The sequence below is a fragment of the Phodopus roborovskii genome, unplaced genomic scaffold (assembly GCF_943737965.1).
Source record: "Phodopus roborovskii unplaced genomic scaffold, PHOROB, whole genome shotgun sequence".
NCBI classification, from domain to species: domain Eukaryota; kingdom Metazoa; phylum Chordata; class Mammalia; order Rodentia; family Cricetidae; genus Phodopus; species Phodopus roborovskii.
The window spans coordinates 19,918,714-19,990,802 of record NW_026126541.1 but is presented as its reverse complement, the minus strand read 5'-3'; the positions used below and the strand labels follow the sequence as shown (position 1 = coordinate 19,990,802).

The following is a 72,089-nucleotide window of genomic DNA, read 5'->3' as shown; positions in this document are numbered from 1 at the left end:
GCATTGAATCTATAGATTGCTTTATGGCAAGATTGCCATTTTTACCATGTTTATCCTATCCAAGAGCATGGGAAATCTTTCCATGTTCTGGTATCTTCTTTAATTTCTTTCTTTAAAAATACAAAGTTCTTGCTATATAGGTCTTTCACTTGTTTGGTAAGCGTTACTCCAAGATACTTTATGTTGATTGTGGCTATTGCAAAGGGTCATGTTCCTCTGATTTCTTTCTCAAGCCCCTTTGTCATTTTTATATAATAAGGCTACTAATTTTTTTAGTTAATCTTGAATCCTGCTAGTTTGTTGTTGGTGTTTATAATCTGTAGGAGTTGCCTGGTACAGTTTTCTAGTAATTTATGTAAACTACCATATCATCTGCAAATAGTTAAAGCTTGACTTCTTCCTTTCCAATGTGTATCCCCTTGAATTCTTTTTGATGTCTAATTGCTCTGGCTATTACTTTAAGTACAATATTGAAGAGATGTGGAGAAAAGGGGCAGCCTTGTCTTATTCCTGAATTTAGAGGAATCACATTGAGTTTTTCTCCATTTAGTTTTATTTTGGTTGTTGGCTTGCTGTATATTGTTTTTGTTATGTTTAGATGTGTTCCTGTTATCCCTGATCTCTCCAAGACCTTCATCATGAAAGGGTGTTAGATTTTGTGAAAGACTTTTTCAGCATCTAGTGAGATGTTCATATCGCTTTCCTTTTTTAGTTTGTTTATATGATGGACTTTCATATGTTGAGTCATACCTGCATCACCAGTATGAAGTCTATTTGGTCATGGTGGATGATTTCTCTGATATGTTGTTGGATTAGATTTGCCAGTATTTTATTGAGTATTTTTTTCACCAATGTTCATGCATGATATTGCTCTGTATTCTCCTTTTTAGTTGTGTCTTCATGTGGCTTTGGTACCAAGGTAATTGTAGGCTCGTCAAAAGAGTTTGCCAATGAATGAACCTTGTGCTTGTACTTTATCGAACACTTTGAGGAATATTGGTCTTAGCTGTTCTTTGAAAACCTGGTGGAATTCTGCACTGAAACCATCTGGCTCTGGGCTTTGGTTGTTGTTGTTCTTGTTGGGAGACTTTTGATGATTTCTTCTGTTTCATTGGGGGGGAGGTTAATGGTCCATTTAAATTGCTTATTTGGTCTTATTTGGTCTTGAATTTATTTTGGTAGGGATATCTATCCAGAAAGTTGTCCACTTCTGTTAACTTTTTGAATTTTGGGGAGTACAAGTTTTCAAAGTGTGACTTGAGGAGTCTCTGGATTTCCTCTGTGTCTATTGTTATGTCACCTTTTAATTTCTGATTTTGTTGATTTGCATGTTCTCTCTCTGCCTTTTGGTTAGTTTGGATAAAGGTTTGTCTGTTTTGTTGATTTTCCCAAATAAAACCAACTCTTTGTTATATTGATTCTTTGTATTGTTTTCCTAGTTTCTATCTTATTGATTGCAGCCCTCAAATTGATTATTTCCTGTCATCTAGTCATCCAGAGTGAGTTTGCTACTTTTTGTTCTAGAGCTTTCAATTGTGCTGTTAATTTTCTAATGTGACTGCTCCAGTTTCCTCATATGGGCAGTTAGTGCTATGAACTTTGCTCTTATTACTGCTCTCAAAGTGTCCCATAAGTTTGAGTATGTTGTGTCTTCATTCTAGGAAGTTTTTCATTTCTTTCTTATTTCTTCCTTTACCCAAGAGTGGTGCAATTATGCATTGTTCAGTTTCCATGAGTTTGTAGGTTTTCTGCAATTTGTGTTGTTGTTGAATTCTAACTTTAAAGATACAGGGGGTTATTCAAATTTTTTGTAACTATTGAGAATTACTATATTGCTGAGTTGTGGTTGATTTTAGAAAAGGTTCTGTGTGACACTGAGGAGAAGGTATATTCTTTTGTGTTTGCATGGATTGTTCTATAAATGTCTGTTAAGCCTAATTGGGTCATAATTTATGTTAGTTCCTTTGCTTCTTTGATAAGCTTCTGTCTGGTAGACCTGTCTAGTGTTGAGAGTAGGGTGTTGAAATTTCCCACTATGAGTGTGTGAGGTTTTGTGTGAGATTTGACATTTAGTAATTATTGTTTTACAAATATGGGTGCCTTTGTATTTTGGGCATAGTTGTTCAGAATTGAGACAACATCTTGATTGATTTCTCCTGTGATGATTCAGAAATTACTTTCTTCATCTCTTTTGATTGATTTTAGTTTAAAGTCTAATTTGTTAGATATAAGTATTGCTACACCTGCTTGTTTCTTGGGTCCATTTGATTGGAAAGTCTTTTCACAACCCTTAACTCTGAAGTTACATCTGTCTTTGAAGTTGAGGTGTGTTTCTTGTATGCACCAGAAGGGTGAACTCTCCCTTCATATCCATTCTTTTAGACTGTGTCTTTTTATAGGGGAGTCAAGACCATTAATATTTAGAAACATTAATGACCATTGATTAATTCTTGCTTGTTTTGAACTTGCTATTGGTGGTAGTATTTTGTGTGGATTTCCCCATTTTTTCTTTTGGCTGTTGGTAAACTAGGATTATTTATAGCCTATGTTTTTGTGGGTGTAATTAATTACCTTGGATTGGAGTTTTCCTTCCATAACTTTTTATAGGGCTGGATTAGTTGATGTGTATTGTCTCAATCTGGTTTTGTCATGAAATATCTTGGTTCCTCCATCAATAGTGACTGAAAGCTTTGCTGGGTATACCAGTCTGGGCTGGCATCTGTGATCTCTTAGTGTTGGCAGAATATCTATCCAAAACTTTCTGATCTTCAAAGTTTTCATGGATAAGTGAGGGGTAAGTCTGGTATGTTTGCCTTTATATGTTACTTGGCCTTTTTCCATTGCTGTTCTTAGTATTTTTCTTTATCTGTATGTTTGATGTTTTGATTATTATGTGGCAAGGGGACTTTCTTTTGTGGTCCACTCTATTTGGTGTCCTGTAAGCTTCTTGTACTTTTATTGGCATATCTTTCTTTAGGTTGGGAAAGTTTTCTTCTATTATTTTGTTGAATATATTTTCTGCACCTTTGAGTTGGGTTTCTTCACCTTCTTCTATACCTATCATTCTTAGGTTTGTCTTTTTCACGGTTTTGGATATTTTGTGTCAGGGATTTGTTGGACTTAAGATTTTCTTTGGTTGACTAATCTATTTCTCCTAGTGTATCTTCAACACCCAAGATTCTCTCTTCCATCTCTTGTATTCAGTTGGTTATACTTCCATCTGTAGTTCCTGATTGTTTGCCTAACTTTTCTATTTTCAGCATTCCCTCACATTCCCTCAGATTGTGTTTTGTTTTGTTGGTTTTTTTTTGTTTGCTTGTTTGTTTGTTTGTCTCTATGTCTGCTTTCAAACATTGCACTGTTTAAATTGTTTCTTGTAATTTTTGGTTTGTCATTTCCTCCATTTATTGAATTTTCTTCTATTCTTTTAAGGGATTTTCTCATTACCTCTTTGAGGGTCTCTATCATCATCATAAAATTGATTTGGGGTCGTTCTCTTCTGCTTCATCTGTGTTGGGATGTTCAGGTCTTGCTGGTGTGGAGTCCCTAGACTCTGGTGGCATCATATTGCTCTTTCTGTTGTTGACTGTATTCTTATACTGGCATCTACCCATCTCTTCTTCCAGTACATACTGTACTGGTGAAGTCTCTCCCTCTTCTGGTGGACACAGGTTCTCTTCTGGTGAGTGCAAGCAGTTCCAATACTCCAATAGCTCTCTTGCTCTATTGGGTAGTGGTGCCACTCCACCCTTGGTTGGAGGCTGAACCAGTATGGTGGCAGACGCCAGATGAGCCAGCCCACTAGGCCGGGCTCTGCCATAGGCAGTCCTCAGTCCTTAGAACCCTCAGAGAAGGACACCAGAAGGCAGACCCGAAACAGGCCCACACTTGCCCCCTCCACTGGTTGGAGGTGGGACCATGATGCTGGTAGCCTCTGGGTTGGCCAGGCCACATGAGCAGGCTCCCCTGCATGCAGTCCTGAGTCCTCAGGATGCTCCCTTTAATGTTATTCTAAGACCTATAGATCAGCCCTCTGTCAGATGTGAGGTTGGTGAAGATGTTTTCCCACTCTTTAGGCTGTCACTTTGTCTTATTGACAGTGTTATTTGCCCTATAAAAAAAAAAAAACCTCTTTCAGTTTCAGGAGGTCCAATTTATTATCATTGCTCTTTGTGTCTGTACTATAGGTGCTATATTTAGAAAGTAGTCTCCTGTGCTGATTTATTCAAGGCTAGCTACCTCCCACTTTCTCTTCTATGAGGTTCAGTTTACCTGGATTTATGTTGAGGTTTTTGATCCACTTTGACTTGAGTTATTGTGCATGGTGATTGATATGGATCTATTTTCAATCTTATACATGATGACATCTAGTTATCCTAGCACCATTTGTTGAAGATGCTTTTCTTTTATCATGTTCTTTTTGCTTATTTGTCAAAAATCAGATGTTCATAGGTGTGTAGGATTTATGACTATGGCTGTACAATAGAGCTTGAAGTCAGGAAAGGTGATGCCTCTGGAAGTTCTTTTATTGTACAGGATTGTTTCGGTTATCCCTGATTATTTTTTCCTTATCAAGTTGAGTATTGTTTTCTGAGGCCTGTGAAGAATTGTGTTGGTATTTTGATAGAGATTGAATTAAATCTGTATATTGCTTTTGATAAGATTGTCATTTTTATTATGTTGATCCTACCTATCCAAGAGCAAAGAATAAATTTTAATTGGGTCCAATTTCAGATTAATTTGCCACAGTGGTATTGGAAATTGCTAACCATTGAATACTCGGCGAGGGTTAGCTGTATTGTCACTTTGTAATTTTAAAAAGTGCATGTCCCTATGCAATTTATTTGGCACTTTTCAAAAACCAATAAACAGTAAACATACAGGTTTAATTATGGGAATCAATTTTGCTCAATTCATCATTATTTTTGTCCTTGCTAGTGGTCTAAGGTCCCAAGTTCTTCATCAATAAAACATTGTAGTAATATTTAAAACTCAGGATTATGAGTCCCTCTATTTTGCTGTTTACTTTTTCCAGACTGCTTGACCATTCTGGATGGTCTAAATTCCAGTGTGAGTTTTAAGATATGCTTGTCAGTTCTTTCAAAGTGGCTAATAGTGATTTGTACAGAGATTGTATTTAATTCATCAATATTATAGGATATGTACCATTTTTAAACATAGAGAAAAGTTTGACATGTATTGTCTGCCACCAATTTTGTGTACACTGTGATGGTATTTATTGCATCCACAAATACTATAAACTACCAATGCTCTAGTTTCAAAATCCTCTAGCACTTTACAATACAAACCATAGCCACTAAACCATCACTCCCATTACTCCATTTCTATTAGTAACTGTCAGTGTCAGTGTGATTTTGTTTATATAAATGTTCCTTTGTGTCTCTGAGAGAGTAAGTTAACATCTAAATCTTCTCATGGTTTTTGAAGCTTTTCCATCTTCTTAAACTTATGAAATCTTGTATGTTCCTTTCAATTCAGTTCCTTTCTGTATTCTCTTTCTGTTAAAGCAAACTTCATTTCCAAGCATGAAAACCACATTGTACATATTCATCATTCATGTATCTCTGCAGTATTACTACATCTGACTCTTCTGAGCTATTTATCTATGAACATCTGTGCATATGTTGCTTTGTGGCATGTTTCACTTTCTGTATGCACAACCCAATACTGGGTTTACTGATTAAACTATAATTTTATTTTTACTTTTGTGAGAATAGCTTAAATTTTCAGCAGACATATAGTATTTCATTGCTACAAGATCCTTTATTTTGCATTCTTAAGTTTTTTTATTTCATGTGTAGGGCGGTTTTGCCCACATGGGAATCTGTGCACATCTGGACCTCAAAGCTCTTTGGGTCTTGATCTGTGTGTCAATATCCCATTGCTTTCATACTGTAATCTGCAGCAGGCTTTCACATTTGCGAGGTTCAAATATTTCTCTACAGTTTCACTTACATTTTAGGATTTGCTTTCTTATTTGAACATTAGTACAAATAGAAATGATTCATCAGAATACTTTGAGGAGTATAAATGTCATCTTACCACTATTGTGTCTTCCAAGTGTTTTTACATGAGGTGATTTTGACTACCTTACATTAGTCTCTGAAACGTCACATTGGCTTCCATTACTCTTGTACAGTCCAGACTCTATGTTATCGGCAATATAAAATTTTGAAATTTTGTAGATTTGTTGTAATTGCATGTGCTAGTAAAAATTATCACATAATTCTGTCACAACATTCTTAGGAAAATGGCAATCAGGAACCGAAATACACACTTGAAAATCTGGCAGTAATTATAAACGATCTGTTTGGTGCTGGGACAGAGACCACAAGCACAACTCTGAGATATGCTCTCCTGCTCCTGCTGAAGCACCCCCATGTCGCAGGTGAGGACACAGGGGAGGACCCACAGTGGTCCTTTAAGGCAATGGGAAGATTCTCCCAGTGTCCCATGTCTTGTTATTCAACGCCTAATTATTCATTTTCAACACCTCAGTATTATTTTAACTTGTAAGGAGGAGGATGACTGAGAGAAATGAAAAGAGCATATCTTTAGGAAAAACCATGATACCCAGTCCTTTGTCTAAGTTTCCATGAGGCACCACTGGCATATTTTGGCCTGTTGTTTCTTTTTCCTGTACTCATTGACATCTGGTTTTTCATGTAAGCACATTCTTGCAGTTGCCTTTCTTCTTTCTAATAAATCCATTTTGACAAAACTCGCTTTATTGAAGCACAAGAAGTAATTCTGTGGGAGTGGAGGTGGGGGGCAGCTGTGAGGAGCAGAGGGAGGGAAAACTCTAATCAGGATTTATTATGTGAATAAAATCTAATTCCAATGAAAGAAAAATTTAAAAAAGAAAATTTAACTATTTGTTTTATAAAGTGCCTTAAGGATTTTAAGTTAATATTCGAATTTGAAGGATTTAATTAGTTAGTTGTTGAAAAATATGTGACAACTAATTATCCTTGTAATATTTATCTATAGTTAGATTAATATCTAATAAATATGTTAATCTATAAAAAAGGAGCCCTGATATTTTACATGTTTTCCTGATAAGTTTTGACCTGGAAATCATTCTAAATTGTTTAGTTCATTTGAAATGTATCTTTATTGATGCAGTAGTTATATATAGAATTTTATATACTTTCATAAAAGTTCTGTTGAACAGTTTTTAAACATATCTAAATGATTTTATTTTACAAATAACATTATTTTAGAAATTTATTTTTAAATCTAACCAGTTGATCACTATATGAGAAACACATCTTATGTCCTACATCCAATGCACACTGAAATGAAAATAACAAAAAGAACATAATTATGAAAAAGAATCAGTGTATTTAAAGTAGGAAAATAGACAACAGTAATAGCTAAGAAACATTTATCAAATTCCAGAAACAAAACAGTAATAAGGACTGAGGCAAAAAAGGAGCCTAGAAAAGAATGGTATAACATATATGTCTATAGATTTGTTATGAGACAAGAAAACAAACTGTGTCCCTACATTCCACAAAAGGATCCCTGTTTTGATCTAAGGAATCTAAGCATGAACCAGATAGAAACCAGAGACTGGTATAGCTGTAGTTCCCATATGCTGCAGCTTACGGTTTCAAATAAAGAAAACACTGAATTATTCTCAAAATAAACTGAGTACAAGAAGCCACATTTAGTGGATGGCAGAGAAAGAATAATATAGGAGGATGAAAGAGGAGAATGGGCAGTGCTGAGTCCCCGGATAGTCTCAGGGTTTTTCTCCACTGTATTTCACGAATGTCAACTGGATCTACCTCCAGACAATGACAAAGTGCAAAGATCTCTGTATTTTACCATTTCCATAGACAATTCTTCCCAAATACCCATCAGAAAGAATTAAATAAAATCATCATTGCAAGGCAAAGAGTCATGAAATGCTAAACACCAGGTCTAATGGAAGGAAAAACTCTTCAGGGAGATACCTGATTCACACTGAGACAAGAGAAGTTTATAGTGCCCTAAATATCGGTCAAATGCAGGAATAGACCTCCACACATACCAAAAATTTTACTTTTGCTTTCTTCATGAAATTCTGAAAGGTATTTTCCATCCTATTGTCTAACACAACATCACAGGGAGTAATGGATGTTAGAAATCTACACACCCTATGATAGATGGTGAATTTCAGATTGGTTTCTGGGAGTCAGATTTAGAAAGCCTATGTGGTTTAAATAAGGATCAGGATAAACAAATAGGCTGAATAGGTATTTATTCAGGGAGGAAAAACTTACAACATAGACAGCTGAGCGCCAGCAGGTTCCACAGGTGCTCTCCTGTCTCCATCCTGCCAGCCTCAGACCTAGTTCCCCAGGTCACTTCCGCCACTGTCTCCACCCCCAATGGGCGTGGCCAGTGCCACAGATGCAGACAAAGTGAGTTATCTCACTACAAATGCCCTCAATTCTGTTTTTGCCCTATGGATGCTACAGGCATGAACAGCAAATGAGGGACAAAAGAGAAGTAATGTATGGTCTGATTCGCACACTAACTGAGCTTTTATTCCTGGAGTAGAAGCATCACATTAAAAACTACTTAAAATGTTAACTCACATAGGGTAAATTACAAGCTAAAAAGAAAAGGCATGCATCAGCCACAAAGGATGTCAACAATAAAAACTTCTCTAATTTTTGTAATACACTATATATATATGTAAATACAATTACTCAAACAATAAATATTTGCTTAACTAAGTATTATAACTCAAGATCAAGGGCAAATGGCAGGTCCATGTGTGTACAGTTGTTTGTGTGTGTACTTATTCATATAAGTGTATATTTCATTATCTATAGCTTTATAGCTATGCATTTATATACAGGATGTAGTTATAACATATTTTCATTTCTGATAACAAACTCAATAGATTTTGCATATACTTGAGTATATTAGGAGCAATTATATAAAGTATGAATATATTTCTTTTTTTCTTTCTTTTTTTCTTTTTTTTTTTATTTTATATAACCAAGTCCATTTAAATGAACACAAACATTTATAGACAATATTTGGGATGAATATGTTTCACAAGTAGTTGGCTGGTGTCAAACCTGACCACTGTTAGATAATGGAAACATAGCTGGATTATCATTTAAAATTACACACACATACACATTTAATAATTGTTTGTGATGTCTTTTATTAATAACAATTATACCTGGTTAATTGTACTATGTTTTGTTGGTTGAAATGTTTAATTAGTTTACATATCATTACGCCCATAAATAATTAGTGCATGATAATGAATCATAGTATTCATCCCATATGATAGATATAAAAATTTATGTAATAAAATTATGTTTATCTAAGTTTATTCCTGAGCAAGAAACATACATTTATAATTCTGCATAGATACATTCATGTTCTGTGTAGTATTACAATATTGTGACAAACATCACTTTTTCCTGAACCCATGTAAAAATGCCTGTTGTGGTGGTGTATGCCTGTAATCTTGGCTCTAGAGAGACGGAGACTATAGAGCTGAAGGTTGCACCAGGCAGAGGGACTCCCCTAAATGGTCAGCTGCAGATCAACCCTGATACCCTGTGAGGACCAAAGAGAATGACTCCTGAGATTTTCATCCTGCCTCCTCATGCAATGTACTCCTGTGCACATGTGTCTGCATGTTTGTTACATACACATGTGAACACACCCGTACATACTTTTACATACAAAATAACAGCTATATGAGAGTGGAATGAATGCATATCTTAGCATTCTATATACCTAAAACGTACCCACCAGAGGTTCTTTCAACATTTACACTCTTAATGCTGGACACCTTGGTTGTGCACTGTGCGGCCCTGACTTATTGTGACAAACATGGAATTTTTTTTCCTATTCCATCATTTCTTACTGTATATAACTAGCTAAAGTCCAGGAAGAGATTCATCATGTAATTGGCAAAGAGCGAAGCCCCTGCATGCAGGACAGGAGCCACATGCCCTACACGAATGCCATGATTCATGAGGTCCAGAGGTTTATTGATATTGTTCCTAACAACCTGCCCCATGCAGTGACCTGTGATGTTAAATTCAGGAACTACCTCATCCCCAAGGTAAGTGTATCTCGTCTCTGCTGCACCTCCCTCTGCTCTCTTGAAGCTCCCCGTTCACAGTGTGGCTCCAGTCTACGAGTCACACTGTGCCACTGCCGGCTCACGCTGTTTCTTGGTTTTAAGAGCCACTCTGCAGTAGGCAGGGACATAGGAATGAGGCTCCCACATTTACTCAGACTTCCAAATTTTGCTTTGACAAAGCTGAGGCATATGCACTTCCAAGTGTATTTTCCAATTTATTGTTAATAAACACTTTTGAAACTTTGGTTGAGAGAAAAATCTCCAAATAATCGGAGTTTATACCCTGAATTCTTTAACTCATCAAAAAGCTATATCATTTGTTAGTTTATGCTTTCTTCATTTTCCCCGTAAGTATTTCTTTTCAATGATGTGGCTTGTAAATATTTTCTTAGAAATGTACTAAATAATGAATATTATCTGATTATCATTTTTAAGAAACTACACTTACCATTGACCTGGTTTATATAAACAGTTCATTCAATCATGGTGATCTTCTTGTTCACAATCTTATGGATTCTACTAATTACAGGTAATGGTTTATCTGTAACTGTATGTGATGGGATTTCAAGATGTCTCCTGGTTAACATTTTTATCTATATTTTTATATTCCTGTCTTTTGTTTCAGTTTCTTATCATTGAACTGACTCACGAATTCCAGATAGTATTAAGCAGAATCATTTTTTTTTATTTTATGCTCACTAAAATTGAAAGTTTGCAAAAGAAGATCAGGGACTGGGAATGTGAGAGCATTCAGAGACTAGAAGAGTGCAGAAACCGAAATCAGTGAATCAGGGTATGGATTCATGAAAATTTCCAAGAGAACAGATGACTGAATTAAAAGGTCCAACTAATGTGCATACTCATTTTATTTCTTACTAGTGTAATTTCAATTATTCCCTGTCAAGTCTGATGTCTTTAGAAAATTTGAAAAATGTTTTAATTAGATTAAGATGTGCCAAAAGACCCTCGTGAGATGTGATTTGTCATTCTCATTGCTCAGGTCTATGAATAGTATAACAATGCTTAATTTAAGTCCTTATAACTAAATGGTAAATAGAATGAAGTATGAGACAGGAATGACATATGTCCCAGACTCCCTCACTGTGATTACAGTCTTGCTTGCGGAAAGAACCGCAACTACTTAAAGCTCATAATCCTGTATCTCGTGGTTGGTGGCTCATGATGTAACTGTTTACTTTGGATCTTGAGAACTAGAATAGTATTTCTTCCCTTGCGGGAACTTCCAGGCACAGAAATAATGATGACTCTGCGACTGATTTTACTCTCTTAGAAATCTTGCTAGACCTTCTTTCCCAGATGAGACCTCTGATTTCGGTACAGATAATTGGCTAAGATAAGAGTCAGATCTTTGCACTTGGCTTGGTGGACAAATACTTCACAGTTTCTAGTCCATGAAGATTGTGTCACCACTTCTGAACTCTGCCACTGTAGTAAGAAGCAGCCAAGAGTAGCCCCAAAGAGAGTCCATAATCAGCGGCGTAGCAGAAACCAGTCCTCAAGCACAATCAATGACTCATGGCAATGAACACTTGCAAAGAAAGATGAATGAAATGGACTAAAGAGGAAAATGTGTGACTCACTGGGCCACACTACAACTTCCACAACAAGATTCTTCTTCTTTTGTTTTGCTTTTTATTTTAAATTTGGTTTTGATTTGGGGGGATGTTGAAAGGGCAGAGGACATATGTAAGGGGACAGAGAGAAAAGGAAGATCAGACTGCATGATATGAAATCAACAAAAATCAATAACAATTTAGAAGGAGAGAAAATTGTGAATGATTTGGAGTCACTGTATTAATTAAAGAAATCATGGAATCACCAGCATAAACTATTTACACACATATCCAGAACCAATTTTTATTTAGCTGTTACAGGAAGAACATGACCATTATAACATACTTAATAGCTCTCCCCCTTTCTGTCCCATTTCATTAGTACCCACCACTCCACAAATAGTCTCCCTTTTGCTTTTGTTGTGTGTGTGTGTGCATGTGAGTGTATGTGTATATGTTTATAGACATAAATTCTATATCTGAGAGTAGGCCCCTTTTTACACAATACATAATATCTACATCTGTTGTGAATCACATGTAAATGAGAGAAAACCACCATATTAGAGTCTTTAGACCTTGTTTGTATACTTTCATGAGTCATTTCCTGTTTTACTGACATATAATACTGCACTTCATTTGCAATCATAGTCCATGTGACCTGTGAAAAACTTGTGATGAATTACAGCAGCAGGTGGTAAGACACGCATGTCCAAACCTGAGGAAAAGTAGAGCAGACTTGGAAGCATTAACACCAAACCTCCACGTTCTGACTTCAAATATCATTGAAAATGTGTTAGCTACATCACTGTGAATGGGTCTCAGACTACTCCCTGCTCCTTACATGCTGAAATGTTCCTGCTGTTCTTTCCACTTAACTGTCTATGGATTGGAAGGTGAAGTAGACTGTTTTCCTTATTTATTTAGGTTCATGATTTCCTTATATCATTCTCTGTTGTTATAGGGAACAACAGTTATAACATCACTGACATCAGTGCTGCATGACAGCAAGGAATTTCCCAACCCAGAGGTGTTTGACCCTGGCCACTTCCTAGATGAGAATGGAAACTTTAAGAAAAGTGACTACTTCATGCCATTTTCATTAGGTGAGAGACATTCATTTCCATGGATCCAATGACATGAGGATCTCTATGAACTTATACAATGACTCCCATGGATACAATTTCTTTTAATATCAGGGGTATAACTTCCTTGATGATGAGACTGCTGTATTAAGATCAAATTTTGAACTCTGAGGTGAAGGATTGTATGGAGATATCCCACTTAGAGCTTAGTGTTCCTCTCTCTCTCTCTCTCTATTGTCTAGTTATGGTTCTCTGTGTTTTTTTCTCTCTGCTGATATAGGAAGCTTCTATGATGATTGCTGAATAAGGCACTGATCTATGAGTATAGTAGAATATCATTAGGAATCATTTTTAAAGATGAGTAGTACTTGATTTAAAGTACTTGGGCTATCTTGTTCCTGGTTCTTGGTCACCCAAACAGTGTCAGATATATGTTTTATCTTGTAGAGTGGGTCTTAAGTCAAATCGGATATTGGTTAGTTACTCCTAAGATTTGTGTCATCATTACCCTGGCATATTTTTTCAGGGAGGACAGCATTGTAGATTAAAAGCTTTGTGGGTAAGCTGGTGTATACATTTCTCCCTTGCTAGCCTGTAGAGTATATTCTTGTACCAAAGACAATAGAACAGAGAGGTGAAGGTTATATATAGGTATCGACCTATCTGTGTTCAATGAGTTGTGTGGGTGTTGTCTTCATTGGTTGGGCCTTGGCATTAGTCTGTGGAGTGAAGCCTATTGTCTTGGCAACAGCCTGGGTTGTTTGGAGCTCTTCATCGGACTTCTTCAGCCAACAACTCAATTTGACGTAGCCCAGTCCTGGTACTGCGACCTTCATGTTATATGTTTTAGGAAGTTTCCACTGACTGGATTTGTATATTGCCCCACAAATGCTCCGTGATTCTAGCAATCTTTGTGATCCTTCCCCTTTCCCATCTGATCCTTCTGTTTGAGTCTCCCTGTTTCCAGTACACCCATAAAAATCTATTATATTTTCCCTCCCAGGAAGATCAATGGGCACCCCACTAGTATTTTTCTCTAGATCTAATCTCTCTTGGTGTATGTATTATACCTTGCCTTGGTTATCATTTACTTACTGGGTAATATATACTTAGAATGAATAGAGACCATATTTATCTTTCTGGGTCTGAGTTATCATACTCAGAATTATTTGTTCTAATTCCATCCATTCGCAAATTTCTTGATGTTGTTTTGTTATTAACATCTGAGTAACACCCCACTGTGTAATTGTAGCACATTTTTCCTTATAAATTCTCTTGTCAAGAGACATCTAGGGTTTTTTGTTTGTTTTTTTCAATTCTTGGCTATTGTGAATAGAGCAGCAAAAACATATTTGAGTAAGTATCTTTGTGGTAAGGTATAGGGCCTTTTGGGTGTATGTTCAGGAGTGGTGTCTTAGGATTACTAATGATGTGATGAAACATCATGTCCAAAAGGAAGTTGTAGATAAAGAGGTTTATTTGGCATAGTTCTGCATTATAGGCCCAGGAGGGGTATTAGGTATTGACTTTCTTTCTCAACATTGCTCAGCCTGCTTTAGTGCAGAAGCCAGAGCTTCCACCTCATAGGTAACACCAACCATACTGGTCTGGGCCCTCTGCTATCAACAACTAATTAAGAATGTCCCACAGACTTGCCTATAGCCAGATCTTATAGGAGCATTTTTTAAAACAAGATTCTCTCTTCTCATATGATTTTAGCAAATGTCAAGTTGACATAAAACTATTCATCACAAGTGGTATATGTAGCTGGATCTTGAAGGAGGTCAATTCTTGTCTTTCTGGGGAACTGCCACACTGGTTTCCATAGTATGTAATTGGCTTTTATTCTCTCTCTCTCTTAGGGGATCTGTCACCTAGCTGCCAGATTTATTCTTATGTAACAGGGATTCTGCTTGATCAAGCCATGTTAGTCTAAAAGGAACCCACAACTGTAACGAGTACTGTTTTTTCATCCCGCCGCCTGGTCTTGTCCTGCCGCCGCGCCAGCCCCAAATAACCCCAAATTGTGTTTGATACAATGCTGTTGGCCCTGTTACTTGTTTCTTATCGGCTAGCTCTGCCTTAATTATTAACCCATTTCTGTTGATCTATGTATTTCTCTTACCGGGGAGCCGGCGGAATACTGCTTTCTTCAGACTCTCCATCTTGGCTCCTCCTTACTACTTCCTCTTTCCTCCTTGTCTCCTAGTCCCTCCTATCCTCCTTTCCTATTGGCCAACAGTGCTTTATTATTAACCAGTATGAGAAACATATATACATAATGGCATCTCCCATCACACAACTTTTTATTATTTTCTGTGGAAACAAAAATAGAAATCCTGTTATCCAGTAACCTGTCCTTGAACTTGAATTTTGAAGTCAAAGCATTTTTAAAATATATAAACTAAATTAATCCAGCAGTACTTCTTTTAACAGTTGTTGTTATTTCCTCAGCAGTCAAACAATTTAAAGACAATACAGTATCCAAACTCTTTTTGTGCTTTCCATCTTTACATGGCTTTTTATTATTCTATTTTTTCAACTTTTTTTTCATTTTTTTTTTTTTTTGAGACAGGGTTTCTCTGTGTAACTTTTATCTGTCTTGGAATTAACTCTGTACACCAGGTTTACTTTGAAATCACAGAGATCTGCTTGCCTCCCGAGTGCTGGGATTAAAGGCATGTGCCACCACACTCAGCTCTTCTCTTTTTCTTTATTATTTTTTTAAACCATTTTATCCTGTTTCTTTTTCTCTCCTACATATATTTTAAAACACACTGTAAACATTTAGTAGGTTTTTTTTTTTTAAATCTGAATCTGTCTTTACTGTAAATCTTTATCTTTTTCTGGCCATAAGTCTTTTATCTGGTAAACAACAACATTGGACCAATGAAACCCATAGATGTATTAGCCACGGTCTATCCAAGATGGCATCGGGTACTTTTACCGCCAGAACTGAGAGCTGTGTTCACTGACTTGGTCTACGCTACCATCCAGCAGCATGCTGCCGGCTTGGAGATGTGGTCACGCCATTGCCAACTCTCGTACACACCAATTAATTGTTAGTAGCGTTTCTTAAAAGCCCTGTGGTTTTTTGCCCCTTATGCTGAGTCAGGAAACTTCCCTTAAAGGAGCCGCGCAAGTCTCTGCTTGTCTCAAGCAAAACAGAGTCCAACTGAAAAAATTGCTGCTACCAAGAAGCCTTGCTTGTCTCTGTTCTTTTGTTTCTAAACCCCTTTTATTTATTTATTTATTTATTTGTTTATTTATTTATTTTTATTTAATTTTATATAACAAAGTCCAATTAAATGAAAACAAACATTTATACACAATATTTGGGAATTTGGGCGTCGTTCTCTCCAAACTACTTCCTGCTGGTAAGGGGCGCTGTCTTGGGGGATTCGAAGAAGATTCAGATATCCTAGCTGTAGTCTGTAGGGCTGTTTTGTCCAGTTGTTTGGAATGTAGGATCAGCTTGTACTCTGTTTCAGGCGGTCTGGTGTGATCAAACCACATTAGTCTGGAAGGAATCCACATCTTTTCATTTTCTGTGGAAACAAAAATAGAAATACTTTTCCCCAGTAACTTGTCCTTCAACTTAAATTTTGGAGTCAAAGCGTTTCTAAACCCCTTTCTTAAGCTGTTGTTAAGTTTTATGTGGAGGCTCTTATTAGCCATGTTGCGATGCCATATTGTTAAGAGTATGTTTTTCTACCAGCCTGGTCCCACAGCCGCACCAGCTCCAAATAACACACAGAAATGCTGTATTAGATATAAAGCTATTAGCCAGTTACTAGTATTTCTTATTGGCTAGCTCTGTCTTAAATATTAACCCATTCTATCAATCTAAGAATTTCCACATGGTCTTATCTTACCAGAGAGAGAGCCCAGAGTTCTACCCTCTTGGTATTACATATTGAAACTCCTCTCTATTCCTTCCTATCTCCTCCTACTCTCCTAGTCCTGCCTATCTTGATTTCCTATTAGCCAACAGTGCTTTACTTATTAACCAATACAAGAAACATATTCACAGAATGACATCTCCCATCATCTCCTCTTTTCTGTCTAAATAAAAATAAGGGTTTTAACCTTAACATAGCAAAATATATAACAAAACAGTTATCAAATAAGAACCACAGTTAATATTTAGTTCATTAACATTTAGCAAAATTTATAGAAGATATTCCATTCTATCTTTGTGAGTCTAAAGTCCTATATGTAACTTATCTTTAATCTTAACTAAGAAAACTATAACTGTAACTATCTGTCTTCAACTCCATCAAAGACCACAGAAGGATAATATATAAACTCTAGAAATGACAGAGACAGTTCACTGCCTGGCCAGTCACCTGAAGTTCTTCTGTAAGATTCCATCTTCAGCCTACAGGCCATAGTGTGTGTCTGGCAGACTCCTCAGCAAAGCAGGAAACTTTAAAGTGTTCCACCTGTGTTGGCAGTTTTTCAGTTACCTTTCCCTGTGTCTTGCAGAATGTCTGGTAGACTCTTTCATGAAGCAGGAACCCTGTAGCAATGTCCATCATGTATCAGCAGTCACTTTCCTGTGGGTTCTGCATGTCCAGTTTATACAGCATAAAGTCAAACAGTCCAGGCAAGAGTAGTTTCTTGCCCAAATGGCAAGTTTTGCCATATTTGAAGTAAACTCTATAAGGAGTTTCTTTGATGTCCATCTTCCTTTCTTCAGTGATTTTGTTGAATATGTTTTCTGTGCCTTTGAGCTGCACTTCTTCACTTCTTCTATCCCTAATATTCTTAGATTTGGCTTTTCAGATTTCCTGAATGTTTTATGTTGAGAATTTATTGAGTTTAATGTTTATTTTCACCAATGAATCTATTTCCTCTTTCATCTCTTCAATGCCTGCTGTTTTCTGTTGGTTATGCTTGCTTCTGTAGTTTTTGATCATTTACCCAGATTTTACATTTCCAGCATTCCTCATCTTGTGATTTTTTTTTATTACCTCTATTTCAGTTTTCAAGTCTTACACTGTTTTCTTCACCTGTTTGATTATTTTTTCTTGACTTTCTTTAAGGAATTTGTTAATTACTTCCAATTTTTTGTTAGTCTTTTCCTCCATTTCTCTTTTTTTTTACAGTAATATTTTTATTTAAATTTGAAACAAGCTTGTTTTACATGTCAATCCCAGTTCCCTCACTCTTCCCTCCTCCCCTGAACATCCAACCTCTATCCCATCCCTTTTAGCTCCTCAGAGAGGATAAGGCCTGACATGGGGGATCTTCAAAGTCTGTCATCATTTGGAGCATGGCCTAGGCCCTCCCCCCATGTGTCTAGGCTGAGAGAGTATCCCTCTATGTAGAATGGGCTCCCAAAGTCCATTCCTCTACTAGGGATAAATACTGATCCACTACCAGAGGCCCTATAGACTGCCCAGTCCTCCTAACTAACACCCGCATTCAGGGGATCTGGATTGGTCCTATGCTGATTTCCCAGCTATCAGACTGGAGTCCATATGCTCCCATTTGGTCAGGTCAGCTGTTTCTGTGGGTTTCTCCAGCCTGGTCTTGACTCCTTTTCTCATCACTCCTCCCTCTCTGCAACTGGATTCCAGGAGTTCAGTTCAGTGTTTAGCTGTGGGTGTCTGCTTCTGCTTCCATCAACTACTAGATGAAGTCTCTAGGATAGCATATAAGGTAGTCATCAATCTCGTTATTGGGGAAGGGCATTTAAGGTAGCCTCTCCACTACTGCTTATATTGTTAGTTGGGAGTCCTTGTAGATCTCTGGACATTTCCCTAGTGCCAGATTTCTCTTTAAACCTATAATGGCTCCCTCTATTGTGGTATCTCTTTTCTTGCTGTCGTCTATTCTTCCCCTGACTCAAACTTCCCCCCCACATCCTCCTCTCCCTCCTCTTCTCCCCTTCTCTTTCTCCTAACTCCCTCTCCCATCCCCCCAAGCTCCCAATTTGCTCAGGAGATCTTGTCCCTTTTCCCTTCTCAGGGGGATCATGTATGTCTCTCGTTTCCTAGATTTTCTGGCAGTATGGATTGTAGGCTGGTGATCCTTTGCTTTATGTCTAAAATCCATATATGAGTGAGTGTGTACCATGTTTGTCTTTTGTGACTGGGTTACCTCACTCAGGATGGTTTCTTCTAGTTCCATCCATTTGCCTTTGAATTTGAAGATTTCATTGTTTTTTTTTTCCTCTGAGTAGTACTCATTGTGTAAATGTACCACATTTTCTCCATCCATTCTTCAGTTAAAAAACACAATCTGGGGAAATGCTGGAAATAGAAAAGCTGGGTAAATGATCACGAACTGCAGATGCAAGCATAACCAACAGAATACAAGAGATGGAAGAAGTGTTGAAGATACACTAGGAGAAGTAGATTCATTGACCAAAGAAAATCTTAGGTCAAAACCAAAAAATCCCTAACACAAAATATGCAGGAAATATGACACCGTGAAAAGGCCAAACCTAAGAATAATAGGTATAAAAGAAGGTGAAGAAACCCAACTCAAAGGTGCAGGAAATATATTCAACAAAATCATAGAAGAAAACTTTCCTCTACTTCTTTAAGGGAATTTTTAATTTCCTCTTTTAGGTCCTCTATCATCTTCATAAAGTTATTTTAAGTTGTTTTCTACTGCTTAATCTGCATTGGGATATTCAGGTCTTGCTATTGTATAACCTCTGGCTTCTGGTGGTGTTGTGTTGCTCTTTATGTTGTGGAGTGTTTTCTTACACTGTTGTCTACCCATCTCTTCCTCTAATTGGTGCAGGTATGGCCTGTGGCTCTGGTGATTGCTCCTCCAGGTGCAGACAGGGTCTTGGCTCTGGTGGTTGCTGATGTGGTGGGGGATTGTTGGGGTGGGGCCTGGATTGAGACACTGATGGCTATGACCTAGAGAGTAGTGCCTTTCATCTGGGATACTTACCTCCTCACCTCCTCCTTATGCAGACAGACCCTCAGCTCTGGTGGTCACTTGTAACATGTATAATAAAAACCCAGAGACAGATATTGGGGTTCAAGCTGAAGACCAGAAAAGTAAAACAGTCAAGCCACCAGGAAGCTGTTAACTCTACCAAGGCTTGGGTGATCCAGTCCTCAACCTGACTGGAGACTAATTGCCTCAACATGGCTGGAGACTAGTTGACTCAAGACCAAATGTTAGGTCCGAGACCCTGCTCCTGTCTTATATATCTCTCTAGTGCTGGTATTAAAGGCTTGCACCACCACTGCCCAACTTTCATGGCTAACTAGTATGACTGCTGGGATTAAAGGTGTGTACCACCACTGTCTGGCCTCTATGGCTGTAGCTAGCTTTGCATTCTCATCTCCAGGCAACCTTTATCACCACAGTTACTGTTATGGTGGGGGTGGTTTGGACTATAGAGAGATTCTTTCCAAGTCTCTGGGGCTTCATTGGTTGGGAGTAGGGCTCAAGATGAACCATTAGGTGCTAGGGCCTAGAGAGCAGGGCCTGGAACCCAAATATTCACCTGCAGGGAGACAATCCTCCACCAGAACATAGCTTCAAGTATAGCTTGACTTCCTGAGAAGTAGGATACCTTTCTCCTTCATAGCTGTAGGTATAGCCTGTCTTCCTGACAAGTCAGGATATGATTCCCTCCTGAGATATATGTGCCCATAATATCTCCCTTCACAATTGTAGGTATAGCTTGAATTCCCAACAAGTCAAGATACCTTTCCCCCTGGAGCTGCAACACTTGCAAAGCCTACTTGATCATGATGGATGATCTTTATGTGGTCTTGGATTCTGTTTGCAAGTATTTGATTGATTGCTTTTGGATCTATGTTCATAAGGGAGACTGAACTATAATTCTTTTTCTTTGTTGAGTCTTTATGTGGTTTTGGTCTAACTGTGGCTTCATAAAATGAATTGGGCAATGTTCCTTCTAATTTCTGTTTTGTGAAATATTATGCGGTGTATTGGTGTTAACTCTTCTATAAAAGTCTGATAGAATTCTGCACTAAATCATCAGGACTTGACCTTTTTTGGTTGGGAGACTTTTAATGACTGCTTTCATTTCACGAGGTGGGGTGTGTGTGTGTGTGTGTGTGTGTGTGTGTGCGTGTGCGTGTGCGTGTGCGTGTGCGTGTGTGTGTGTGTGTGTGTGTGTGTGTGTGTGTGTGTTTAAATTGCTTATCTGTTCTTAATTTAACTTTGGTAAGTGGTACCTATTAAAATGTTGCTTTTTTCTCCAGTTTGGTGTACCTCAGGTTTTTAAATTATGCCCTTGTAATTCTCTGGATTTTTTCAGTATCTGTCATTATGTCCTCCTTTCATTTCTAATTTTGTCAATTTGGATATTCCTTCTCTGGTTTGTTTTTTATTTATTTGGATAAGGATTTGTCAATCTTACTGGTTTTCTCAAAGAACTATTTATTAGTTTCATAGAAATTTTTTGTATTTTTTGTTTCTATCTTATGGATTTCATACCTGATTTTTAATCTTTTTTGCCATCTACTCCTTTTGGGTTGAATTTTTTGTGTTATGGAACTTTCAGGTGTGCTGTTAGCATCCTAGTATGAGATCACTCTGATTTATTTATGTAAACACTTAATGCTATGAACCTGACTCTTAGAAGCCCTTCCATTATGTTCCTTAAGTTTGGGTCTCATGTGAATTCATTTTTGTTGAATTCTCACATGTAGTATGTGTGCAGAATCTGTTGACATGGATGATCATACACTAAATATTTTGATAACAAACTCATAATCCTCATTCTTCCGTCTCACAGATGTTCTGATGACAGATGTGAGCAATCAAGCTGATAAGGATTTTTGTTTTATTCATTTCGTAAGATCTTATGTAACTCAGATGTTATCCACTGTTGTCTATTTGCTTAACTAATTATCCCCTCACTCACCCATACATTTAACTACCATCCAGTAACTCAGCAGTTCCTCTTAGCTCTGTTGTTTGGGTTACAAACACAAGGCCTCTCACACTCACTTATGTACAAGTCATGGTTACCTTCTTTGTCTCTTTTTCCCCACAGGAAAACGGGTATGTGTAGGAGAGGGCCTGGCTCAATTGGAGCTGTTTCTATTCCTGACCACCATTTTACAGAAGTTCAAGCTGAAATCTCTGGTTCACCCGAAGGACATCAATACAACCCCAATGAACAAAGGTTTTACTTCCATTCCTCCACCTTTCCAGCTCTGCTTCATTCCCATCTAAAGATCAGATGCCTGGATCATGCTGTATTCCTTTCTGAAATCACACCAAAACCTACATTTACCACTTTCCCTCCTTGGACACTTTGTCCTTCCCCCTTCTCATGGCTTGTGATTTCTCATTGCCCAGGGACATAAACTGGCAGTCTGTGAAGTCAATGCACAAATATAACTGCTTTTCTGTGTTCTCTATACCACTCTTGATATTCCTTGCACTCACATGACTCTAAACCTAAAATATTAACGTGGCTTCAGTGTAAACCAGATAAATTCCTACCATGTAAAATGGATAAATAATAATTCACAGTCATGTGTGTTTTTGCATGCCTTGATAAAAAATTTCAGTTTGTATTCCTGTTCTAATCAGATTATCCTTCAAGTCCCATAAGGGATGTGCGGGGGTCTGGCCTCAACCCACTTTTAGGTCCTGAGATGGGGAAGGAAAAATTTGACCACCAGGTGGATTACACTAAAGTGGCCCAAAATAGCTTGGCCATCTTTACTTATACTTAGAGTTTCTTGCCAGGGTTTCATGAACAGCTTTAATAATGGCTCCTATTTTTGACTTTAAGAAATATAACATATTTTAAAGACAATATCATGATCCTTACAAAAGCTTCTATTGTTCCCCTCCTTTATACTTCCCCAAATACACTATCCTACTCCCAACATAACCTTATTCTAAACACAGAACTCAGAATAGTTGCAGGCTTAACTAAATATCTGGTCAAACATATCCTGCTCTCATAACACTTATGTAAGCTGCTGGCTACTTGTGGTTACAAAGTTAAGAGGTAGATCCCGCTGGCCAGCCCGCAGCTCCTGGTGAGCATTGGGCCAGGGTGAAGGTCCAACAACCCCCCCCCACCTCCATGGAACTTCCTGGGTCTGCTTTGAGAACACTGAGACCACACCCACCTGACCTTTGAACCCCATCACCAGCCCTCTGCAAGAGGGCAGACCTCCAGGAGAGCTTGGATCATCCAGAGTTGAAGACTCTGAACTCCTGACCCACCAACACCCACTGGGAAAGCAGAGAGAGAGAGAGAGAGAGAGAGAGAGAGAGAGAGAGAGACTCCACCTGCACCCACTGGAAGAAGTGATGGGAACATGGCAAAACAAAAAAACACCCAACAAAAGAAAGACCAGTATGGTACCACCAGAATCTACAGACTCTACAACTACGAGAACTGAACACACCAAAGCAGAGGAAGCAGAAGAGAACAACTTAAAAATTAACTTCATAAAATTGTTAGAGGGCCTCAAAGACAATATGAGAAAATCCTTTTAAAAAATTGGTAGAAATAGAGGGAAAAATCAAGCCAAAAAATGCAAGAAATTAACAAATCTCTTTAAAAAAAAAAAAAAAAAGGAGGAGTCAACATGGAGAGACAGGAGAGAACAGAGGTCCGGGCCCTCTCTCTGGTAAGATAAGAAAAACATGGAAGTGCTTAGATTAATAGAAATGAGTTAATAATTAAGACAGAGCTAGCCGATAAGAAACTAGTAGTTGGCCAATAGCATTATATCTTAAAGAAAGAAAAAAAAAGAAGAAGAAGTTCTAAGCCACTTTAGATGATATGAAATGAACAGGTTCTATGTTCCAAAGATCGATTAGTTGTTTGATAACACAGGTGAATCTTGGACAGTCTGGAAAAAGTAATCTTTCTTGAGTATTTTACTATTACTGTAAAAATACTGGACAGTTAAAAGGGAAATAATTTTCTTTAAGTGGGTGAACACCTCACTTTGTCATGGTCCTTCTTAATGTCCTAGCTGTCACCAGATTTAGACAGCTGAGGTGGTAACAGAGCAGGAAGCCTGAGATCAGAGCCTTGCCTCTGTATACTTGACATTCGGTACTTAGTGGCTAAATATTTTGAATATATTCTAAGCAGAACTCAGAAAACTACTTGAGAGATGTAAATGAGTAAAGGGGTGATGAAGGCTCAATTTTAAATTTAAAATATACTTTAATCGATAGTGCTGTGGGGAAAATTTAAATTTACAATGATTTATGTGAATTATTTGAAACACTTAAATACATCTAATGAGAATTTTCATTAAATACATTTGATATCATTACTGTCACACTTGAAAAAAATAAAAATAAAAACATTGGAAGAAAAATCAAACAAAAAATTGGAAGAAATAGAGGGAAAAAAAAACAAGCGAATAAATGCAAGAAATTAACAAATATCTTTTTTTAAAAAAAAAAGTAAGGGAAGCCAAGAAAAGACAAATACATGAAGGAAACAGTTCAAGACTTAAAAACAGAAATAGAAAATAATAAAGAAAACACAAACTAAGAGAATGATGGGAATAGAAAAACTGAGCAAATGATAAGGAGTTACAGATACAAGCATAACCAACAAAATACAAGAGATCAAAGAAAGAATCTCAGGTTCTGAAGATAAACTAGAGGAAATAGATTCATCTACCAAAGAAAATCTTAAATCCAACAAATCCTTAACACAACACATCCAGGAAATGAGAGACACCATGAAAAGGCCAAACCTAAGAATAATAGGCGTAGAAGAAGGTAAAGAAGCTCAGCTCAAAGGTTAGAAAACATATTCAACAAAATCATTGAAACAAACTTTCCCAATCTAAAGAAGGACATGCCCATGAAAGTACAAGAAGCATACCCAACACCAAATAGACTAGATTAAAAAAAAGAGGGTCCCCTCACCACATAATAATCAAGACACCTAACATGCAGAATGAAGAAAGAATATTAAGGGCAGTGAAGGAAAAAGGCCAGGTAACATATAAAGGCAGAGCTATCAAAATTACACCAGACTTCTCCATGTAAATTCTCAAGGCCAAAAGGTCCTAGATAGATGTTCTACAAATACTATGAACCAAAAAATGCCAGCCCAGGATACTATATCCAGAAAAACCCTCAATCATTATAGATGGAGAAAACAAGACGTTTAATGACAAAGCCAGATTTTCACAACATATATACACGAATCCAGCCCTAAAAAAGTTCTGGAGGACCCCATGCCAGGCCTCTACCTGAGGATCACACTGTTGTGGCTTTCTTGTCTCACCTTGACCCCCATCAAAGGGCCCTGCTTGAGGAGAGACCTCCTAGAGAGCTGGGACCACCCAGAACTAAGACATCAAACTTCTGACCCACCTAAGCCCTCTAGGGGAATAGAGAAGGAAGAGAGAGACTCCACCTGCACCCACTGGAAGAAGTGATGGGAAGACAGCAATATAAGAAAACACCCAACAATAGAAAGGCAAGCATGACACCACCAAAATCTAAGGACTCTACGCCTACTAGACCTAAAGACAAAGCAATCAAAGCAGAAGAGAATGACTTAAAACATAACTTCATAAAAATTATACAAGCCCTAAAAGACAATATTAGAAAAATCTCTTAAAGAAATAGAAGAAAAAACAAACAATTGGAAGAAATAGAGGAAAAGACCAAGCAAATAAATCTGTAATGCAAAGGGCACAGTTAACAAGACCGAACTGCAGCCCACAGACTGGTAAAAATTCTTCACCAATCCTACATCTGACAAAGGGCTGATCTCTAAAATATACAAAAAATTCAAGAAACTAGTCAACAAAACACCAAATAAGCCTATTAAAAATGGGGTACAGAACTGAAGAGAGAATTCTCAATAGAGGAAATCAAAAAGAGTGCACAACATCCTTAGCTATCAGGGAAATGCAAATCAAAACAACTTTGAGATACCATCTTACTCCTGCCAGAATGGGTAAAATTAGAAACACCAATGACAACTTATGCTGGAAAGGATGTGGAGAAAGGGAGCATTCCTCCACTGCTGATGGGATGCAAACTTGTACAGCCATTTTGGAGATCAGTATGGCGGTTCCTCAGGAAAATGGGAATGAGTCTACCACAGGCCCCAGCAATCCCCCTCTTATGCAAATGATCCACATCCATGCAACAAAGACATGTGTTCAACTATGTTCATAGCAGCATTATTTGTAATAGCAAGAACCTGGAAGCAACCTAGATGCCCCTCAACTGAAGAATGGATAAAGAAGACGTGGAACATTTACATAATGTAATACTACTCTGCAGAAAAAACAATGGAATCTTGAATTCCGCAGGCAAGTGGAGGGAACCTGAAGAAACCATCCTGAATGAGGTAACCAAGTCACAAAAAGAGGAACATGATATGTTCTTACCCATATGTGGATTTTAAACATAAAGCAAATGATCAACAGACTATAATTCACACTGCCACAGAAACTAGGATACAAGGAGGATTATAAGAGATTCATAAAGAGTCCCTCACAGAAGCAGAAAGGGACAAGATCTCCTGAGCATATTGGGAGTGGGGGTGGGACAGTGAGTGGTGAGGGAACATGGAGAAAGAGAAGGGGAGGAGAGGAAATCATGTGAGACTAACATTGAGACAGGGAGGAATAGAAGAAAGGAGAGAGAGAGACATAATAAAAGAAAAGTCCTTTTTGTATACCAGGGATATATCTTAGTTCCTCTGTCTGAGGTCCCTTAGACTGCCTAGGCCTTCTAGCTGAGACCCATGTTCAGGGTCAGGGGGTCTGAGTCAGTCCCATGCTGGATTCCCAGCTATCAGTCTGGGGACCCTTTAGCTGTCCTTGTTTAGCTGTTGCCTCCCTCTCTGCATCTGGATTCCAGTTCTGCTTAGTGTTATGTTGTAGGTGTTTACTTCTGTTTCCATCAGCTACTAGATGAGGGCTCTATGATGGTGGATAAGTTAGTCGTCAATCTCATTATCAAGGAAGGGCATTTATAGTAGCCTTTCCACTGTTTCTCAAATTGGTAATGGGCTTTTTTTTTTTTTTTTTTTTTTTTTTTTTGGCTTGGGAATATTTTGATGAATGCTTCTATTTCATTAAGGGCCATAGGTCTATTTAAGTTGTTTATGTGTTCTTGATTTAATTTTGGTAAATGATAGCTATCCATTTCATGCCCACCCTTTCCTCCCATCCTGCCCCCTGCCCCGCATTCCACATATATGGTGATGCCTTCCAGGAGGGGTCATCTAAATCTGTCAAGTCATTTGGAGTAGGGACTAAGCCTTCTCTCCTGTCTCTAGGTTAAGGGTGGGAGGGAGGCAGGGAGGGAGGGAAGGAAGGAGAGAAGGAGGGAGGGAGGAAGGGGGAACTGAGATCGATATGTAAAATAAAAAATAATAAAAAATAAAAAAACCAATGTAACGTAGAGATGGTTTTTCAAGAAAATCAACAAGATAGACAAAACTTTATCCAAACTAATTAAAAGGCAGAGAGAGATCCTGCTATTCAACAAAATCAGAAATGAAAAGTGGGACATAACAACAGACACTGAGAAACTTTCAGGCAATACTTTGAAAACCTGTACTACACAAAATTTGAAAATCAAAGGAAGTGGGCAAATTTCTGGATAGCTATTATTTTTCCAAACTTAAATCAAGAACACATAAACAACTTAAATAGACCTATAACCCCTAATGAAATAAAAGCAGTCATCAAAAGTTTCGCAAGGGAAAAAAAGACCAGGGCCAGATGGCTTCCTTGCAGAATTCTACCAGAAATGCAAGGAAATGGTAATACCAATACTCCTCAAATTGTTCCACACAAGGAGAAGCAGAAGGTTTATTACCAAACTCTTTTTATGAGGCTACAATCACCTTGGTACATAAGCCACACAAAGACACAACTAAAAAAGAGGATTATAGACCAATATTCCTGATGAACATTGATGCTAAACTACTCAATAAAATACTGGCAAATAGAATCCAAGAACAAATCAGAGAAATCTCCACCATGACCAAGTAGGCTTCACACCAAGGATGTAGGGATGGTTTAACATGCAAAAATCTATCAATGTGATCCACCATATAAACAAACTGAACAAGAAAATCACATGATCAACTCCCTAGATACTGAAAAAGTCTATGACAAAATTCAACACCCTTTCATGATAAAGGTCTTGGAGAGATCAGTGATAAGAGAAACATGCCTAAACATAATAAAAAGCAATTTTCAGGAAACCAACAGCCAACATCAAACTGAATGCAGAGAAGTTTAAGGTGATCCCTCTAAAATCAGGAACAAGACAAGGCTGCCCAGTCTCTTCATATCTCTTCTATATTGTGCTTAAGTTTTAGCTAGAGCAATAAGACAACAAAAAGAGATCAAGGGGATACAAACTGGAAAGGAAGAAGTCAAGCTGTCACTATATGCAGATGATATGATAGTTTACATAAGCGACCAAAAAAACTCTACCAGGGAACTACTACAGCTGATAAACACCTTCAACAAACTAGCAGGATACAAGATAAACTCAAAAAATCAGTAGCCCTACTATATGCAGACGATACAGAAGCTGAGAAAGAAATCAGAGATACATCACCCCTTACAATACCCACAAACAACATAAAGTATCTCAGGGTAACACTTACCAAACAAGTGAAAGACCTATGTAGCAAGAACTTTGTGTCTTTAAAGAAGAAATTAAAAAAGATACCAGAAAATGGAAAGATCTCCCATGCTCTTGGAAAGGTAGAATAAACATAGTAAAAATGGCAATCTTGCCAAAAGGAGTCTACAGATTCAATGCAATCCCAATTAAAATACTACCACAATTCTTCACTGTAGTGAGGTAGTCCTTCTGTAGCACTGACCACGCCCATTGGGGGGTGGAGCTATGGGCGGAGGTGACCTGAGGAAGGAGGTCGGAGGGGGCCAGGAAGGCGCTCTCTTTCTGGCGTGACTCGGACAGGAGAGGATCGGGTTGAATTTCCTGGTGTTCATCTGTCTAGGTTGTAAGTTATTTCTCCCTGAATAAACATCTATTCGGCTTATTTGTTTATCCTGATCCTTATTTACCGCAATATCTGGTGTCAGAAGCGGGATTTACCTGGGTTTTGCCCCCAGGCGGCAGAAGCCGCCCCCTCCCCCCACCTTCCCCAACGGGCAGGGTTTAACCAGGTGGACTCACCACAGCTTTGGGACATTTGCCTCTTCCTTACTGCAAAGGAGATCTTTGCCGCTAAAGCAGACCTGAGAAGGCACTTACCGCTTAACATTTTTTGCCCATTTCCGCACGGGACTTTGCATTCGCGCAGAATAGTCATCGTCTTTGGGTTGGTTTTAGTTATTTGGGATTGGGTGATGCTTACACTCGGGTTTATCTTTTAGACAGGAATAGAGAATGGTGGGTAAAGGTATGGTTTAGATGGGATATAAGTAGATTAGCCTATTTCCTTGAGAATTTGAGTATGAATGAGGTAGTATTTTACAGCTTACATTGTTATGTATTCCTATGTGGTAAGCTATGTAAAATTAAGTTTATATTTTGTTATATTGTGTTAAATGTTTCCACTTATAATATTTATACACATTATTTTTTACCATATTCTATGTATGTATACTTTTCTTGTGTTCAAGACATTTTGTATATTGATACAATTTGGGATATTTATCTTGCTGCCCTTTATAGTTCTACCTCTTGTCTTGACACTTATACTCTACCTCTATTTTAGGGATTTACATGTAGGTATATGTAAATAGTTATATTGTTTAAGTATTTGTTCCTGCTTTACTCAGGAAAGTTTTAATCAGTCTTTTTAGCTAAGTTCCCGAGTATTACAGATTATCTTCACTCACATTTCCTGTACCTATGAGATTAGTCAGATATAGATGCTTAATCTTCAATCCTTCATAGACATGCAGAACATGGCATTTAAATGTTTTAATATTAGTACTCCATTGACATGAGACACTGTTGCTCCTGACAGCACCGTGCATTTTCCCGAAAATATGTTGGACACTGTTGTTGCTCCTGCTGGAGTTCAATCTCGCCTCAGCTAATGGCCTGTTGGGCATAGAATTGCCCCCACCTTGACCACTGATTTGGACATGCAGTCCTATGTGCTTGCAGGAGACAAATATAGAAGACTGCTTGACCTTGCCAAGTCAGGGTAAGACAGCCATTCTATTTCCCTGCTGTTGTTGTGGTCTGTCAAGTTCTCTTGGCCTTAGCCAAATCTGGGTGTACCAACGTCGCTGTGAGACCTAGGGTGACTGTTCAGGTGGCTTGCTGTTTCTGTCCTTGCTGCACCGTTTTGGAAGTTGTCCATCCGCATTTCCTGTCTACTCTAGTATTGTTATTTTCCTTCTCAGGTCTTGATGAGGTTGAAGATTAAACTATCACAACTATTATTCTCTCTTCCTAGTTAGATATATTAGGTACTAGACTTACGTTTTCCAGCTTAGGACAACTCTATTGTAAACTCCATTATGCCCTCACCCTAGGACTAGATATGTAGGTCATTTTGTTCTCGATTTTCCTTTTCTTAGAGCACACTTGTTATTCACTGTTTTGTATATAGTTTTGTATTAAGCCTAAATCTTTTCTTTAGACTAAAAGGGGAATTGTAGTGAGGTAGTCCTTCTGTAGCACTGACCACGCCCATTGGGGGGTGGAGCTATGGGCGGAGGTGACCTGAGGAAGGAGGTCGGAGGGGGCCAGGAAGGCGCTCTCTTTCTGGCGTGACTCGGACAGGAGAGGATCGGGTTGAATTTCCTGGTGTTCATCTGTCTAGGTTGTAAGTTATTTCTCCCTGAATAAACATCTATTCGGCTTATTTGTTTATCCTGATCCTTATTTACCGCAATATCTCACTGACCTTGAAAGGATAATAACCAACTTTATATGGAAAAACAAAAGGCCCAGGATAGCCAAAACAACCCTGTACAATAAAAGAACTTTAGGTGGCATCACCATCCCTAACTTCAAGCTCTACCCCAGAGCTATAGTCCTGAAAACAGACTGGTATTTGCACAAAAATAGACAAGTAGAACTATGGTAGTTTAATAAGGGTCAGGATAAACAAATAGGCTGAATAGGTGTTTATTTTTGGAGATCAGTATGGCAGTTCCTCAGGAAAATGGGAATCAGTCTACCACAGGCCCCAAAAATCCCACTATTAGGCATACACCCAAATGATCCACATCCACAAACCAAAGATATCTGTTCAACTATGTTGGTAGCAGCATTATTTGTAATAACATGGACCTGGAAGCACCTATATGCCCCTCAACTGAAGAATGGATAAAGAAGACGCCAAAAAGAGGAAAATGGCATGTTTCAATCATATATGGATTTAGACATACAGCAAAGGATCACCAGCCTATAATTCGCACTGCCAGAGGAACTAGGATACAAAGAGGATTATAAGAGATTCATATAAGGTCCCTCACAGAATGGGAAAGGGATAACAAGATCTCCAGAGCACATGGGGAGTAGGGGAGGGCAGTGAGTGGAGAGGGAACTAGGAGAAAGAGAAGGGGAGGAGAGGAAATCATGTGAGACTAGGAAGCTTGAGTCAGGGGAGGAATACAAGAGAGGAAGGATGAGAGAGAGAGAGAGAGAGAGAGAGAGAGAGAGAGAGAGAGAGAGAGAGAGAGAATAAAAGAGGGAGCCTTTGTAGGTTTGAAGAGAAAAGTGATCCTAGAGAAATGTCCAGAGACCTACAAGAATGACCCCAACTAACAATTTGAGCAACAGTGGAAAGTGGGAAAGGTACCATAAATTCCTTTTGTGATAATGAGATCAATGACTAATTTATCCACCATCATGGAGCCCTCATCTAGTAGCTGATGGAAACAGAAGCAAACACCCACAACTAAACACTGAGCCAAACTGGAATTCAGATACAGAGAGGGAGGACAAGACCAGGCTGCAGAAACACACAGAGACAGCTGACCTGAACAAGGAGGAGCTAATGGGCTCCCAGACTGATAGCTGGGAATCCAGCATGGGACTGACTCAGACCCCCTGAATATGGGTCTCAGCTAGAAGGCTTGAACAGTCTAAGGGACCTCAGACAGTGAGCCAGGATGTAGTCCTGGTACACAAAAGGACTTTGGGGCCACATCAGTTCCCCAAAGCAAGGAAGAAAAAAGACGTTTTTTGTTTAGACTTGTCCTAAGTTTGAAAAAGACTTTCAAATAGAAAGTATGGAAAAAGGAGGGAATACAGAATAGTAATTAACTGACAAGACTAGTAAACCCCACTGGAAAGACTGTTAAAAGAAAATTCTAGTAACAGATTGACAGATACTGTATGTACATATCAATGTACTCCATCAATAAATCACAGTGAAAGGAGCATAGGGTGAGGGGAATGAGATGCCCAAGGTATGACTCTGACACCCTTTTTGAAGGTCAAGCTATCTATAATCACAATACTTAATTGTTGACAGGAAAAGATGCCTAGTAAGGAGTACAGATGAAATAAATAGATTTGCATTGCTCTCCACATCCTGCATTACACAAGGCAAGGGAATGGGAACAAAATCAATGTTCCCTGCATCTTCTGGAGCACAGCATCTGAGTAGGGCATGCTGTTCCTGTCTTGTGTGCAGGGGCTCCAATGTCTGCCAATCACATATGCAATTTCTTTCTGAATTTTAGCCTTCAGAGCAGAGATCATGGTTTATATAAAATGGAAAAGAATTATCTTTTATATGATTCTTGATCGTTTTCAAGTTGTAGTAGGAAGTGGAGAGTAGAGGAAAACAAATTCCATCATTTCTACCAGATTAGAAAATCATGGTTTTATAAAATATAAAAAGAATTATCTTTTATATGATTGTTGATAATGTTAGTAAGATATCTGTTCTCCTATGTCTAGAATATTTCATCTTATATAATGATCTTCAACCCCATGTATTAGCTACAAATTACGTATTTATATTCTTCATTATATACAAATATAAAATTCCACTGTGAACATATAGCTCTGTTTCAAACTTGTATCCTTTTTCATTATTTTTACATATATTTATGTATATAAATATACATCTAAATCCCTAAAAACATACCTACAGACTGCTCTGTCTGTATAGAGTCACTTATATGTATTTTCAGGGCTGAGGTTTTGGTATTGGATGACAAATTGGTGTGCTCTTCTGTGAAGAAAATTATTTTTCCCATTCTCAATATTCCTTAGTAGTCTGTATTTCTTTGTTTATGGTTTAAGCCTCATGGTTAAGAAAATGATCTTGAAACCAGGTGGTGGCAGTGCATACCTTTAATCCCAGCACTTGGGAGGCAGAGAGAGTTAAAGTTAACTATGGTTTGGAAGTGCTATTTATATAACAACATATCATAGATACTTTTATAAACACTTAGGAGGGAGGGAGGGAGGGAGGAAAAGAGGGAGGGAGGAAAAGAATATGATTATGTCATTTCCAGGAATGGATAATTTAACTTCTTTCTTTTTAAAAAATTTACTTTACTGCCCTCTCCTCAATCCCTTAGTACCTGTAGTAGGTGAGAGCTGACCCCAGAGTCACAACAGTGAGAAAACTAGCTGTAACCCTCACCAGTTATAGCATACAGGAGAGAAGGCCTTGCACACCCCCCCCCAGAAAGCACACTAGAGCTGACCCTGTTATTGGGTGCACAAGTGAGCCAGTCCTGAGGGCATAAAAAGAGAGCTGATACCTCCACCTCTTTCCTATTCCCCTTACAGAAATTGAGAGAGAGGACATTGCATCTTCCCTGCACAAAACTGGCCCTAGTGTTGTGAATGTGGGTGATCCAGATCCCAGGGCCCAAGAGCAGGAAAACTGACCTCTCTCCTTGCTGCAGGTTGCATTGGTGAGCCAGCTGAGGCCATGCTGGAAGGCTTGCCTAAGCAGTGACAATAAGGGAAAGCTTGTGGGATAACAAACCCAACTACCACCCAGGATCAAAACAAGGGATATATGTCTTACGAGCAGTTTTTCCACCAGCCTGGTTCCAGAACTGCATCAATCCCAAATAACACACAGAGACGCTGTATTAGATATAAAACTGTTGGTCTGTTACTAGTGTTTCTTATTGGCTAGCTATGAGTTAAATATTAACCCATTTATATTTATATAAACCCAATTATATGTTTCCATGTGGTCTTATCATACCAGAGAGGGCGTTCGGATCTCTTCTCTCAAGTCCCTACATCTTGACTCTCCCAGACTTTCCCAGAATCCTCCTTGTCTCCTAATCCCACCTGTCTTGCTTTCCTATTGGCCAATAGAGCTTTAGTCATTAACCAATAAAAGAAACATATTTACAGAATGACATCTCCCATGAACTATATGTTGGTCCACCCAACATACAACTCATATATGAACTTTTGGAGCATGTTCAGGGGATAAACCTACAGATCCAAACCATCAGGATCTCTATGACACAGGACAGAAACAGGATGTCCCAAAGCAGCCCCAGTGGGAACCTGTTAGCAATGTCATAGCAGAAGCTAGGGTTCTTGAGCCAGACCAATGACTCATAGCAATGAACACTCACAAGTAAAGATGAATGAACTATAGAGTGTATAGGTTTAATGTAATAACAGTCAGTATTTCAAAAAATAACAGTTTCTATTTACTGTTGAGTAGTCATTGCACAGCTAAAAGACCACTTACAGAAACAGTATGAAGTCATTAAAGATATATGGCTATAGTAACATATGAAGGCAATATCACAAAACTAATCTAAATATCATTAAATAGGGAAATGTATTTAAATAGGAAATAAGTTTGAAAGTTATGGAATAGCCAAACAGTAAGATATTATGAGTTATGTTTATGTGTTTATAAAAGTATCTATGATATGTTGTTATCTAAATAGCACTTCCAAACCATAGTTAACTTTAAACCTACATATGCAGATATTTTTGTTTGTATGTATGAGGTTATGTGGAATCATATGTAGAGTGTGATAGGGTAGCTTTGGAAGAAGATAAGGAAAGGGTATCCTCGGAAACTGGGAAATTCAAGGGTTATCTCATGTTACTCTCCTTGGCAGGCATGATCTTCCATTACTATATCTCTCTGTGCATACACACACATCTGCCTGTATATTTACATACCTAACCATGAATATCACTTATAAAAATATACACATATAATCATACTTTAAAATTTTATGGAGAAAAGACAAGATGTATAGATGATACTGTCAAGAGATTATTCTACTAGACAGCAGCAAAGCAATGAATGAGTCAGTTCCATGGTTGATTAGTTTCCTTGAAAAATCACAGCATAAGTTCTATTTGCTAACTCTTACTAAAACAAGACATGAGACTAATAATGCACTTTCCATTTGGAATGCACTTACATGAAAATGTAACTAATGAGCTGACACACACTGCAACAAAAATTTTATTAGTGCTGAATCAGTAAGGCTTTTTTTTTTTCATATGTGGAAATTAGAACCATCTCATAAAGAATAGAGAAAATGTTAGGTAGCATGTCCGCCATTAAGAAGAATTGCAGGGTACAGGTACATAGGATACAAAACACCCTGTTTGCTCCCAAGTAAAAGCAGGTATCAGTTATATATGACAAAGACTACCCAGGTCAGACTGGAATGAAACAAACTTCATAGGTTGGAGGGAGAGCCAATAGGCCAGTGTGAGCTGGGCTAGTATCAATGTCCTCTGGATTGACCAGAGGTTTTAAAGTAAAATGCTGTAAAATGTTGGTCAGGATTAAAAACATCTCCATGCGGGCCAGACCTTCTCCAATACATGCTCTTCTTCCTAAAAAAAAAAAAAAAAAAAAAAAAAAAAAGAGACATGGCATGGTAAGTCATTTAATTCTGACTCTGAGTTAACACACAGACTACATGTCAATGAATGACTAATTAACCCAGATTAATTACCCAACAACTGACTGTATTTTTGCACTGTCCTGATTTCTTCCCTGACCTTCCATTCTAGGAACAGATTTTGTCTCATATCAACCATTTGGCGGGGAGCATTTCACATTTTTATGTTTCATAAATTAGTAATATATTTATATCATTTTCATCCTCCCCAGTCACACTCCCCCACTCACACTCAAATCCATGACTATTTTAATTCTTCTTTTTTTTTTTCTCTGAGACAGTGTTTTTCTATGAAATAGCCCTGGTTCTCCTAGAACATGAATTTCCAGTGGAGGAAATTCTGCCTTAACAAGAGAGGTCCAGTCCCACCTGGTTCCTGGTCCATTGCAGCCTACTTGCTTGTGTCAGTTTTGAGGAATTTTCCATTCTCTGCCACTTCCTCTGTTCCCATGGGAACAGTCTCTTTCTTTTTAATCATGTTAGTCATCATTTTAACATTTAGTCATCCCTTAGAATGGATCAATGTTTCTTTTCTGAGACCCTTTCCAATTGAAAGAAGGCATTTAAATGGCACTACTTCCTGAAAGCAATTTCTCTTGCAGTCTGACCATTTAGCCTGCTGTCCTTCAAAAACACTGTAACCTGCTCTTTCTGGGCTCCCCTGGAGAACTTGAGAATAGAACATTTGCACAAGCTAGTGTCTTTTCCTATTCATTCATCCTTCATTTCTTTCACACACTGCACCCCTGCATCTGAGCACTGAGTTGCTGTATGTAAGATATTCCTTGGGTCCACAGTGACCTGGATCCTCTGGGTGGAAAGAAACCTGTCAGAAAAATAGGATTTCTTTCAGAACTGACTCTTGAGAAGTTCAGCCCAGGGTTGGGGAGCAGAAGCAGTGTATGAAGCTTCTAATCCAATGAGAAGAGCCTTCATCATAGGATTGCTGCTCTGGCCTCGCCTCATGGAGATGGCCATTCATGGAACACACAAGAGCCTTCATGCACAGCTCTCCTCTCCTCACCTGGACCCTGACCCATATGGAAATTCAGCTTGCTTGCCTGCTGAGAAAACCATGAAGTGGTCACTCTTCTTGAAGTTGCCTTTCTCATCCAGAAAGTGACCAGGGTCAAACTTCTCCGGGTAGGGAAATTCTTTTTCATCATGTAGGACAGAAGTCAGACATGTCATTACACATGTGTCCTGAAAGAAAAAGAACAAAAATCATATATGAAGGAGGTCTCAAAACCTGAAAAAAAATTAGATGTCTCTCATTTGATCTCTTTGAGGCCAAAAAAAAAGTCATTTGTTCCATGTCAAAGAACACATCAATGCCAGGCTTAACTGATCTTCCAGCCCACCATCACTGCTTTGTGGTCTGATGTTGGGAGCTTGCAGAATTAAAGAAGCATTTAGCAGTGTCATCCCACAGGACAATGCCATTGAAAATTTATCACAACTTGGTGGAAAAGGAGATTGAAAGATTGTAAGAGCCAGTGGGTGCAGAAAAAACCCAAGTCACAGCTGCCTTGTCTGCAGTGCAAAGGCCAGCCCCCATGCACATGGAAGGCAGGGACTTCCTCTCTGAGCCAAGCCAACCAACTCTGCCTCAATTCCCAGATACTGCTGACAAAGAGGCACCTGACCCAGAGACACCAATGAAGAAAGGACATACTGCAGAGTCAGCCAAATGAGCCCATAGGACCTTGGGAAGCGGTATATGAAGTCACAGAGACTGTGGCAGCATGCACAGTACCTTCAAAAGTACAGATGAGTTCTCACACTGAGAGTATAAGGAGACACAAGCCCCAATACCTAATGCAGAAGCCATCTCTTGCCTTAGCAGCCACTCACTTAGGAAAAATTAGATTTCTTCAGCAGTCTCCAGGAAACGAACCACACTTTAGGTAGTAGATGGCCAACACAAAAGGAACTTTGGTGTTTGGAAAAAGGCTTTGTTTGTTTGTCTGTTTCTTCTATTAGTATTTATGTATTTTATTTTTGCTTATTTTACATGTCAATACCAGTTCCCTCTTCCTCCCTCCCATCCCCCCCCGACCAGCCCTCCCCCACCACCACTAAATAGGTAGGGTGATGCCTTCCAGGGGGAAAAATCAAAATCTGTCAAGTCATTTGGAGTAAGGTCTAGGCCATCCCCCCTGCCTCTAGAATAAGAAAGTATCCCTCCACGGGGAATGTGCTCCCAGTCCGTTCATACAGCAGGGATACATCCTATTTCCACTGTCAGAGGGCCTTTAGTCTGCACAGGCCTCCTAACTCAGACCCACGTTCAGGGGATCTGAGTCGGATTAATGCTGGTTTCCCAGATATCAGTCTGGGGGTCCATTAGCTCCCCCTTGTTCAGGTCAGCTATTTCTATGGGTTCCCGTAGCCTGGTCTTGAACCTTTTTGTAATCACTCTTCCCTCTCTGCAACTGAATCCAGGAATTTGGCTCAATGTTTAGCTGTGGGTTTCTGCTTTTGTTTCCATCAGCTGGTAGATGAGGGCTCTATGAGGACACATAAGTTATTATCAATCTCAATATCAGGGAAGGGAATATAAGGTAGCCTTTCCACTGTTGCTCATATTGTTAATTGGGGTCATCCTTGTAGGTCTCTGGACATTTCTTTACAGTCAGTTGTCTCTTTGAACCTATAATGGCTCCCTTTATTGTATTCCATTGTGTAGATGTGCCACATCTTCTTTATCCATTTTTCAGTTGAGGGACATCTAGGTAGCTTCCAGTTTCTTGCTATTACATATAATGCTGCTATGAACATAGTTTAGCATATGTATTCGATGTATGGATGTGGATCATTTGTGTATATGCCTAAAAGCAGGATTGCGAGGACCTGTGGTAGACTGATTTCCATTTTCCTGAGGAACTGCCATATTGATCTCCAAAATGGCTCTACAAATTTGCACAGCCACCAGAAGTGGAAGAGTGTTCCCCTTTCTTCACGTATTCTCCAGCATAATCTGTCAGTGGGGTTTCTAATTATGGCCATTCTGACAGGAGTAAGATGGTATCTCAGAGTTGTTTTGATTTGCATTTCTCTGATGGCTAAGGATGTTGAGCACTTTCTTAAGGGTCTTCTATATTTTGGAGATCAGTCCTCTGTCAGATGTGGGGTTGGTGAAGATCTTTTCCCAGTCTTTGGACTGCAGTTTGGTCTAGTCAACTGTGTCCTTTGCCTCACAGAAGCTTCTCGGTTTGAGGAGGTCCCATTTATTAATTGTCGATCTCAACATCTGTGATACTGGAGTTTTGTTCAGGAAGCAGTCTCCCGTACCAATTTGTTCTCTTCTAAGAGTTTCAGTGTAGCTAGTTTTATGTTGAGGTATTTGATCCATTTGTACTTCAGTTTTGTGCATGGCAATAGACATGGGTCTATCTGCAGTCTTCTACACAACATCATCCAGTTGTGCCAGCACCATTTGTTGAAGATGCTTTCCTCCTTCCATTGTATAATTTTAGCTGTTTTGTCAAAAATCAGGTAGTCATAAGTGTGTGGGTTAATATCAGGATTTTCAATTCAATTCCATTGATCTACCTGTCTATTTTTGTTCCAATATCAAGCTGTATTCAGGACTATAGCTCTATAGTAGAGCTTGAAGTCAGGGATGGTACAGGGTTGTTTTCACTATCCTGGGTCTTTTGTTTTTCCATATAAAGTTGAGTATTATCCTTTCAAGGTCTATGAAGAACTATACTGGGATTTTGATGGGGATTGCATTGAATCTGTAGATTGCTTTTTTGAAGTCAGGGATGGTACAGGGTTGTTTTCGCTATTCTGGGTCTTTTGTTTTTCCATATAAAGTTGAGTATTATCCTTTCAAGGTCTATGAAGAACTATACTGGGATTTTGATGGGGATTGCATTGAATCTGTAGATTGCTTTTGGCAAGATCGCCGTTTTTACTATATTTATCCTACCTAACCAAGAGCATGAAATATCTTTCCATTTTCTGGTATCTTCTTTAATTTCTTATTTTAAAAACAAAGTTCTTGCTATATAGGTCTTTCATTTGTTTGGTAAGTGTTACCCCAAGATACTTTTTTTTTTTTGTGGCTATTGTAAAGGGTGATGCTTCTCTGATTTATTTCTCAGTGTCTGCATATACTAGGGCTACTACTTTTTGTTTTTGTTTTTGTTTTGCTTTGTTTTGTTTTGTTAACCTTATTTCCTCCTAAGTTACTGAAGGAGTTTATTAGCTATTGAAGTTCCCTGGTAGAATTTTTTGGGTTACTTATGTAAACTATCCTATCATCTGCAAATTGTGACACTTTGACTTCTTCCTTTCCGATTTGTATCTCCTCGATATCCTTTTTTTTTTTTTTTTCTTTTTGTCTTATTGCTTAAGCTAGAACTTCAAGTACAATACTGAAGAGATATGGAGAGAGTGGGCAGCCTTGTCTTGTTCCTGATTTTAGAAGAATCACCTTAAGCTTCTCTCCATTCAGTTTGATGGTAGGTGTTGGTTTACTCTATATTGCTTTTCTTATATTTAGGGATGTTCCTGTTATCCCTGATCTCTCCAGGACCTTTATCATGAAAAGGTGTTGAATTTTGTAGAAGGTCTTTTCAGCATCTAGGGCGATGATCATGTGATTTTTCTTTTTCAGTTTGTTTGTATGGTGGATAACGTTGATAGATTTTCATATGTTAAACCATCCCTGCAACTCAGAGATGAAGCCTACTTACTTACAGTGGATAATTTCTCTGATGTATTCTTGGATTCAGTTTGCCAGTATTTTATTGAGTAGTTTTCATCAATGTTCATGAGGGATATTGGTCTGTAGTTTTCTTTCTTAGTTGTGTCTTTGTATGGCTTATGTACCAAGCTGATTGTAGACTCATAAAAAGAGTTTGGTAATGAACCTTCTGTTTCCATTGTGTGGAACAATTTGAGGAGTATTGGTATTAGCTCTTCCTTGAATTTCTACTAAAATTCTGTGATGAAGCCATTTGGCTATGGGCTTTTTTTGGTTGGAAGGCTTTTGATGACTGCTTCTATTTCGTTAGGGGTTATAGGTCTATTTAAGTTGTTTGACTGCTTTTGATTTAATTTTGGTAAGTGATAGTTATCCAGAAATTTGTTCATATCCTTTGAATATTCAAATTTTGTAGAGTACAGGTTTTTAAAGTATGACCTGAAAATTGTCTGGATTTCTTCTGTGTTGATTGTAATGTCCTCCTTTTCATTTCTGATTTTATTAGTTTGCATGTCTCTCTCTCTGCTTTTTGGTTAATTTGGATAAAGGTTTGTCTATCTTGTTGATTGTCTCAAAATACCAACTCTTTGTTGCATTGATTTTTTTTGTATTGTTTTCCTGGTTTCTGCTTTATTGATTTCAGCCCTCAAATTGATTATTTCCTGGCATCTACTCCTCCGGGGTGAGTTTGCTTCTTTTTTTCTAGGGCTGTCAGTTGTACTGTTAATTTTCTAATGTGATTATCTTATGTTTTCTTCATAATGGACTTAGTGCAATGAACTTTCCTCGTAGCACTGCTTTCAAGGTGTCCCATAAGTTCAGGTATGTTGTGTCCTCATTCTCATTGAATTTTAGAAAGTCCTTAATTTCATTCTTTATTTCTTCTTTGACCCAGGTATGGTGCAATTGCACATTGTTCAGTTTCCATGAGTTTGTAGGTTTTCTGCAATTTGTAGTGTTGTTCAATTCCAACTTTAAAGCATTGTGGTCTGATAAGATACAGTGGACTATTCCAATTCTTTTGTATCTGTTGAGTCTTGTTATGTTGCCCAGTATGTGGTCAGTTTTAGAGAAGGTTGCATGTGGAGCAGGGAAAAAGATATATTCTTTTGAGTTTGGATGAAATGTTCTATAGATGTCTGTTAAATCAAATTGAGACATAACTTCTGTTAGTTCTTTTGTTTCTTTGTTGAGTTTCTGATTGGTGGTCCTGTTTAGTGGTGAGAGTGGTGTGTTGAAGTCTCCCACTATAAGTGTATGAGGTTTTATGTGAGGTTTGAGTTTTAGTAGTGTTTCTTTTACGAATATGGGTGCTTTTGTATTTGGGGCATAGATGTTCAGGATTTCTCCTGTGATGAATAAGAAATAACCACCTTCATCTCTTTTGATTAATTTTGGTTTGAAGTCTAACTTGTTAGATATTAGGATAGTCACACCTGCTTGCTTCTTGGGTCCATTTGATTGGAAGATCTTCTCCCACCCTTTACCCTGAGGTATTGTCTGTCTTTGAAGCTTAGATGTGATTCCTGTATGCAGTAGAAGGATGAAGATGGATTCTGTCTTCATATCTATTCTGTTAACATTTGTATTTTTATAGGTGAGTTAAGACCATTAATGTTGAGGGAAAGTAAGCACCATTGGTTGTTAATGTCTGCTTGTTTTAGATTTGTTGTTGGCGGTGGTATTGTGAATATATTTGCCCTTCTTTACTCTTGGGTTCTGGTGAAGTGGGATTATCTATTGCCTATGTCTTTGTGAGCATAGTTAACTTTTGGGTTGGAGTTTTCCTTAGATACGTATTGTAAAAATCTGGCTTTGTCATTAAATATCTTGTTTTCTCCAGGCTGTGTATAGTAGCCTGGTCTGGCATCCATGGACTCTTAGGTAGAACATCTATCCAGGACCTTCTGGCCTTGAGAGTTTCCATGGAGAATTCAGGTGTAATTTTGATAGGTCTGCCTCTATATGTTACCTGGCCTTTTTCCTTCACTGCTCTTAATATTCTTTCTTTATTCTGTATGTTAGGTGTTTTGATTATTAGTGTTGAGGGGTGCTTTTTCTTTGGTTCAGTCTATGTGGTGTTTGGTATTCTTCTTGTACTTTCATGGGCATGTCCTTCTTCAGATTGGGAAAGTTTTCTTCAATGATTTTGTTGAATATGTTTTCTGCACTTTTGAGCTGGGCTTCTTTGCCTTCCTCTATGCCTATTATTCTTAGGTTTGGCCTTTTCACGGTGTTACACATTTCCTGGATGTTTTGTGTTAAGGATTTGTTGGATTTACATTTTTCTTTGGTTGATGAATCTATTTCCTCTAGTTTATCTTCAGCACCTGAGCTTCTCTCTTCCATCTCTTGTATTCTGTTGGTTATGCTTGTGTGTGCTTCCCAATCATTTGCCCAGTTTTTCTATTTCCAGAATTCCTTTAGTTTGTGCTTTCTTTATTGTCTCTATTTCAATTTTCAAGTTTTGAACCATTTCCTCCACCTGTTTAATTGTTTGAGGGTTTTTTGTTTTGGTTTGGTTTGGTTTGGTTTTTGGTTTTTTGGATTTTTTGGGTTTTTGTTTGTTTTTTTTATTTTTTGGCTTTCTGTATTTTCTTTAAGAAATTTGTTTATATCTTCCAATTTTTTGTTTGTTTTTTCTTCCATTTCTTTAAGGGATTTTCTCACATAGTCTTTGAGGGCCTCTCATTTTTATGACAGTATTTTTTAAGTTGTTCTCTTCTGCTTCATCTGCTTTGGGGTATTCAGGTCTAGTTGGCATAGAGTCCCTAGATTCTGGTGGTATTATGCTTGTCTTTCTATTGTTAGGTGTTTTCTTGTATTGTCGTCTTCCCATCACTTCTTCCAGTAGGTGTAGCTGGGGTCTCTCCCTCTCTCTATGGTACTCTCCCAGTGGGCTTAGGTGGGTCAGAAGTTCGATATCTGTAGCTCTGGTTGGTCCAAGCTCTCTAGGAGGTCTCTCCTCAGGCAGGGACCCAGCGATGGGGGTCAAAGATCAGGCTCCAGCAGAGACCCAGCAATGGGTGTCAAAGATTCCTCAGGCTGGGACTCAGCATGTTCCTCTAGTAGAGGCCTGGAGATGGAGGGGCTGGGGGAAGGGGTCATAGATCCTGCAGACTGGGACTCAGGATGTTCCTGCATGGATAGGTGGAGCTAGCTGGGGCCTGACTCTCCAGCTGAGGCCTCTCCAGCAGAGGTCTGGCTATGGGGGGGAGGGGGTCAGAGATCCAGTAGTCTGGGACTCAGGATGGCACTGAGGTGATAGGCAGATCTCTGGGAGGGGCCCTGAAGTCCAGTAGAGGACCAGAGGTGGCAGTCAGAGACCAGGCAGGTAAGGATTCCGGATGGTGTATGGAGAAGGGTACTAGGACTGTACTATCCTGGGTTAGGATAATGGGGGAAGCTAGTTGCAGAGCTAACCCAGAGAGTTCCCAGGGAAGGTTTTTGGGGCAATTTGGCCTGAAATTGTCCCAGACTCACCTCTGGCAGTGGGCAGGGAATGAGGTCCAAAGATCAGGTGGGTGGGGCCTCAGGGTGTTTCAGTGTGGATAGGTGGGTCCATTGCGCTCAGAGCAGACCCAGAAAGTTCCACCCTTATTTTTGTTGTTGTTTATTAATGCTTTTTTTGGAATTTTTTTTACTTTTATTATATATTGAATATACTTCTCAGTATATATCAAGGAAGAGGAAAGACATTGTAAGACTGAACTTATTCTAAGTAAGTCAAACAGAAAGTATGGAGGGAGGTGGGAATATGGAATTGTGGTTAATTAACAAAAGTAGTAAAAACTCACTGGAAAGCAAGGATGTGGACAGCAGATTGCATTAACAGACAGGAAGGATATGGACATATCAATGTAGACACAATCATGTTAGAAAACCATATCAATAAAATACAGACAAAGGAGCAGAATGTGAGGGGGCTAAGATGACTGGTGTATAATTCTAGCACCCTTGGGGAAGGTCAGGCTTTATGTAATCACATTACTTATCTGACAGGCAAAGATGCCTGGTGAGGAACACAGATGAAACAGATCTCACCTTGGGAATGTGGTACCCTCTGAATTCCACATCCTGTGTTGTTTTACGAGGCAAGGGAATGGGAACAAGGTCAATGTATCTCTGGATCTCATGAAGGACAGCATCAGTGTAGGGCATGTGGTTCCTGTCCTGCATGCAGGGGCTCCGATATCTGCCAACCACACGTGCAATTTCTTCCTGAATTTTAGCTTCCAGGGCAGAAATCACAGTTTTTATAAAATGGAAAAGAATTATCTTTTATATGATTCTTGATCATTTTCAAGTTGTAGTAGGAAGTGGAAAGTAGAGGAAAACAAATTCCATCATTTCTACAAGATTAGAAAATCTAGTACACAGATGAGAGTATTATAAGTATGAGACACTAGTATCTACATAAAATGCTTAAAGACTATAAAAAACTTTAAGCAAAGCACCAGTATAGAAAGTCACATATAAAATCAATACTTTTTCCACATACCAATAACAAACATATTGAGAAGTAAATTAGTAAAATAAACACATTCACACAAGACGTGCAATGAGGAAAAATAAGACAGACTATCCAATAAATGGTGTTGGCTAAACTGTATATTTATAGTAGAATGAAATTACATCCATGTCTTTCACTCTATATAAAAATCGATTCAAAGTAGGTATAGGTATAGGAAGGAACTCTCTGAAAAGAGTTCTGAGAGCAGGGCATTGGCCTCAAGAATTAACATAAGGGATCAAATGTAATCAAATGATTCTGCATAGCAAAATAACAATAATAATAATAACAATAATAATAAGAGAGTGAAGCAGAATTCCCAGAATGTCATAAACTCTTAGCCAGCTATCTTTCAGACTAATACTCAAAAAATTACAAAGAATTGTAAATATTAAACACATACAAAAATTCTGCCAATTAGCAAGTGGACAGATGAAATGAATAGAGTTTTCATAAGAAGAAACAGAAATGGATAAAAAATATTTGTTTAGGTGATCAGCATCATTAGTTATTAGGGAAATGTAAATTAAAATTACTTTGAGATTAACATGTCATCCCAGTCAACATGGCTATAATTAAAGAATCTGACAACAAATACTGCTCTGGATGTGGGAAAAAAGGACCCTTTTCACTGCTGATGGAAGTGCAAATTAGTACACCCATTATGGAAATCATTATGGTGGCTCCTCAATAAGTTAAAAAGAGATCTACCACATGACTACCCCTAGGCATATACCCAAGAAGCCCATATGCTAACACAGACACATTTATACATTCTTGCTTATTGATAGCAAAAAAAGGAACCAGCCTAGATATCAATAATCAACCAGTGAATAGATGATGAAAATTAGTTACATATACAGAATTAAAGTTTTCAGCTGAAAAAAAAAAAGACAACCCTAAGTTTGATTATTTCCTGGATGAGTTTGCTTCTTTTTGCTCTAGAGCTTTCAGATGTGTTGTTAAGTCGCTTATGTGAGATTTCTCCAAATTATTTATGTAAGCACTTGATGCTATAAACTTTCTTCTAAGTAATGTTTTCATTGTGTCCCATAAGTTTGTGTATGTTCTGGACTCATTTTTATTGAATTCTAGGAAGTCTTTAATTTCTCTATTTATTTCTCCCTTTACCTAGTTGAGAGTTATTCAGATTCCATAAGTTGTAGACTTTCTATAATTTATGTTGTTATTGAACTCTAACTTTAACTCATGGTGGTCTGATGAGATACTAGAGGCTATTCCAATTATTTTTATATCTGTTGAGATTTGCTTTATGATGGAGTACGTGGTCAGTTTTAGCAAAGGTTCCATGAGATATATTTGAGTGAAATGTTTTGTAGATGTCTATTAAGTCCTTGAGTTGGTTCCCTTTTTCTCTGTTAAGTCTCTGCCTGGCACACCTATCCACAAGTGAGAGTGGGGTGTTGAAGTCTCCCACTATTAATGTGTGGGGTTTGATGTGTGATTCAAGCTTAAGTAATGTTGTTTTACAAATGTGGGTGCCCGTGTATTTGGGGCACAGATGTTCAGAATTGAGACTTCATCTTGATGGATTTTTCCTTTGATTAATATAAAATGGCCTTCTCCATCTCTTCTGGTTAAGTTTACTTTGAAGTCCATTTTGTTAGATATTAGGATAGCTACACCAGCTTGCTTCTTAGATCCATTTAATTGTAAAACCTTTTCCCAACCGTTTAATCTGAGGTGATGTCTGTCTTGAAGTTGAGGAGTGTTTCTTCTATGGAGGAGAAGGATGGATCCTATTTTCATATCCATTCTTTTAGCATGTGTCTCTTTATTGGCAGATTGAGTCCATTGATATTAAGAGTTGTTATTGATAAGTGATTTTTAATTCCTATTATTGCTTGGTTTGAGTGGTGGTGGTGTATGTGTGTTTCCATTCTTTTGGTTTTGCTATTGAGAGATTAACTATTGCCTGTACTTTTGTGGATATAACTGATATATATATATATATATATATATATATATATATATCTTCAAATAATTTATGTGTTGCTGGATTTGTGGATAGATATTGTTTAAATCTGGTTTTGTCATGAAATATCTTGTTTTCTCCATCTACATATGGGCCTGAAGGAGGAAAAGAGGCTTGGGTAAGGCTACAAGGAAGGAACAAAGGACTTAATAAATAGGACTCTAGTCTCTCATGAATTAATAAAAACATCACGAAACTAAAAAGCCGCTTTATAGCAAAGAAAATGGTCAATCAAATGAAAAGGCAGTTGACAGAATAAGAGAAAATCACTTTCATCTACACATCTGATGCAGAATTGATATCTAGAATTGATATCTAGAATATAAACACAAAACTCTAAATATAAAACAAACAATTCAATCAAAACATGGGCTATAGTTCTAAACAGGGTTTTTTAAAAATGAAGCACAAGTGACTTGTGAACATTTTATCAAGTATGGTATGGTAGTTTGGATGATAATTGCCCCCCATAGACTCATAGGAAGTGGCATTATTGGAGTGTGACCTTATTGAAGTAGCTACAGTCTTATTGGAGGAAGTTTGTCACAGCAGGTATGCTTTGACAATTCAGAAGCTCAAACTAGGTTCTCTCTTCCCATCACCTAACATCCAAATGTAGAGCTCTTAACTACATCTTCAGAACCATGTCTGCCTGTATGCCACCATGTTTTCTACCATGATGATAATGGACTAACTCTCTAAAATGTAAGCCAGCCCCAATTAAATGTGTTCCTTTATAAGAGTTGCAGTGGTAATGGTGTCTTTTCACAGCAATATAACCCCTATGACACATAGCCATTTCACTCTTGAACTGTCGGCAACCATAAAACATCTATACAAGACTACAAGACTGATCTATCCCATAAACCTTCCCTCATTGAGAGAGGAGAGTTTCACAAGAACCAAAACCTTCCTAAGGTTCTATGGGGAGTTAATATTTCCTGGGATGTAAAAAAAAAAAAATATCCTAAGTAATGTAGCCACTAGTTAACTGTTGATAATCCAGTAAATAAACCTAATTAAAATATGGGTTTATTGGGAGAAAAAAAAGACATGAAAGTAAAAACAGGACCAGTTTGGAAGAGAAAGGGGGTTACTGGAAGAGAGGGGGAGAGAGAAGAGCGGGGTATAATAAAAATAATAATATATGTATGAAAATGTTGTAATGAAACACATCATTGTCTAAATTAATATGTGCTAAGAAAAGTTTAAATGATATAAACTTTCTGGAAAGTAAATAAATATGCATTATGATGTAGGATAAAATGTGAGAGGAGGCTAATTTTATTCAGACTCTAAGGAAGCTATTATGTATTTGTCCTAACCCAAATCAAGGACTCTGAATCATAGAAGGGAGAAGAGTGGCCACTGACCTTCCATTCCCTAATGCAGCTGAAATATTTTTTTTTCTTTATTATGATCTAGTTTGAACTGAATTCATCCAGTGGGAGATAAATACAGTAATGCAAATGTTGCTAGTACCAAGTCTATTCTAGTATGACAGTCTCTAGTTCAATCTGCCCATTTCTACCTGGACATTGATCTGTCCATCTATGATCATACCTGTGACCTCAGGATGCTTCATCAGGAGCAAAAGCCCATATTTCATCGTGGTACTCGCTGTCTCTTTTCCCGCACTGAAAAGATCTGATATGGTGGCAACCAGGTTTTCCATGGTAAATTCTGACTTTTTATTCTGTTTTTCCTAACAATTATAGGTTATAGGAATTAGTTTTGCTTGTTTGCATTTTAGTTTGGTGGGGTTTTTTTTTGGGGGGGGGGGGAATCGAGGAACATTTAATATTTTTAAATTGACCACATGAATTACAAGACAAATAATACTACATTAATAATTCTCAAAAAGACAGGTTAAGTGATTACAAATAGAAAGGTAAATAATTAAATGTAAAGCAAACTTTGGTGTGTGTTTTAAAATATACCCATCAAAAGAACAGAAAACATCTTCCATATGAAATTTCCAAACTGCTTTAGTGTAGTGTAGTTCAAATCCCCATAAATGTACATCAAATACAACAGATATACTGCTTAACTCCATCTTCCTGTGTCTAATGATTATCTTTTGGAATCACAGCTGGCATAGAATCAGACTCTCTAGAAACAGTGTTCTGCTGAAGTCACTGGCTCTCACCATCTCAGAAGCTCCAAGCTGTGATGATTAGCTCCCATAAAATGCGAAAACTATAGAAACAATTTTATATGACATTGTTGTAATGAAAAACGTGTTACATTACATTATCACAATACATTTTTCCATTGATGGTTTTTAATTAATTTTTATTTAAATTAAAAGCTGATGGAAGCAGAAGAATAGATTCACAGTTAAGCACTAAGCTGAACTCATGGAATCCAATTGTAGAGAGGGAAGAGTGATGAGCAAAGAAGTCAAGACCATGCTTGGGGATCCCCCAGAAACAGCTGTCCTGACCAAGTGGGAGCTCAGTGACTGACCCCAATCTGGCAGCTGGGGAACCAGCATAAGACCGAATCAGCCCCCCTGAATGTGGGTGTCTGTTGGGAGACTTGGGCAGTCTATGGGGCCTCTGGTAGTGGAAACAGTATTCATCACCAGTGCAAGAATGAACTTTAGGAGCCCATTCCCTGTGGAGGGATGCTCTCTCAGCCCAGATACATGGCAGAGGTCCTGTCCCAAATGACATGACAGACTTTGATGATCCTCCATGGGAGTCCTCACCCTCCCTGAGGAGTGGATGGAGGGTGGGATGGTGGATGATGGAGGGAATAGGAGGATGAAATGGAGAGGAAACTGGGATTGGTATGTAAAATATCAGTTTTTAAAGGCTTACAGGTAACAAAATAATTCAATATGACGTAAGTACTTTGTAGATTAGCTAGACATTATAAACTGTTCTACCTAAAGATAAAGGTGGATGCTTGGTGACCCTTATGATTCCTTCACATGGTTAAAACATAAAGTTACAAAATTCCAAGTTTGTTCTTGTTCCTTGCTTCTTACACACTGGAGAAAAATCACTCACTGTTATGTTATCTTTTTTCAAATACAGTGTATACAAAAGCACTTACTGATACCATCAGTTCTAACAACTGTTGAACCTTTGTTACATTTAAAATCTCAGGGACTATACACATACAGACTCTGTTACTGTGTTTAATCTCTTACCTCTTCAACCTGTACATCCACCACTATAATCCATATCAATGTCACCTTCTGAAAGATAACTACTTGAAGACTACAGATGCCATGCTCTAGCATACCCTCCTGTTAGTCTAAACTGGAGTTTCCTCAAAGCCAAGCTCAACTGTAAAAGCTTCTTAGAATCTCTCTTTTAAAAAAAGTCCTGTGTTCCCTAAGTCTTTACACCTGCTGTTCATTGAAGACAATTTGCATATAATGATAGGTTCTCATCACTCTTGAATGGAAATCTATGTTACTAAAGAACTAACCTGGATCGTGGGAATTATAAACTTTCTAATTCTCAATAAATTGAGAGTCTTAACAATTTCTAAATATTCTATATCATTTGCATGAGAAATTGATTCCATATGCAATAAATATGTCACTAAAATAAACATCCCAATTTCACCAAAAAAAAAAAAAAGTGAGTGAGTGAGTGAGTGAGTGAATGAGTGAATGAGTAGGAGTTCCCACAAATATGAACTAGCAAGTCAAGATCCCTTGTACCTTTTCCATTTTAATCAGGAAATGGTCAATAAAGTCCTGAGGGCTACTGAGGTTCAGAGATTCTTGATGCCTTTTGATTTCCTTCAAAATAGACTTGTTATGTTCAGCCTCGTTTTTAAGGAATGTTTTATGGATTCCTGGGAGAGTGTATAAAGCAGGATAGATATTGCACAGCTGGAAGAGAAACAAACTTGTATTAGGGTAAACAGCACACATTCTAGGCCTTGGTTATCTGTCCAACACTTCGTAAAGGTACGTTTCACATGTCTCCCATTCTCCTATATGCCTAGCATTTGGGGGAGCAGGCACTGCATGGATCAAACGGTCAGAGCAGCCATGTGCACAGTTTGCGAAGCAACTTCAGATCACATTCAACCTCTGACAGCAGATCTTCAAAGGAATGTGTGGGCTAATCCCACTTTCCCTTCTATTCTACTGAGAATTGCGAGATGCAGAATGACTAGTCAAATTCTAAGACCACAAATCAGTGATAGCAGGGATAGAGGTGGTCTTTATCTCAGTTTATCCTGCACACCTAAAAACTGCAATTCCAAGAGACATGATAACATGGAAGGGAGAAATCTCATGAGATTCCACTGTTAGGTGAGTAAGGACTGCTGGAAGAGAGAAGATATGTGTTCTCTGGGGATGTCTCCTAACACCATGTGGTCTCCCTAAGGTCATATCCATATAAGCAACACTAACTGAATCAGGGGGCTATATTTATATATTGGGGTGTGTATGTATTCTTAATGAAAAAGAGACCTTGAATTTGAATGAAAGCAAGGGGGCAGGTACATGGGAGCAGCTGAAGAGGAAAAAAGAAAGGAGGAAATGATGTGATTATAATCTCGTTAGTTATTCACTAAATGGAGGATGTTTTCTTTTTCTTGATCGCCTAATTAATGCTTATATGAATGCCTAATTTTCAAATGATGTGTATATATGTAATTTCAAAGTATAACTAGTGGCTAGCTGTTTAAAAAATTATTTTTTTAATTCGGAGAAACAGTATGAAGTAGGGACATTCTATACTCAACTACCATCTTATTATAAATGAGAGTGAAATAGTCAACAGATCCTTTGTATCTGTCATAAATTCCAGAGTGATGGCACCTAGGCTTTGAAGCAACCTTTTGTAAATAGTGGCTATCTGAGTGGCTCTCCCTGAAGGAATTTCAGAGCCTTCTCATATCTTAGTCTACAGATATTCCTGGTGAACCAAGAAGTCTCATATGACTGATAATTTCCTAGGTAATGGTTCCTTCAGACAACTCATAGACCAGATAAACAGTTTGGGCATGAAGAAATTGGCGTGCTAAAAAGTGCCTTTCATGTAGCAATAAAGAGGTTTCTGTGAATCTGCTAGGTGTTAAGTTCATCAGAAGCTGATACCCCTGCTGCTAGCAAAAGCTGAATTACATTCTGAAGTGACTGTCTTTCTTCCATCTACTCAAACCATAAAGGACACCTAACCTACATACAGTATCTAAAGTCGTGGGACTGGGAGGAAAGAGCAACCCAGATCCTGGAGCGATATTATGCTCACGTAAGTGAGACTCCAGGACTGGAGGTAATGATTTCTCAGGGAAGGGGGACTCCAGGATTTGACAGGGTACCTGGGAATTCCCCCCAACTCAGTAGTGGCAATATGTACAGTTGTTAAAAGGAGAAGTAATGGGAGATGACATTCTATAAATATGATTCTCTTATTGGTTAATGAATAAAGCCCTGTTGACCAATAGGAAAGCAAGATAGGTGGGACTAGGAGAGGTGGAGGATTCTAGGAAACATAGTGAAATTGAGATGTGATCTCAGGAAGAGAGAATGAGAGTCTGGTGTTCTCAGTAAGATAAGACCATGTAGAAATACATATATTAGTGATTATGTGTTAATATTTAAGACAGAGATATCCAATAAAAAACACTAGTAACTGGCCAATAGTTTTATAATAATACATTGTCTCTGTGTGTTATTTTGGGACTGATGCGGCTGTGGGACCAGGCTGGCGGGAAACTGCTTGTAACAGAGAAGTATTTACTGCACATTTGCAAATGTTACAGATACAAATAGAATGGCTCCTAAGACAAAGAAAAAAATCAAGGGAAGTGCCTTTCCTGGTAGAAAAAGGGGAAGTGTTTCATTAAGAAAAAGGATTTTCCTAATAGAAGAAAGGAAAATGTTTAATCAAGGCCTGCAAATAGAAAGCCTCAAGAAACAAAACAAAACAAAACAAAAAAAATTTAGAGGAAAAAAAAGGCTCTTCCTTATAGAAAAAAATGAAAGTAGTTATTATTTGGAATCCTGCAGAGATGACAGATCTAAAGTGGCTTAAAAACTAACATTTGCATTCTTACCACAAGGACATTTGTTCAGCTCTGTTCATGGCAGCATTATTCGTAATAGTCAGAACCTGGAATCAACCTAGATGCCCCTCAACCAAAGAATGGATAAAGAAGATGTGGTACATTTACACAATGGAGTATTGTACCCACACTGAGTTATACAGCTCAAAAGTTTAAACTCACTATTATCAGTCAGCTTTTATTAAATGTTTCTAGCCTATTGAATAGTCTCACTGATTCTGCTATTTAAAACTGGGTGACAGTTTATTGAGTGGACTAAGAAAAACTTTGGTCTCATGGTGATAATAGACAGCAGCTTTGAAACCCCTGTTTGCAACATCCTCATCCAAAATGGGTATCTTTAAAAAAGATCGAAGTTCAGCATTAACTGGCCTCATATACAAATTAACACAAGAAGGAAAGAGATGCTCTGAGAATAGAAAGGAACCTAACTTCAAAGAAAAAGAATGTTGCAGAAGGACTGTGGATGTAGAAAAAATATAGTAGAAGGAAATCTTTGGAATGAGGTACTTGAGAATGGAGACTAGTTAACAAGTTGGAGTGGTTGGAATATGAATAGTTTGAGACAGAAATAAAAAAAAGGAAAAAAACGTATGAATAAGGCTTAATATGTTCCTTCAGCTCAGTTTCCTTGCTCAAATTTTATGTAGTGATATATTCTTTATGATTAAAGCTTGCCTGAGGGTTCAGGAAACAAAGTCAGTCACAAGCTATAGAAGCCAGGCATACACCTTTAATCCCAGCAGCCAGAAGCTGGGAGATGGTGGGACACACCTTTAATTCTAGGACTCAGGATTAAGAGGTAGATGGATCCTGGATGAGTCCAAGGTCATCTAGAGCTGTACAAGAGTGAATCAATCTAAAAGAGAATTATAGCTCACACCTTTAATCCCAACATTAGGAAAGTATATAAGACAGAAGCAAGGTCTCAGAGAGGCCTTAAATGTCACTTCTGCAACGTTGTGCATTATTAGAGTAAGGCCAATGGTCTGGATGCTGGTGAAACTGTTGAGGTCATCGTGAGGCTCACAAGCAATTGATACAAGCAGCAAGACTACACAGTAATTATACAGCCATCATTTCCTCAGATGACTCATCAAAGCCATGGAGGCTTTTTAAACCAATACAAAGGGCATAGTTGGTGTTATAGTCTTAGGAATAAAAGTGGCTGTTCCTAGCTGTAGATTCTTCCTGTAGCTTATTCCTTTCTCTGACTAACTTGGGATTTACTTCCCATAGTTCAACACTATCTGATCATTTACAGGGCACAATTTCTCTCATGCATTTGGAGTTTACTGATTATACTCCTTAGCTATGTGTGAAATCTGTTTTCTTTTCTTTTTTATTTTAATTATTTATTTTTTATTTTACATGTCAATCCCAGTTCCCTTTCCCACTCTCGCTCCCTCCCTCTTACCCTCTCTGCCCCCTCACATGCACCCTGACCACCCATCCCCCCATCCCAATTCCACATGTAGGGCAATGCCATCCAGGAGGGGTCATCTAAATCTGCCATTTGAAGTAGGGACTAGGGCTTCTCTCCTGTCTCTAGGTTAACGCAGTATCCCTCCATGGGGGATGTGTCCGCAAGGTCCTTTTGTGCACCAGGAATACATCCTGGTTCCATTGTCTGAGGTCCCTTAGACTGCTCAGTCCTTCTAGTTGAGACCCATATTCAGGGGGGGCTTGAGTCAGTCCCATGCTGGATTCCCAGCTCTCAGTCTGGGGGCCGTTAGCTCCTCCTTGTTCAGGTCAGCTGTCTCTATGTGTTTCTGCAGCCTGGTCTTGTCCTCTCCCTTTGCATCTGGATTCTAGTTAGACTCAGTGTTTAGTTATGGGTGTTTGCTTCTGTTTCCGACAGGTACTAGATGAGGACTCCATGATGATGGATAAGTTAGTTGTTGATCTCACTATCTGGGAAGGGCATTTATGGTAGCCTTTCCACTGATGCTCAAATTGTTAGTTGGTGGCAGTCTTGTAGGTTTCTAGACATTTCTTTAGGTTCAGATTTCTCTTCAAAGCAATAATGGCTCCCTCTTTTATGTTCTCTCTCTCTCTCTCTCTCTCTCTCTCTCTCTCTCTCTCTCTCTCTCTCTCTCTCTCTCTCTCCTGTCTTCTATTCCTACCTGACTCAATCTTATATGTGCTTTCCTCTCCTCCCCTTCTGTTACTCCCAACTTCTCTCTCCTTTCACTGCCCCCCCACTTCCCATGTGCTCTGGGGGACTTGTCCCTTCCTCCTTCTGTGAGGGACTTTATATGAATCTCTTAGCATAAACCTTGTATCCTAGTTCCTCTGGTGATCCTTTGCTCTAGGTCTAAAACCCATTTATGAGTGAGTACATACCATGTTCCTCTTTTTGTGACTGGGTTACCCTGTGTTCTAATACTAGGTCTTAGTTTACTGTTTCCACTCCTTAGCTATGTGTGAGACCTGTTTCCCACTATCAATTCCTTGTTCCTCTTTCCTGTGTAATTACAGAGATCTGCCTTCCTGCAATTATCCTTATTGGCAGGCATTCGGTCAGTATTTAGGGTCCAGGCAAAAGCATCTCATCTAAGACATTCTTAGATATCCAAGGACATAGAGTTAAGCATGCCCTGGTTTTACCTCACTGGCAGATAGAGAAGAATAACCTAAACTAACCCTGCACTAAAAGATTCTCAAACTTCTTGTTTTATTGCCCAAGATCTTAGCTCAGAAATTTACTGCTTGTGTTTCCCCTGAGAAGATAAAGACAAAAGTAATCAGCCCATTTGCTCATCCTCAGGAAAAAATAAACTTTACTGAAGGCCTGTGCTGCCACTGAGACCAGACCACTGGAAGGGCCAGGTTCCGTTTCGTGTGCAAATTAAACTTAGACTTACAGCCCTAAGCAATTAATGGTAAAAGTTTCTCCTAGCAGGAAATCAGAGCGAAAATGCAGACAGCAGACCAAAAGCTGCTTGCCTACATTCGTCTGTTGTTTACTAGGTTGCCTGTTTACCCAATACTCCCTATGCATGCTGGGAGAAAAGAGGCTACTGAGTTAAGAGACAATCTTGGCCTTACTTGTGATTTTTACTGAATATAAACTTTTAGCTTTTTATCTAACCACTTAAAATGTAGTTTAGCACACTAGTCTCCCTTTCTAGAATTCCCTGATGATTCAATCTCTGAACTAATCTTCTTCCCCCTAAAGGAGTTCATAGGATGTTCACTAGCCACTCTCTTTGAGCTGGCAGCCAGAACCCTATGTGAAGATCCTTATCTGTCTCCTACCAGGCAAAAGAATTCCAGCCCCAGATTCCAACTAGGGCTGGAAAATTGCTAGTGGTAATGATTTATAACTGGGAACATTTTGTTGCTGAATGAAGACATGGACAGAAAGATCATGTTGTAAGTAGATTCTTTTTTCCCTCTGATTTTGTGCCCCCCCACGAGCAAAGATTTTAGAAGCTCACTGGACGAGTACTATTAAGAACTTGTCTGATGATTGATTGGGCTGATCATTGCTGTACTTATGAGAACTATTGTATCAAATGCTACTGCCGCTATGGCTGAACTGGTGCGCCATAAAGAAATTCAAACTGCTGAGTTCATTAATCAAGCACATATCGTCATTACAGCAGCTCAGGAGGCAGAATCAGAAAGATTATGAGTTCAAGGCTAGCCTGGGCTATAGAATGGAGAGGAAGGGAGAGGAGGGAGGAGGAAAGAAAATACTCAAAGAGGAAGATTCTCAAAAAAACCAGGACAGCTAGAAGAATGTACAAGTCAGGGCATAGCCTTCTTACTGCACCCTACACCCAGCAAAAGTCCTTTCATTTCCCCAAATTCACACAAACGGCCTCTTTTTGAAGTTGAAAACTACCCACATCTTCTCAGAATGCCACCTCTCCAATTAATGTGATATTAGACATACAAAGTCCATAGCCTCAATATTGGCCTTTGGATGGTAATGGTATAGATTTGGGTTACATAACATTTTCACATATAAATAGAACTGGATCTCACCTGAATCCAAGGTGATTCTAAAAATTTAATAGTTCTATAAAAATGCTCTGTGGTCTTTTGGAATATTCCATCACTGTAGTCAAAACGTTGCTGGAAAATAACAGCAGAGATCACATTGCAGGGAACACAGGCCAGAAGGAAGCTAGGGTCACAAGGGGATCCTAAAAAAAAAAAAAAAAAAAAAAAAAAAGGAAGTTGAGAGTTAGAAATATACAATACTCATGCAGATCATAAACTTTCAAATTCAAACAGTTGGGAGTATGAGCTACCTAGAGAAAACTCATCACTGTGACCTCTACAAGCCCAAGAGACACTTTATTCTCTGTCCCCCAAATAAATTATCTGATTGCTCCATCTAATGTGCAGTGTACACATACCCTCTTCACCAATCTCTTGAAGTTCTCATTCTAAAGAGTTCTCATTTTAAAATATTTACAAATGTATGCAGTTTAAACCTATGTGTGAACAGTTCCTCACAGTACATATACAAATCTTACTAACTTAGTTTTTCAATTTCCTTTCTTCTAAAAACATTGATAATACATTTTATTAAATCCCAAACATTCAAAGCATCCAATGTGTGCGAAATATTTTAAACTTATGAATGAGATAGTCACAAGCAAATCCATGGTACATCTTGTATTTGCAGCTCATCTACCTTCACAGTGTCCCAGGCAGTTCCATGAAAATGAGGGCTCCACAATTTCCTAAAGAATATCGAAGTGCATGTTGTGGAGGTTGACACAAAGCTGAACTGAGGGCATGTAAGCTGAGATCTGCTATGCAGAAAGAAACACAGTCCCTTCTATTTGTGGGAAAGCTGAGATAGCAAGTCAGTGCCTTCTGGTATTAGAGGAAGTAAAAATATCAAATTGTAATTATCTTCTAAATACAAATCTCGATTCATTTTTTAAATAATTTCTAACTACGTCATGAGTGTTTATCCTGATAATTCACAGAAGAAGTTTCTTTTTCAACAGATGGAGAATATTCAGATATCTACAACTGGTCAAAAGGCAGAGAATAAGTGGTCATGGGGTACCCAACCCTCCCTGAGACATCTGCAATGCAGCCTATACACCTAAGGCCCAGGGAAAATCGTGGGAAAGGAAGAGAAGAGAGTGGTATGAGCCAGAAGACAAGGACACCCGCTGCTAAAGAGTATCCCAAACATGATATGAAAATGCTGCCATGCATTCTCAACAATATGGTTGCCCGAATAAAAACAGCATAATGATACCAGTTGACATGGCAACCAGGACAGGGGAAATTCCTGGATAAATTTGAATTTCCATATTGATTAAGAGATTGGTATAGGCTGAGTATTCCCTATGTTGGACCAGTTTAGAAGCAATCAATGACTTCTGAGAGATGGAGAATCATTCCTCCAAGGAAAAATTCCCAGAGGTTGTCCAATCCCGAGTATCCAGCTCTGGACACATGTACATACAAGCAATGCTAAATAGACTAAGTAGGTTGTGTATACATGTATGCATATGTGTGTGTGCATATATATGTGTGTAACAATAATTACAAAAGAAGAGATCATGAATTGGGGAAGGCTGTGGAAATGATGGAGACTAGGATTTGTGTATCAAGTTCTCAAAAAAAAAAGAGTTTTAAGTTTGATTACCAATCCAGCATGAAATAATGACATCAGTAATTTTTTTGGTGGGGGCGGGAGACCAATAGATAGAGGAAACCTGCAACTACATTTAGGATAATTCAAATGCTTTTCTTGTGTAAGGCTGACAGAAAGTACAAGAATAGTCACATGTTTGAAAGTATACATGGTATTTTAGAGAATTTACTAAAAGGGGTAATGCGTGTATTACCAGATCTTAGGTTCATCCCTTACTCATCCTTTTGCACCCACATGTGGACACATGGACTAAAAAGTCCAGTGTACTTTCCTTTACTACAAGCAGGACATTCAACCCATGCTAGCCTTGGCTAACACAGGGACTCCTCATCCTAGACCCACCTCTTAATCAATATTAAATTCAAAGCACCAACCTTCCCCTGATCTCTCACACCATTTTTAGACCAACTAAGACATCACCCTGATCTCCAGAAAGAATTAACATGTGACTAATGAAACCATGTATGTGCTGTCAAGCCTGTGGCACCTGCACAGTGCCTCTGTATGGTGTCAACCATACTACAACCTCAGAGGGAAACAAGAAATTATGTCTAAAGATAAAAGTTAGTGCCTGGCAGTGGTGGTACACACCTTTAACCCCAGCAGTAGTAAGGCAGAGGCAGGTACATCTCTGTGAGTTCAAGGCAAGCCTGGTCTACAGAGTGAGTTCCAGGACAGCCACAACTACACAGAGAAACCCTGTCTTGAAAGAAAAACAACAAAAAATGTTACAAAGACAACATGTCTTAGCAACTTATAAAGAAAACTTCCAGGGTTTTGCATTATGCAGTGAAGAAATGGCATAACTAAGGATGTGAGGTTCAATGGAGAGGTGGGATGAAGCCAAGTGTGAACAAATGAGGGTCAGGAGTTGATAAAAAGTCATAATCAAGTATAAATCTCCCTGGTCTTTCACACCCATTTTCAGACAAGACATATATTTCATATGTGTGTGTGTGTGTGTGTGTGTGTGTGTGTGTGTGTGCAAAATCACTTCCCATATATGCATAACCCCAACACATTGTTTTACTTACTCTAATCTAAAATTATTACTTTTGTATGGTGGAGAACACTTATTATAGATAAAAGGGGAAACGCAGTCAGAGACTGGGATGTCTGGGATTGTCCCAGAGGGAATATGGCCCTGAGCCAGGCCATGTGAAAGGCAGGTGAGGGGGTGAACCAGCAGAGTAAAAGGCAGACAAATATGGCTAGATTGTATAAAGAAGGGCAGCTTGTGGAAGAGCAGCCCAGCCCCTGGCTGGAGAAGTTTATGGTAGGGACCAGGATATGCCAGCCTTACCCTGTAACAGGTAGGCACTGATGGATGCTAAGAAAACTTGGTGGCCAGGTCTGCTTTAATATATCAAATAGGCCCCTCTGTTAGCCATTGTTCCAGACCTGAGACTTAACATCTCACCCTCTTTGTTGATAATAAATGGCTAGGGATGATATACTTTTTCTATGACTACTTGTTGATATTGGAGCTTCTTTGTAGAGAAATCTGGAGTGTTTTCCAAGGCTGAGAAGAAAGAGAGAGGAGTGCAGGCTGTTTCACTTGGTATCCAGGCTCTGCTGGGACTAGGGAGATGCAGGCTGCTTTGGAACAGCTCTGGAAGTAGGGTCACCTGTGGCTAGCCACTTTGGAGTCATCTAAAATTCAGATTCTGAGGTAACACCTGGGGCTATCAAATTGGTGGCACACTCTGAAGGTGATTTGAAATCTTTTAGGACAGATAAGCTAGGGACAGAAGGTAAAGTTAAGGAGTTTAGGGGAAAGTTTTTGCCAGGGTGTATATTTGAAACTTTCAGGCCCATAGTCCTGGTAGTTGGGAGAAGGGAATCCCAAGACCAGAGAAAGGGGGTGAGATCTCACCCTTAGGGATAGACAGGGGGAAAACTTAGAGTACTTATCTGGACTTCATTTGACCTGTGAGAGGCAGATCCAAGTCAAATCCCTAAAACTTAAAGAATTTTTTAAGTTAACAAAAAGAGATTAAAGTTTTAGTTATGTTAGCATTACCACTGTTTGTAATCTACACTGAAATCCACTATTAACCCCGCCAGTTGAGAACAAGATGACCACCACAGTTAAAAGCCAGATTTGAAACAAGCTTTAATTAAATACTGGCCAGAAAACAACCTAGATGTCCCTCAGCTGAAGAATGGATAAGGAAAATGTGGTACATTTACACAATTGAGTACTACTAGGTAGTTAAAAAAAAAAAAAAGATGACCTCATGAAATTTTCAGGCAAATGGACAAATGGACAGAATAGACAGAACTAAAAAACATCCTGAGTGAGGTAACCCAGGCCCAGAAAGACAAACATGTTATGTGCTCACTCATAAGTACTTTTACACAATGGAGTACTCCTCAGTGGATGATCATAATGGCGAAATTCTACCGAAACAGCTGAATCAAGCTGGTAGAAACTCATGAACTCTAGACATACAACTGTGGAGACTCCAGGGGACTGAACTAGGCCCTGAGACAGTTATGAAGTTTGGACTATCAGAGGGGCCCCTGGCAGTAGGACCACAATACAAACCTACTACATGAGAAAGCTTGTTGGAGCCCATTCCCTATGGTGGGATGCTATGCTCAGTCATAATGCATGGGAGAGGAACCTGATCCTGATCCAACCTATTGTACCACACTGTGTTGACTCTACATGGGAACTCTTGCCTGTGAGAAAGTGTGGACTGGGGATGACCTGGGGATGTGATGGGGGGATGGGAGGAGGCAAGAGGGTGGGATGAGGGGTAGGAGGGAGAACTGTGGTTATAATGTAAAATGAATTTTTAAAAAATTAAAAATGGAAATAAGTAAATACTGGCCAGGTGGATGAGCTCTGGCCAGGTCAATACCCAGGTTCCTAGGAAATGGCCACAAATCAAGTTTTGCAGGGGCTTAAGAAGGTAAAACTCATAATTCATCACATTTCCCATGAGGCCCAATCAGGGGCAAGCATATATCCTGAGGTGCTTCCTGCCTGCATATTTTCTGCCTACATCCAATCAAAGGCAAGAGTACATTTTGACACACTTTCTGCCCATGTACCTCCCACCTGTGTGGTCAAGTACATCTGATATGGATGGGGCAAACAAATTTGTTTAGGGGAGTGATAACATGACTTGTTGTCTTACATGAACAATAGCCTTCAGCATTTCAGAAACTATTTGTCCTTGCATAAGGGGTTTGCAGATCAAAGGTATTTTTGTTACATGGATCTCTTAGATATAGTAATTAAAACTTAAAATGTAACTGACTCACACCACATAAGTAGATAAGGCAGTAGACTCATGCCTTTGAGTCATAGTAAAAGGCTAGGGATCCAATAAGGATTCTGAGTTAAAAGAATTAACACTCTTTCCAGAAGGCTGGATATATAGATTGGACAGAAATATGTCTAGCACCATCAAAAGCATTTTTAAGGTCTTGACTTGGGCAGGAAGCTTGACATCAGGGTCAAAAGAGCCCCCAATCTCTCCATTTTCCTCTCTCTTCCCATCCCCCCACTCCCTTCCCTTCCCCAATAAAACTTCCCATGTAAGCTGTCTGCATGTCATGTTTGTCCCTCACCTGCCATGAAGCTCCCCATAAAGGACCCTCTGACAACCCATTACAACACTATCTAGAAGCTTGGTGTTGAGCAAGGACATAAGTAGTTAAATATACACCTCTAAGTTAGTTTCTTTAACCTATGTATATCTTTATAACTTGAGGAGTTTTTTCATTATACAAAAACTTACCCTAATACAAGCTATTTTGGAGACTTGCCATTGCTTCCTTAGTCTAAAAAGAGATTCAACAATAAACTATGAGCTCAGTGGGACTGAGAAACTTTTTGAGTGTTTCCTTACTTGGTTTATACCATATGGTCACCTAATCAAAATGGTGGTGAAGTTACATGGCATGTACCCTTTAACCTTAGTAACAATGACTACCAGCCATACGGCTATATTTAAAAGATCTATTTTTTAGATCTGTTTTTAAACAAGAGTTGAATTTGGCTTCCTATACAACATTTTAAGCAAGAGTTGACTCACATCAATACTAAGTTGTAGCAAACATTACCCATGTACAGATTTTTTTAATAATAGACCTTTTGTTATAAGTTTTAAGCCAAAGTTGGTACAGATTTTATAGATTTTTTTTTTACCATAGCCAATGAATTTACAAATTCACACCTTTAATCCCAGCACTCGGGAGGCAAAAGCAGTAGGATCTCTATGAGTTTGAGGTGAACCTGATCTATAGAGTTCCAGGACATCTTGGGCTACACAAAGAAACCCTGTCTCAAAAAAAGAAAGGAAGGAAGGAAGGAAGGAAGGAAGGAAGGAAGGAAGGAAGGAAGGAAGGATACAACTGAGATACAGTTTACTACATAGTTTTAAGGGATTTTTTTTAAGTAGAGAGCAGAGAAATTGTAGAGAAAATATTTTTAAAACTGGGAAGTAGAAGAACCTGGGAGATGAGAGACTTTGGGAAATGTAGAGCAGGGCAAGTTTAGTTACAAGAGATTTGGGATCATTTGTTTGCACAGTAGCAGAAGTTGTTACCCTATGAGAGAATTTTAAAATTAAGCTAATCTTTGGTCATTGATCGTCACTGAGGCCAAGCTGTTTGTAGTGCCAGAGAGAAGCATCCCTTCCAATGTGATCAGGGCCCAAGCAGGGTGAAAGCAGCTTTCTGGCATACTGATGTGACTTTTGTAATAGCAGGCAGCTCAGGATGACACTTACCTAGTATTGAGAAATGAAAGAGCTGGGCAGGGGGGACAAGACAGTAAATCCTTAATAGAGATACCCAGAAAGGCGTAGCAGGACAGAGACAAGGGATGCAAGATGAGCTCCCAGGCAGGTGCCTCGGGAGGGTGTGTAGCCCTGTCTGTCTTGGAACTCAATTTTAGACCAAACTGACCTCAAACTCACAGAGATCTGCCTGTTTGGCCTCCCCAGTGCTGGGATTAAAGCAAGGTCCACCACCTCCCAGGGTTAATGAATGGCGTTCTTAGAAACATTTAGATACGGAAGTTCTAAAGCCATGTATCTCTTGTGACCCTGACTTGATCACCTTCTACCTGCTCTCCTGCCCACTCTTTCTCCTCCCCCATGCCCCATACCTAATGTGCACACACATTTATGCACTGAGATTTGTACTGAGGCAGCTCTATCATTTCATACTTTCCCATGTGAATTATTGTACCTGACACATCAGACAATTTGGTCACCCTGTAATGTTTCTCAAAAAGTCACCAGACAGCTTTCTTACTTAGTTTCCTTCCAGTGAACATAGCTGCTCACTTTTTCTCCCTCCTCGGGCAGGTAAATGTCCGGTCCTAAATAGAGCCTGCCAGTGTGAGTTGAATTTCCTGTGCCACTTTCATGACCATTTAAAAAAAATCCTATTTTCTGTAGCTCTCTCTTCTTCCATAATCATATGAAAACCAGAACCATGGATAATACTGAAAGCTAATTGGGTGAAAGTTGGCAAGCCTGGGTTCCTGGGAAGGTAGGCAGCATAACTACATCATTTCTTGCTGTTATCCTGTGATCATAACAACCTACAACTATACTTCTGACTCCGTGGCTTTTTTTTTTTTAAACAGTTCATCTTGCCCATCTAGTAATTATAGAAATAGATATACACCATTTGTCTTCCTCAGTTCTTCCAAGAGATAAAGGACTTCCTCCTGAATTCGGTCTTCAATAGTCTTCTTCCCCATCCCCATAGACCGTAAGACCATGAGGGAAAAACGCCGTGTTTGCTTCCACATTTCTCCATTGCTGAAAGTGATGCCTGCTGGGACAAAAATTTATCATGAATTCTAATTTAAAGTGTCCTTCACAGAAAGTCATACTGACTCTCGTGCTTGCTTCAACTTTGCATGGATCGTGTGATCTGTGCATCTGGAAAGTTCAACATAAATTCTCTAAACTCAAAACATGATTAAAATAAGCCCTCGAAAAATGATTTGCCAAGGAATTTTTAGACAACAATGTAGACAAGCAAAAGCTCACATGTCGCTTTTGCCAGCACTCAGTGCTCCATGAGAAAACAAGACAGCTTTATACTAAACTCAAAATCAATAACTAACATACAGTTGATTTCCAGCTATCGGTGTTGTGTTTCAACTTCTGGTTTCTCTGCTACGAATGAGTAGAAAATAGCTACATGATCAGTGTAAACTATAATATGAATATTAAATGCTCCTCTTTTCTTAGGTTATTACATGTATTATAATATGCCCTCCTAATCTTGGGCAGCAAAGACAGACCTCATAATCAGCCATGCAACCATGGAATACAATAACCTATACTTAACCTACACTTGGCCATATGGCAGTGTGCCATATGAAGCCATGGTGTTTATTAGGTTAACTATGCTAAGTATGTTTTCAGCTTTAGGCTAGTTGAAGCTTAGAAGGGTTTGCAAGGATGTGATCTCACTGTGACCTGAGAAACTTCTGAACTTAAGTTTTAATACCATTTCCAATTGGTGGAAATGGTTTGGGTGGGGGACAGGGACCATTTCTGCCACTGTCAACCTTCCTGGGTTTCCTGTAGTTCTGTGTGTACTACTGAGGCCTTACAGGCTTCTCCCCATCTGCTTTGGCATGTCTATTGGTGTCATCCTTTTTTGCCTCATGTTTGGGAAGCCGTGCAGGTGAGACTTACGGGTATAGCTTCTGACACTATTAAGAGACACATTCTCACAGCAAATTCCCTGAACCTGTGACTCTTACAATCTTTCTAGTCCCTCTCCACAATGTTTCCTAAGTCTTAGATGCAGGAATATTTTGTTTCCATTAGAACTGGATTCCACAACTCTGAATATTGACAGGTTATTCAATACCAAATGGCTAGCCCTGAAAATATACATACACACATTATACAAACTTTGCAGGTTGTATTTGGGAATATATATATAAACAATTACTGGAAAAATGAGGCAATTAATTTGAAAAACAGCAAGGAGAGGTATACAGGATGGCTTATAGGGAGGAATGGAAAGGGAGAGATGGTGCAATTATGTTATTATAATCTCAAAAATAATTTAAAAGAAAAAAGTGTTTCCAGTATCAGTGCAGTACACAAACACTGAGTGTCCCTGTGGCTCTCGTAGAGAGATCATGGCTTTGCTTTCTTTCCCATTCCATTATAGTCAAGTATTGCTTACAATTTTTAAAGATAAAAGACAGGATGCAAGTCTGGAAAAAGTCCTATCTATACTGGTCTGCACACTATACATATTTATAAAATCATCTATATCCATGCTCAGGCCATGAGAATATTTGGTGACTAGTATATTTTGTCACTTTCATTTCCTTTCTTTGTCTTGGTATCTTTATCATTATGTTTCTGGCTGTAATACACAATGAGTATGTCGTAGTCAGAAAGAAGTTCACATTTAATGCTTCATGGGGACATTGTGTGTAAAATTAATCCATTTTGAAAATGGATTAATGATCCCTTTTCATTAATGAACACTAGAGGTCAGGACAGGGAAGGGAAATGTGAGTAAAAGGAGGCAAATTCGTCAGTAGGCACTCTATCTGTTTACTGTTTGCCACACCAAATGTCACTAAAATCCACTAATGCATGTAAATCCAAATTTACCCAACCATAAAGAAAATGAAATCACATTTACAGGGTACACTGGGTTGTTTTGTGTTTCCACTTGACACAAGTTAGAGTCATCAAAGAAGAAGGAGCCTCAGTTGAGGAAATGCTTCCATGAGATCCAGCTGTAAGGCATTTTCTCAATCATTGAGGGACGGCCCAGCCCATGATGGGGTGGTACCACCCCTGGGCAGTTGGTCCTGGGTTTTCTAAGAAAGCTGGCTGAGCAACCCATGAGAAACACGCCAGTAAGCAGCACCTCCCAATAGTTTTTGCATCAGCTCCAGCCTCTAGGATCCTGCCCTGTTTGAGTTCCTATAACAAATAAATTCTTTCCTCCCCAACTTGCTTTTGGTCATACTATATCAATAGAAACCCTAAGACAGAGGAAATGGATGAAACTGTAAATTATTTGTTTCACGTAAAGGAAGCCAGATTCTTAAAAACAAATACAGCAATTTTCTGTTATATAAACAGAGAGGAGAGAGAGAGAGACAGAGAGTCCCAACAAGGAGCCATACCTAACCCTGGGTTGACTCTGCTGATTAAGGATGATTGCATTTTCCCAGAAAACTCATCTCCCCGGTCAATCAGAGCTTCCTTCAATGCTTCGTATCCATACAGCACCACTGTGGGCTTCATGCCCAGATACACGGTGAACACGGGGCCATATTCTTTTGCTAGCTGGAAACAGAGCACAGGTGATCATAGAGGGAAATATTTTCATTCATACTGAAGAAACATTTTAATATTCACACATTCATTGACTTTACGTCTAGTAATTTCACAAGAAACAACAGTTAAACACCTGTTGTCATTATGCTCCTGTCAACGTTGTTGTTACTAATCTTCTTCTACGCTACAGAGACTGTGAAACACATTTGCTCAAAATTTACTGTTTTGTTTTTCTGTCAAATCTACATTTGCATTGCATTTCTTTTCCAGCCTACTCTCCCTGAGTATGGGACATCTCTACCAATTATCCTACTTGTACATTCCTCATCGTCTCCTGTCATCAGTTCTCCATGTCATCTCTTCTGCTGAGGTTTTAACAGTAGTGAGGACACAGCAGGATGGGCATGCCTGCTCTCCGCAATGTACCTTTTACAAGGCTTTATACATTCTAACCACCCTTAGAATTATTGATCACTGTTGAATGTAAACACAGTCAACTAACCTGGGTGGAATCATTGTGTATTAAAGAAATAGAAATTAAATCTCAGGGAGATTTTAAAACTTGTCACAAGCTGTGAGTTAACTCAAAACACCCAGTCCCAAATGGAGGAGCTGTGCAGGCGAGAGAGCTTTAAGTGATGGCCGTCTCAGGGAAAAGACAGGTCAGGTTTCAGGGAAAGTTGCCATGTGGATCCACTACAGATCAGTCATTGATTCGTTATCCAGAAAATACGGTAAGAACTCTCAAAATTCCTGGGTCTCTTAATTGTGCCCTTGATTTCAAATCAATGTGTACTCTAGGAAAATGTACACTTGAGAACTTAGAAATCAATAGAGTTTCGTAACTGAACACAGTTCTATCTGTACTGCAGTTCATCAGAGAATAGTTGATGTACTTAAAGAGGACGTAGGACAGGGCATGAACACAAACTAGTCTGTTTCTGACAGTATCACAAATCTCCTCCTGGATCCCATTGCCTTCTAGCTCTTAGTAGAGCACAGATTTAGAAGCTGGCTTGGGTTTCCTTTAAAATATTCCCTTTTATTCTTTGGCTGGGGAGATGGTTCCATGTATAAAGCACTTGCTGTGTGCATATAAAGCCAGAAAATCACACACACACACATGTAATCCAATCTCTCCCACAACAACAAAGGAGACATTGAAAGACTTTAGTTTTCAAAGAAAAAAAAAAGATAAGTTTCTCACAGGTCTTGTCCCACAACAAGGAAATAGACCCCAACCCTGGAACAAATGGTTCCAGATGACAAGCCCTGTCTGGGTCACTCCTGGACAAGGGAAAGTCTGGTTCCAAGTTTCCAAGGTACTTTCTGTGGTTTTTCCTTTGAAGAAATCAGGTCACACCTGGGTGATCTCTCAAACATGAGATCATACTTTGTAATCAGTCACCTTGTGCCCCATGCATGTATGCTGATTTGCAGTCTTTCTCTATAAAAAAGAGTCTGAAAACTCTGAGGGGTGTGCAGCTTTCCCCGAGATTGCTGACGCCGGAGTGCGTCTATAAATCCTGTCCAAAGAAATTCAATGGTTAGACTGGGGCTGGGAATTCTATCTTTAGTATACTTTGATCTGTATAAACAAAACTGCTATTTGTTTGCCATTTCAACACAGCTCTCCCTTCTTTAAAGTATGGCATTGGTGGCTGGTTTTTTTCTTTCTTTTTTGTTTTTATTCATTCGTCGTCTCCCATACAATACATTCTGACCACTGCCTCCCTCCATCTACTTCTTCTAGTCCCCACCACCACCTGCTCTCTCTCCCAAATCCACAGCCCCTCTGTTTCCCTTCAGTAAAGAGCAGGCCTCCCAGGGATAGCAATCCAACACAGCATAACAAGACACAATAAGATTAGGCGCAAAGCCTCATATCAAGAATGGACAGGGCATCCCATTAAGAGGAAAGGGGGCCCAAGAGCAAGCAAAAGAATCATACTTCAGTCTCTACAAGCCCTGCTTAGTTCTCCTGGTGTCTTCAACACCTCTTTTTTTGACAATACTTCCTCTCTGTCTTCCTCAGGTTTCTCCAAGCTCTGCCCAAAGTTTGGCTGTGGGACTATGCATCTGCTAACGTCAGTATTTAGAAGACTCTGGGATGATGACTGAGCTAGGCACCAATCTATGAGTTTCACTGACTTTTTTGGCTGGTTGCATTTGGTTCTTCCTTAGGTCTCTGAGCTGTCCAGCAACTCCAACTTGCAGTATATGTGATGAATGTTGATTTTCACCTTACAAGTAAATAAAAAACAGAGAGATGTAACAAAATATAGCAGCCTTACAGTTTTCTCAATAGGGAATATTTGATGTGCCAAAATTAATTTTTTTGTGTGTGAGCCTGGAAGATCTACAGAATAAAAGAAATGATAATGATCGGGCAGCCTACTTTAACTGGAATTTAGAAGCATCTAAGAGAATAAATGATAAAATCTCTAACTCACAAGAAATAAATCAGTTTTGAATCTGTATCAGATTTACAGAAAGATATGGAAGGATAGATTGGTATGAAATCTTAGCAATTGTGTGAAAAACTAAAGTTAGTCTACAGAATTTTACTTTGTCAAGCCCTCTGTCTCTCTCTCTTTCTCTCTCTCTCTCTTTCTCTTCCTCTCTCTCTTTATACCTCTTTGGTCAACAACTTAATTAAATGCAACCCAATCCCAGTACTGGGAGCTTCATTTGGTGACAAAAGATGCCCAGTTTAGTCTTTATCTCCCCCATTATTTGCCGATCTCATTTAGATCACCATTATATATATTTTTATTGGTTTCCATACTATCACTCAAACTTCCCTAACTTTTAGGTGTTTGTCCCTGTATTCTCTCCCTCAACCCTCTCCTCTACTCCACTTATCCTCCTCTTCCAGCAACCATTATTCCTTCAAAATTATCTACTCTATTTCCTTTTCCTAGCAAGATATATCTGTACCCTAGTCCCTTACTCTATACTTACCTTCTGTGGTTCTAGGAATTATAGCTTTGTTACCATAGACCAGAGCACATATAAGTGAATGCATACCATATTTGTATTTCTGGATCTGGGAAACTGCAGTCAGTATGATTTTTTTTTCTAACTCCGTCATTTGCCTGCAAATTTCATGGCGTCATTTTTTTACTTATTTTTTTTAATTTTTCTTTTTTTACATATCAATCCCAGTTCCCTCTCCATCCCTCCCTCTCTTCCACCCTCCCATGCTCCCTGAACACCCTCCCATCCCATCCCACCCCCCCATGATGTCATTTTTTTAATGGCTGAGTAATTCTCCATTGTATAAGTTTACCACTTTTTTTTTTGGAGTCTTTGATTTTTTTTTTCTTTTTTTAAATTTAAACTTGAAACAAGGATGTTTTACATGTCGATCCCAGTTATCTTACCCTCCCATCCTCCCCTATCACCAAACCCTAGCCCATCCCCTTCCTGCTCCCCAGGGAAGGTGAAGCCTTTCATGGGGAATCTTCAAAGTCTGTCATATCATTTGGGACAGTGCCTAGGCCCTCCCCTATGTGTCTAGGCTAAGAAAGTATCCCTCTGTGTAGAATGGGCTCCCAAAGTCCATTCGTGTACTAGGGATAAATATTGATCCATTACCAGAGGCCCCATAGACAGAGGCAGAGAGAAAGAGATGATAGTTAAGTGTTCTTCTCTCCCCTCATCAAAGAAGCTTCTTTTTATAGCAGACAAAGGCCATTCAGAAAGTCACAGCTGCTCAAAAAAAGCAGAAAACTACTGACTGTGGGTGTCTAGCCCCAGGTGATATATCTAAAACACGATACCTACATCTAAGGCTCAGAAAACATCAAGGAAGAGAGGGCAGAAAAATTGTAAATTTTTCTGAGGACCAAGAAGTCTATTGCAGAATGGCTAAAATAAAAAACACCAGTGACAGTTTATGATGGAGAGGATATGGGGAAAGGGGAACACTCCTCCACTGTTGGTGGGAGAGCAAACTTGTATAGCCACTTTGGAAATCAGTATGGTGGGTCCTCAGGAAAATGGTAATCCAACAATTGCAGAGGTGGGGGGAGGAAGACATGAGGGACTAGGAAGATTGAGTAAGGGGAAAAAATATAGGAGAGTAAGAAAAGAGATACCTTAATAGAGGGAGCCATTATATGTTTAAAGAGAAATCTGGCACTAGGGAAATGTCCAGAGATATACAAGGATGACCCCAACTAAAAATCTAAGCAAAAGTGGAGAGGCTACCTTAAATGCCCTTCCCCAATAAAGAGAATGATGACTACCTTAAATGCCATCCTAGAGCCTTCATCCAGTAGCTCATGGAAGCAGAAGCAGACACCCACAGCTAAACACTGAGCCAAACTTCTGGAATCCAGTTGCAGAGAGGGAGGAGTGATGAGCAAAAGGGTCAAAACCAAGCTGGAGGATTGGGAGTTTGCTGTGAGATTGTATCTTCTAGTAACATCAGAAGCTATACTTGCGAAGTCTCAACAATATGACTGCCCAGACATAAGCTGAAGAGGGAGAACACCAACAAACATGGCATGCTAAACTTCATGGGGAAAACCCCATCGGGTCTCAACCCCACATAAAAAACTACAGACAGCTGAATAAAACCGGGAGTGGGAGAGGTGCTCCTCCATAGGGAAGAGCACACCAACCACTTGTCCAATGCAGTGGTCAGCCCTGAAAACACACACGCACGCACGCACGCACGCATGCACGCAATAATGTTATATTGACTCAAAATTATATTATAGCAGTAAATAATCTCACATACTGTTTTGTAATATCTTTATAATACCTGTAATACCTTGACTGTCTTTAAAAAAAATGGTCTCCTGCATTGTTTGTTATTTTTAAGCGCTTAAATTCATAATTTTAGAGTTCAGATAAGAAATCAATATGTAACTAAGTTCTAGATCAAGTCTGTATCCCACTCACATGCCCTTTCACCTATTTACATATGATCCTAGGTATATAGAAACACAAAAGATGTATACAGTGCTAACATTTGTTGATAATAAATCGCGGAGAAATTTATTTTAGGAAAACTTCTTGCTATTCACACAATTTACTATTAATTAAAGGTGAAAGCATGTTAATGAGATCCAAGTGTCTAACACAATAAGACCAAAAGATACTAAAGAACGAGATGAAAATATTCCCTATTGTGGGCAATTAAGCCATTGTGTTTTTATAAAAACAGAAATTGTTGCATGTACAATAAAAGCACTGAAGTTCATAACACCAAAGACTTGAATGTGAATCAGGGTGTTTCAGGCAGACTTCCCTAGCATTGCTGATGTGATAGCAT

General features: G+C 38.7%; 2 protein-coding genes across 2 annotated transcripts in view; one reads left to right on the top strand and one right to left on the bottom strand.

The window, feature by feature from the left end:
* LOC127233442 (cytochrome P450 2C29) overlaps window positions 1–22,037 on the top strand; it is a 30,728-nt gene extending 8,691 nt beyond the window's left edge. The window contains exons 6-9 of the mRNA XM_051199924.1: window positions 6,268–6,409; window positions 9,921–10,108; window positions 12,665–12,806; window positions 21,790–22,037. Coding sequence (XP_051055881.1) covers window positions 6,268–6,409; window positions 9,921–10,108; window positions 12,665–12,806; window positions 21,790–21,971 — 654 coding nt within the window. The 3' untranslated portion in view covers window positions 21,972–22,037. The remainder of the gene's footprint in view (window positions 1–6,267; window positions 6,410–9,920; window positions 10,109–12,664; window positions 12,807–21,789) is intronic.
* Window positions 22,038–35,322: 13,285 nt separating this feature from the next.
* Window positions 35,323–66,808, bottom strand: LOC127233403 (cytochrome P450 2C70). Its single transcript, XM_051199865.1, has 8 exons — window positions 66,649–66,808; window positions 64,155–64,304; window positions 56,858–57,018; window positions 50,496–50,669; window positions 48,377–48,518; window positions 44,349–44,536; window positions 36,649–36,790; window positions 35,323–35,519 (listed from the first exon to the last, which is right to left on the bottom strand). The coding sequence occupies exons 1-8, from the start codon at window positions 66,767–66,769 to the stop codon at window positions 35,338–35,340; spliced, it is 1,260 nt and encodes a 419-aa protein (XP_051055822.1). The 5' UTR covers window positions 66,770–66,808; the 3' UTR covers window positions 35,323–35,337.
* Window positions 66,809–72,089: the final 5,281 nt, after the last annotated feature.

Bases quoted from the DNA above. Each gene is read 5' to 3' on its own strand.
- LOC127233403 (XM_051199865.1), bottom strand. From the start codon at position 66,769: ATGAAGCCCACAGTGGTGCTGTATGGATACGAAGCATTGAAGGAAGCT. The intron at 36,791-44,348 runs GTGAGATCTGTT...TTTTTCTTTCAG, and splicing joins GAGGGTACCACATTCCCAAG to GACACATGTGTAATGACATG. The intron at 35,520-36,648 runs GCAAGCAAGCTG...TTTTTTTTTTAG, and splicing joins CTTCATGGTTTTCTCAGCAG to GAAGAAGAGCATGTATTGGA.